The 72089-nt window shown below is 44.4% G+C and overlaps 3 protein-coding genes and 2 non-coding genes across 5 annotated transcripts; 3 read left to right on the top strand and 2 right to left on the bottom strand.

The window, feature by feature from the left end:
• The first annotated feature begins 32045 nt into the window (after nt 1-32045).
• LOC123068459 (L-Ala-D/L-amino acid epimerase-like) lies at nt 32046-35705 on the top strand. Its single transcript, XM_044491041.1, has 7 exons — nt 32046-32763; nt 33436-33546; nt 33636-33852; nt 33955-34288; nt 34462-34523; nt 34891-34967; nt 35386-35705. The coding sequence occupies exons 1-7, from the start codon at nt 32233-32235 to the stop codon at nt 35389-35391; spliced, it is 1338 nt and encodes a 445-aa protein (XP_044346976.1). The 5' UTR covers nt 32046-32232; the 3' UTR covers nt 35392-35705.
• Nucleotides 35706-36023: 318 nt separating this feature from the next.
• TRNAG-GCC (transfer RNA glycine (anticodon GCC)) lies at nt 36024-36094 on the bottom strand. Its single transcript has one exon. It is a non-coding gene; the product is annotated as a tRNA-Gly (tRNA).
• A 4326-nt stretch (nt 36095-40420) lies between these two features.
• Nucleotides 40421-42821, top strand: LOC123068458 (L-Ala-D/L-amino acid epimerase-like). Its single transcript, XM_044491040.1, has 6 exons — nt 40421-40662; nt 40752-40968; nt 41071-41404; nt 41578-41639; nt 42007-42083; nt 42502-42821. Exons 1-6 carry the CDS (start codon nt 40480-40482, stop codon nt 42505-42507), a joined length of 879 nt encoding a protein of 292 aa, XP_044346975.1. The 5' UTR covers nt 40421-40479; the 3' UTR covers nt 42508-42821.
• Nucleotides 42822-43139: 318 nt separating this feature from the next.
• On the bottom strand, nt 43140-43210 carry TRNAG-GCC (transfer RNA glycine (anticodon GCC)). The gene has a single exon. It is a non-coding gene; the product is annotated as a tRNA-Gly (tRNA).
• Nucleotides 43211-47226: 4016 nt separating this feature from the next.
• On the top strand, nt 47227-49255 carry LOC123067245 (L-Ala-D/L-amino acid epimerase). Its single transcript, XM_044490132.1, has 5 exons — nt 47227-47777; nt 47867-48083; nt 48186-48519; nt 48693-48754; nt 49122-49255. Exons 1-5 carry the CDS (start codon nt 47595-47597, stop codon nt 49253-49255), a joined length of 930 nt encoding a protein of 309 aa, XP_044346067.1. The 5' UTR covers nt 47227-47594.
• The last annotated feature ends 22834 nt before the right edge of the window (nt 49256-72089 follow it).

Raw genomic sequence — 72089 nt, 5'->3', positions numbered from 1 at the left:
GACAGGACCCATTTTTACACTTTGAAGGTGACACTGATGTTGAAGAACCTTATGAGCTAGAAGAAGAGGTAGTGAATGAGGAACATGGAGAGGATGAGGAGCATGGAGAGGATGAGGAAATTGAAGAGGAGGTGGTACCACAAGGGGAAAAGAGGAAGAAGTTGAAAGTAAGAAAGGGGCCAACTACTAGATCACATGCAAGTTTGGAGCAAAAATTTGAGGATGTTTGGGTGCCATCATCTGATGAGGATCCAAATCCTAGTGATTTGAATGAGGAGGAGGATGATGGGGCAGTACCCCTAGCTTTTATGCTTGGCAATAAGAGTAGGGCCAAAAAACAGACTCTAAAACCAGGCTTAGCAATGAGAAAGAACAAGCATCAGGTTTGTACAAGCATCACACATACACTTCATTTTGTTTTCTAACACTTGAATGTATTAACTTGCTACAATTCTTATATGCAGTCTAGCAACACAGAGGAGGGTAGCACACAAGGAAGCAGGGCAGCTTCTTCAACAACTCCAGCACCAAGGGAATCAGCAAGTGAAGCACCAAAGGCAGCTTCTTCAACAACTCCAGCACCAAGGGCAGCTTCTTCAACTACTCCAGCACCAAGGGCAGCTTCTTCAACAGCTCCAGCACCAAGGGCAGCTTCTTCAACTGCTCCAGCACCAAGGGCAGCTTCTTCAACTGCAGGTGCTGCCAGGAGAGCTTCTTGGAACCCACCAAGACAGAGAAAGCAACCCAGCAGGCTGAAAGACTATTTCTATGCTTCTGGGAACTGATGTTCAACCTTGATGATGATGTGATCTAGCTAAACTAGTAATTGCTAAGATCTATTTTGGCAACAACTTATGGTAATCTGGCTGAACTTATGGTACTGTAATCTGGCTGAATCTATGAATCTATATGATGCTGTAATCTGGCTGAACATATGGTATTGTAATCTATGAATCTATGAATCTATATGATGCACTGTACTTAAGCCTCTCTATTTGTGTCAAGTTGGCTTGTTATTATGACCATTACAATGTTCAATAGTTTAGGCTTGGGGTCACCCTAGGGTCATTTTGTCGATAAGTTGATGATATGAGGCTTGGGGGCACCCTAGGGCCATTTTGTCGATAAGTCGATGATATGAGGCTAGGGGGCACCCTAGGGTCATTTTGTCGATAAGTCGATGATATGAGGCTAGGGGGCACCCTAGGGTCATTTTGTTGATAAGTCGATGATATTAGGCTTGGAGGCACCCTAGGGTCATTTTGTCGATAAGTCGATGATATGAGGCTAGGGGGCACCCTAGGGTCATTTTGTCGATAAGTCGATGATATGAGGCTAGGGGGCACCCTAGGGTCATTTTGTCGATAAGTCGATGAAATGAGGTTGGATGGAAGTGCACTCACATTCAACAGCCCCAAATATCTTATATCAAATTCTACTAAGCACATACACCAGATAACATCAAAGTGCACTCACATTCATAAAGGTTCCTCAAGGTTGGATCCAACACCTGATCTCACAAAATACATACATAAAGGTTCAGAAATAGATACTAAAGTACTTAATAGATCATTATCATCTAGATTACAACACTGTTGGATCCAACACCATAGATCACAAATTCATCACTGAAGTACTTGGGTCACAAATTCATACTAAAGTACTGGATAGAAGATTATCATCTAGAAACTGATAGATGATTATCATACTAGAAGGCACCCTACTCATCTAAGATGGCCTTCACACGCTGAAGCTTCAACTTTATCTTTTCCTCAGACTTTTGAAGCTCAAAAATGTGATGCTGCAGTTTAAGCCTCTCTTCTGTCAGCCTCTCCTTCTCCTTCAAATGATTGAACTTCAAGTTCCTAATCACATTGGCTTGAGCACCTGCCAGGTTCTTCAGAGTTTCATAGTTTTGCAGCATCTTCTTCTTCTCCTCCTCTGTCTTTGACAGTTGTGCCTTCAAGTTCCCCACTACAGTCTCAAGCTCAACAATCTTCACATCAACATATTCCTTCTGCTCCTTCTGATTGTTTAACTCCACACCCCTCTGCTGCTGGGCATCCAAGAGGGAATTCACATCAGCATACAAACTGTCATAGCTCTCCTGTAGTTTCTTCTTCTCCTCCTCTTTCTTTGACAGCTCTACCTTCAAGTTGCCAACTACAGTTTCTAGCTCAGCAATCTTAATTTCAAGATATTGCTTCTTCTCCTTTTGATTGGCTAACTCCAGATCACTCTGCTGCTGGGCATCCAAAAGAGAATTCACATCAGCATACAAACTGTCATAATTCTCCTGTAGTTTCTTCTTCTCTTCTGTCAGGTTGTGGATTGCAAATGAACTCTCTAGATTGTCATTGGTCCTAGCTGACTTAATCTCCTCATACATATCCCATAGCTTGGCCAATGCCTTCTCCATTGAGTCTGGCCATTCAAAATCAATCCATTGAACTACTCCACAGTTTAGGCCTTCCTGTATTATAAACAATAAAAGAAATAATTAATTGTGGTTCAGGTATCATCAAACCAATAGGTTCACGTATCTAATATGTGCACTGTTAAATAGAGGAGTAAAGCACATAAGTAAACAATGCCCAAACAAGTAAACAAGTCATTAAGCACTGGCCATAATAAACAAATACTACCATCCACTAATGACAACACACTCCAACACAGTGGCTAAAGCAAATTAAACAAAGACAAAGAACTTAACCAAGCTTAACAACTTGAGACACAAAGGAGTTAGCACTGACCAATATAAACAATGTGTACATTCCACTAATGACAAGGCATGTCAGAACAAGCTAAACAAAGACCAAGCTAAAAAAATATTAACAACTTGATAAACAAAGCATTAAGCAAACAACTTTCTTTACACAGGATGTGAATCATACCTTCTTAGCACATCCAAGAAACCTCATGCCCGTGTGCATCCCTTAAAATGCAACAAAGCGCTCGGCCGGCTCATCGTGTTCACACAAAACATTCACATCTGCGTCAGTGCCATTGAAATTCGGATCGTGCATCGTAGCAGGAAGCTGCGGGAGCAAGCAAAAAGATAGCTAGGTTCAAATCGAGCTCAATGAAAAAATCCCAATTTCACTAACCCTAACCCTAGCTCTAGCTATCTAACGAACTGACCTTGATGATGCCATCGTAGGAGGAGGAGATGTTCAGCACTGAATCCTCACTGGTCTCGTCGCTCCACGACACCATGGCACCGGGAGTAGCAGAACGGCGGTCGGCGGTGTGGCGGCGCCGGTGGAGAAGAACAGAGTGAGAACAGAGTGAGGAGAGGGCGAGGCAGAGGAGAGAGTGTGAGGAGAGAGCTGGATCGATCCAGTTTTTACCCACACGCCGCGTCCGTTGCCACTGTAGCACCGTTAGACGGCGTCAGCTGCCGACGTTACACCACGTCCTCAAAATCGGGCCCCACCTATCATAATAGTGCTTAAAATGCCCCAACAGACGATTACGTGTTTTCTGCAAATGATTAGGACCAAAATCAGTGTTTTCTGGCACAAAATCGTAGAAGAGTCTTTTCTGCAACCCTAGGCTTCAATGTGGTGGTTTTCTGCAATTCACTCTCACTAGTGGCACCATTGCCTCGCCAAGACGACGGGTCCCAGGTGTGGCCTAGGCTTCAGGAGAAGGCATCTGTTGCGGCCTCTTCACCGCCGACCCTACCACTATCACCCACCCTGGCATCATCAGCTCGGTGGGGAGTGATTTTCTCACCATCGGTTCGGGCTGACCGTGAGTCAGCGATGGCGGAGCTGCGAGGATTGTCCTCTACGCCTTTGACACCTCCAGGGACGACGCCGCCAACGTTGTCATCACCGTTCGAGGGCTCGAGGGCTGAGGTGCAGCCCTCTTGGTCTTCTCCAGCTTCATCGTGCCCTTCAACAATAGTTGATGCCCTAACCTAAACCTAAATCTCTACTTTCAGTCTTTGCAAGGCACATGCTGCTTCTTAAATCTTTTGTTCCCGGACATACTCATTGACCATACGTGGATGTAGTTTTCACGCACACAGTGCTACAGTGCGTGCCTATCATCGACTAGTTCTGCAAAGCTGCCTCCTTGGAGACCGCAAGGGGAAGATCGTTGCACCAAATGATGACAATGCAACAACCCTTTAAATAAGGGCATCTACAAAATGGACCCTCAAACCTGGACTACGCAGTTCGAACATGTTTTGACATTCAAGGTGGTCCTATCCGTTGGTCGGTCTGGATGTCCGTTTTTTCACAAATCGAAACCAACCGAACGGAGGTTTTGCATGAGTCCAGACATCCATATGACAAACCAAAAGCAGCCACATACCACACTCTCTTTGCCAGGATGGTGGAAGGATGCAAGCCAATAGAAAGTTGGTTGAAACTAGATTAACACCTGCCCCCTGAGATTCCACCAGAAGTTGTGTGATAAACGAACGTGATTAACAACTGGCCAACATGAACACGCAAACGATTGGTACCAATCAACTTGTTTGGTAGTAATGAATGAGTAATTGTGGTCGAGACGGTACAGACTTGGCGCTGAACACCTGGTTTTCTTTCCAACAAAAGACTCTGATTTATTATAAAAGTTTATCAGAAGTATAAAGCATCTCAAAATAACAAAAACTACGTTGTGGTTTCTGAATTACTAGACGATGATTTCTCCCATCAAAACAATTTGTCGACACGCCACTGTTGCCGCTCTCATACCAAAGTGAGCTTGACCTTACCGATGATAGCTAGGAAGTCTTCGTGCACATGCTTCAAAGGATGGCATTGAATCTTGATGCCGCATTTGCACGGCGAGAAACGGGCCCTAACCTCGCTGCTCGATGAGCTAGCAGGAATCTACGCGAGAGGTCTGTATAATCCATCCCGATGAACGGTCTCTAAGAAGATCGGTTCTTGAGAGACCGACTCGAAGATGAAGCTCACCATTCACCCAAGTGCTGTCCTTCTAGGACTAAAATCCTAATATATATATGCGTCAAATCGTAATATATATATATATATATATATATATATATATATATATATATATATATATATATATATATATATATGTTCTAGCAAAATCCGAGGCGCCATGATTCCTCTCCTAGCAACTAGCCACTGGAGATCGAAGCAGCAGGCTGAAGGGAGATGAATCCAAAGGCTCACCGGTGGAGATCTAAGGGAGGAAGACTTTCCCTAGTCACCTTGCAAGAGGGAAAACGTGAACAACTGATCTTTGTGGCTAACAAATGCTACTTCCACCATCCGGGTTTAATGCCCCCCCTTGTATATTGGGGTAAAGTTTGACTGCCCATATAACTGGAGATATATATACTACAATAGGCATACTATCGGATTTGTATTTGAAAGAGATTTCGCATGGTATAATTTTGGTGACATAAAATTTGTATTTTATTAGTTGCAAGTATGGTAAAATTTTGACCCAAAAGAAGAGAGGGCATAATAAATCCGGACAAAAGAAGTGCGAAAGGGAAGCTAAGATGACGCGACAATTTCCAGGATTTTATACACGTCTGTTGCGTGTGCGCACAAAGTTATCCACCGGCTCCTGCTCCTCCTTCAAGAAAGAAAGTTAGGGTTCGTGCCTCTCGCCGGCGCCGGCGCAGGTCCGCCTCGTCTCCGGTGGTCCTAGGGCCATGGAGGCGCGGTGGATCCTGGCAAGGGCCGGCGGGAGGGCTCCGCTTCTAGTAGTTTTTTTCAATCTTGTTAGGGTTTGTGTCCTACTCAGGAAGGCGAGACGGCGGCGGCTCCCTGAAGATGGAATAAAGGTCTCCCCGCCTAGCCCTGGTGGGCGTGTGGAGGTGTGTCTCCGGCAGATCTATCTTTGGTGGATTTGCTCGGATCTCATCGTTGTGCGTCTACGTTCGTGTGTCTTCGGTTCGTATCCTTCCGATCTATATTTTTCATCGGCGGCGGTTGCTGTTCTGGGGTGCTGGTCCTATGGGGCCTTAGCACGACGACTTCCCGACTGTCTACTACAACAAGTTGTGCCCGGCTCCGGCGATGGAGGGGCAATGATGGCGGCGCACCTTCGGTTCGCTTCGGTGCTTGCAGTCGTCGCTAGGTGGTCTACGAATCTGGATGTAATTTTTATTTCTAGTATTCGTTGTACTGACATGATTGAGGATGAATAGATTGGAAGTTCTTTCGAAAAAAAAAAAGCTAAGATATGTGATGAAGATGCTCCATCATGTGCGTGCTCAGTGGCAAGACCGCGGTCATCTCGTTCACTTGACGACTACACAACGGTAGCCGAACGTGCATGTATAGTCACGTCAGCAGCCCTCGGTCTCACTGACAAGTGGGACCACGTTGGATTCCTCGGACGGGAATTATTCGGTCCCACATGATGGCCATCGCCACGGCCACCGAGACCCTGGTTCTCCCCGATACTGCCATCCCCTTGGCTGGCTACAAGTAGGCCCCATCGTCAGATGCAGCCCTGCTCGAGAGTCGCGACACCGAAGAGTTTTGTGCTCATCTGGCATTTGACGCATTGGGATTATGCCAAGTTTGCCGCTCCGGCTCTGTCATGTCCTCCTCATTCTATTCTCCGTCATGGAGGAGCAGTATAGATACCCACGATGGCACCCCCGTCCCACTGAAATACTGAAATAGCCCATTTGAATTGTCAAGGGATGAATATCTTGGGGTGTTTGAGTGACTTTTGTGGTAGAACTTAGGATTTGTGTATTTGGATATATGGACGGAATAAAATCTTAACTCCAAGTGCATCGAGACCCCTTTAATATCACGACTTCATATACTCGATAAAGACAAAAGAACTATAAAAATGAGTATACTTCCTTGCTTCTCTCTTTGATAATTGGAAACAGTGCCTAGCCAGGATTTTCCAAGCCCCAAGCCAGCCATGTTTCCGTATCTATACTTCTACAGTGATTAATGTTGCTACAATGCGTCACTGTTGCTACAGTCAACAGAGGGATTGTTTGTTGCGCCCCGGGCCATGGCCTGCCAACCTGTGGCCTGCCTACGTTCCTAATTGGATGGTCCACAAGCATCTTTGCATTCAATTTTTGGATTAACCCACATTGTATACATTTAACGTGTTATCTCCGACTGCTTCAGGAGATAAATGGTGAATTTTTGAAGGCCGCGCGCGACCTTGCCGAGCACGATGCGGTGAGTATTGCTTTTGAAATTATTCAACCACCATGATGAAGACATAAAGATTTCTTAATTATGCAAATCTGCGTCAAGACACTGTAACATGGAGTGGGAATCACATGCTTTGATGACAAACTACCACAAATTTCCACATATATCTTCCTTGGCTCATCACCCGCTACCTCTGGCCACTCACACAATCCACAACCCTTCGATCAAGGTTGTATTCAAGTTAAAGACACTAGTATAGGCCGCCTACCCACAGTTGATGGAAAATAATGTTGTGCCTATTGCATGTGCACGAGGCTAGCCTAAACCTACATCTGTATTGACTATAGTTGTTGCAAGCACATGCTGCGACGCAAAGGCGGAGGAAATTAGCGAAGTTTTGCTGCCTCGTGCCATCAATGATCGAGGCCGCTTACCTATGTACTCCACATATATGGATGTAGTTTTCTCACACATAGTACTAATATAGTGCGAGCTTATCATCAATAACTAGATGTCTGGATCCATACAAAAGTGGTGCCTCCTTGGAGGCTGCAAGGGGCAGATCGCTGTGCTTTGGTTGATGACCACAATCATTTAGTAGTATTAACGAAGCCTGGCCGGCGGCCAGGACATGAACAAACAAATTAATTACTTTGAGAGATGAACAAGCAAGTCACTAGTGGTAATTACTTTGATTGTGGGTAATCGACTCGGTTGACAATGACGACTGATTAACAGTGGTTCGAACGGTAAGCACGGACTTAACAGTGAACAGCTGGTCTCAGTCACGCACAAATGTTACAAGCTAGGGACCAGCGGCAGCTAAGCTAGGCTAGGGCACGTGCTAAATGTGTTTGTGTGTTCGCCCAGCTGCAAGGACATAGAGGACGATCCTCTCAGCTCGCTTCACTTGCTCCACGACGAAAACCTATATCTATATTTTAGTGTTTGGAAGGCACGTATTGCGTTCTAAATCTTTTGCTGCTTGCCGGACCTACCCATTAAACATAATATGTGGATGTAGTTCCATGCACACAGTTAGGTTCCTTGTGGTGGAACCAACCCATCAGAGTTCAAGTCTTAAACTTAACACTCGTAGTCACATCTTTCTAGATTAATTCAGTTTTTCAGACGGTATTCGTTTAGTGGGAAGAACCAGGAGAGAAAGAGGAAGAGGAAGCAACAAAGAAGTTGGGTATCGGATCAGTAAAAATCATTAGCACCGGTGATCGTGTTTCTTTTGTCAACATCACTTCAACGACAGTGGATGGTTGCGTCATGGACGATTGCACTATCCATGGTTTGTTGAAGGACACCCAATAGGAGAACTCAATAGGAGAACTCCAACTGACGCAATAAGTTCATCATTGGCGTCCGCATCACCGTGCAGCCCCCGAGACGAAAGAAGTTTCTTGCAGACTCCCACTACACTCATCCTCGTGCCATCGATGTTTGAGTCCGCCAACTTGAGATATATGCTAAGGATTCACTAATTCATCGTGAGCTTAGATGTGACCACATCAAGGATATGGAGAAGAAGGTCGCTAAGGACACTTAAACGGCCCTTGCTACTATCTTTAAGCTTATAGCAAGATGCAGCGAATCTTGCTTGAACCAAAAGAGAGGTGACATTGCATGTTTTATTTATTTGTGCTACAAACGAAATGATGAGTGAAATCTTATAGAGCAAGAGGAATGTCACCTCTCTTTTTTTCTTGTGTTTCCTTCGTTGAGCTAAAGTAGTTGTGTGGATGGTCATCCTATGTGAATTTCATATTTGTAATTTGTAACATAAGTAATCGCCCAGAATGAGGGAGAACCATTCAATAAATCGCCATAAACAATTTGCAAATGTAAGTATGTTTCCTCTAATGTGTGAACCCCCTGTCCAGAAGTAGTGACCGTAAGATCATAAAATCTTCGCTTTTATGAAAGAAAATAATATATGGCGCATCGAACATGTTATCTCCAAATGCTTCAGGGTATAAATGGTGAAGTTTTGAAGGGCGCGTGTGACCTTGCCGAGCAAGATGCAGCGAGTCTTGCTTTTATAAAGATGCAACCACCATGAGGAAGACATGCAACTTTCTTAATTATGCAAATCAACTTCAAGGCACTGTAGCATGGAGCGAGAATCACATGCTTCGACTGCAAATCACTTCAAATATCCACATATATCCTCCTTGGTTGATCACCCGCTACCTCTGGCCACTCACACAATCCAGAACCCTCCGATCAAGGGTGTTACACGATCAGATGGCTCTAAATATAAAGTTGTTTTAATATCAATGTAAAGGCACTAGTTTAGGCCGCCTGCCGACGGTTCATTGTTCACGGAATATAATGTTGTACCTGTTCCATGTGCACGAGGCTAACCTAAACCTACGTCTGTAATGGTTTTAGTTATTCAGGCACATGTTGTGACACAAAGACAGAGGAAATTAGTGATATTGTGATGTCTACTCCTATATATCCTTAAGGTTGGTCGTAATGGAAATATCATAACTAGTATCATGCATGTCAACTATACTACTTTGCTGACGTGGCATAGAATTAAATGAAGAAAGGGATGCTTGAATATCATATCATGATACCTTACCATAATATCTAAATATTATTCTACTATGTGTCATGCATGGTAATAAATAAAATCAACTATAATACTAATATATAATACCATACATTATGGAGATAGTATCATATGCATCATACTTAAGTTATGATACTAGCAGTTACGGGCAGCCTAATCGTACACATGTACTCCACCTATGGTCTATGGACATGTTGGATGTTGTTTTCGTACATATAGTACGAGCTTATCATCAGCAACTAGATCTCGGAAAGTGGTGCCTCCTTGGAGGCCGTAAGGGGCAGTTCGCTGTGCTCCGGTTGATGACCACAATCAATCGTTAACTAAGCCTATCCGGCGGCGCCGAGATGGGCAAACAAATTACTTAGTTTGACAGTGAGTGAGACAGTGGGTAACAGTGGTCTGAACGGCACAGACCTGACGCTGAAGAGCCCAGTGGCCTTCATCACGAACGGATGCTAGCACGCGGGCCCATGGCATTTGCTGAATGTGCTCATCATTGTCTGTGTCCATGCCATGCGCCAGGACGCACAAGGACGATCATGTCGCGACGAAACAAACAGTCTGCCGAACGTGCATGTACAGTCACCATCAGCGGGCTCAATCTTGCCGACAGGTGGCCCCACCGTTCACCCGGACACACGGACTAATAATTTTGGAGATAATTTCTTATTTGACCTTTTTTTTTAAATTTGGATTTCTTTTTTTGCCCGAAAAAAAAATTTCTTCCATTTTTGACACTTAAACTACATTCTGTTCCCTACGTGACATCCATTCTTCCATCCAACGGTGTTAACTATGATGTACAAAGACAATTTTATCTCTGGTGGTAATATATGTTATCAAGAAAGAGAAGAGAAGGAGCGTGAATATAAATGTATGGAAGTGTTGCGCGTTGGAGATTCCACGTTCATATTCATATGCACCAGCACCCAACCAGTCAGCGTTGCACAGCTCGATCCGCGAGATTGATTTTGCCTGAAGCATGCAAACTAGCAGCTTGATTGATTTTGCCTGAACAGTGAACGTACGTCTAGCCGGCACCTCACATGCGCACGCGAACCACTAAAAGCTACTCCCTCTGTTCCAAATTACTCGTCGTTAAAATGGGTGTATGTAGAACTAAAATACATCTAGATATATTCATACGTGAGACAAGTAATTCGGAACAGAGGGAGTAGCTCTTAACCGATCAGATCAATTCAGTCTCGGCGGAATACTCTCGTAACTATCCTACTGATTCTTGTATATACATGGTAGTGAGGAGACATTTTTGTTTTTTTTTTGGAATAATTCAATGGAGACATTTTACTCGATGGAGGCGTGAGCACAGCACAGGGACATCACCCGTCGAGGTGTAAACTATCTGTTGTTTTTTTGCGGAGGAGGTCTATCACCCGCAAGAGTAGAGGCTGAATGGGTAGTTATTATTCCACTCATCATATTATTATTAGTCCCCCGCAATTTTTTTGATGATTAGTCATATAGTATTTTTTTTATCCAACCACGACAAAATATATCACATTACCTCTTTGTTTGCATGTGAATAATCTGGTCACATACTACACTAAGGATAAAATTTTCTTTTTATGTCAGACTTAACATCGTTACTAGTCAAATCTGACGAAAGTGTCACATAGGAAACAAAATTAAGTTTAAGTGCCAAAAAAGAAAGCAAATTTTAAAAAAGGGCCAAATAAAAATTTCTCTCATAATTCTACCCACGTGATGGCCGCCGCCGCGGCGACCACCTGATGCCCCCCCCCCCCCCCCCCCCCCCCAGCAATAATGCTAGAGTCACGGACATTCACGGGCCATTTACGGACCTTGCTTCTAACAAATCTCTCTGCCCCCCAAACCACTCTATATAGAAAGCGGCCTCCTGCGAATCTCGACCGCTTGTCTACGTCCACTGAGCCACTGCTTCCCAGTGTTGTCGGCCATATACGCCTCCATCTCCTCCACCACATCTTCCTCATACCCTCTCCGCTTCACCCACAAACCTTCCAGCCCGAGGCCACGCGCCCTCAAGCCCACCCCACGCGTCGCCTGCCTCCCTAGCTTTGCTCACCACGAATGGTGACGGAGCATGCAGTACAACCACATCAGCAGAGTCCTTCCAACTTTATGAAGTTGATGCTTTCTTCACTGCCTTCTATATATATCCGCCGCCCTTCAGCTGAGCTAGCAACAAAACTCCTCATCTTACTTATCCAAATCTATGCTTTGGTAACACATATCTACATTTTTATCTGTGTATGTCAATGTGGATGGCAAATCCACGTTACATGCCAACAACATGTAAGAATAGGAGACATATGGAAAGACGGACGCAGGTCTTCTTAAGGTGCTACCCTCGACGCAAGGCTCAGGATACCCTTGTACGCTCTTCGTTCCACCAAGGCATTGTGCAAACCAAGTGCTACATGAGTCACTCTTATATTTTAAGGTCACCAACAATGTAGGCAAATAGTGTTGCCAAATGTAACATTTTGCTTCGCCATCGATTTGTGGCATAGTATGAGGCTGATGCAAAATCGCACTAAGGCGTGGGAACAATCTACCTCAATGACAAATTGGTTCTACCATAAAAACTTACATGTTCTACAAGTCCATAGTGTAGCAGCTCACTGATACCATATGTTAATAATTTGGTACCAATCGACTCCAATGCGGAGGGCCTGCTCTAACCATACATTGATCACATTACCTTTTTTCATTTGTGCTACAACCAAAATGATGAACATGTAAAATCTTGTGGAGCAAGAGGAATATTACCTCCTTTTTTTTCTGTTTCCTTAGTTGAGCTTAAAGTAATTGTGTGGATGGTCATCCGATGTGAATTTCATCTTTGTAATTTGTTACATATGTAATCGCCGAGAATGAGGGAGGATCATTCAATAAATCGCAATAAACAATTTACAAATGTACTATGTATGTTTCCTCTAATGTGTATACCGCCAATCCAGAAGTAGTGACCAAAAGATAACAAAATCTTTGCTTTTATGAAAGAAAATAATATATGGTGAACTTTTGAAGTGCGTGCATGACCTCTCCGAGCAAGATGCAAAGAGTCTTGCTTTTGAAAATATTCAACCACCATGATGAGGACATAAAGCCTTCTTAATTATGCAAATCAACTTCAAGACACTGCAACATGGAGCGGGAATGACATGCTTTGATGACGAACCGCCACAAATTTCCGCATATATCTTCCTTTTGGGGGGGAAAACTTTTAATCTATTTAACTTCAATTATGGTAGTACAATGAACACCAGAAATAAGAAAAAATACATCCAGATTTGTAGACCATCCAGGGATGATTACAAGCATTGAATCGAGCCGAAGGCGCGCCGCTGCCATCGCCCATCCCTAACCGGAGGTGGGAAAACCTTGTTGTAGTAGACAGTCGGGAAGTCGTCATGCTAAGGCCCCACAGAACAACGCACGAGAACAGCAACCGCCGCCAATGAAGAGTGTAGATTAGAAGGATTCAACCTGAAAATACACGAACAAAGACGAACTGCGAACAGATCCGAGCAAATCCACCAAAGACAGATCCACCGGAGACACACCTCCACACGTCCACCAAAGATGCTAAACACATCATCGAAACGAGGGCTAGGCGGGGAGACCTTTTTTCCAACTTCGGGGAGCCGTCACCGTCTCGCCTTCCTGAGTAGGACTCAAACACTAATAAAATTTGAAAAAAAAAACTAAAAATGGAGCCCTCCCACCGGCAAGGGCCGGGATCCACTCCGCTCCCATGGCCCTAAGGTCACCGGACACGGGGCGAACCGGTGCTGGTGGGAGGCAGAGTAACCCTAACTTTCTGGGGAGGCGGCGGCTGGCTAGTTGACGGGAGTTTTTCGGTCAAGTTTTTTTTTTTGAGACAAAGTTTTTCGGTCAAGTAAAGGGATCCGCATATATCTTCCTTGGTTGATCAACCGCTAGATCTGGCTACTCGCAAAATCCACAACCCTCCAATCAAGGTTGTATCAAGTTGATGTAACTTTTGGAGGCCGCAAGGGGAAGATCGGTTGATGACCACAATCAATCAATTAGCACTATATTAACTAAGCCTATCCGGCGTCCACGAGATTGAAAAAAAAATAATTACTTCGACAGCGAGTGAGAAATGGGTATGAATGGCACGGACTTGGCACCAATGAGCCCAGTGTTCTTCATCACGAGCGAATGCTAGCGCGGGGGGCCATGGCATGTGCTGAATGTGCTCATCATGTTCATGTTTGTGTGACCATGTGATGCGGCAGGACGCACGAGGACGGTCGTGAGAAGGAAAAAGTCCAAAACAAACCTTGAACTTGTAGGCGAAAACTAAATCGAACCCTGAACTTACAATCCCGGAAATCAGCACACCAAACTTCCTAATCCCGGTCTATTTTAAACCTTAACGGTATTTAGCTGGTATTTGTTGACGTGGCAAGGGCTGGCTGGACATTAGGACAAATTGGGCCGGCGCATTAGCACAGTCGCTCGCTTGCTCTATACTCTGTTGATTTTTTTTCAACAAAAAATACAAGCAGCCGCAAAAATAACAGCACAGTCGCTCGTTTACTCTACTATGTAGTGTGTTTTTTTCAACAAAAAATATAAGCAGCCGCAAAATTTAGTTTCGCTAGGAAACTCGAACTCAGGAAAACGCACTAGCACAGATCGCACCTAGCCAATAACCCTGATGGCTCCTGGTGATTTTCAATAGCGCGTCGTATTAAACAACTGTTATAAGCGTTCATATATTAAAAAACTGATAGAAGCGTTCCTGAAAAATTTCGAAACATTCCTGAAAAAAATTATGAACAATTTTTAAATACCGATAATAGTTTAACAAAAATATTTCATGAAAATACAATTTTTAAATGTGACACGGTAACATTTTTCCAAATACGTGTATTACATTTTATTAATGACATAAAGATTTCAGAAAATTATACGACAATTTCTTACAATTATTTATTTATTTATTTATTTAAATCAGCTTGGAAAATTTGTTCCCATGTTTAAAAAAAATATATGTTTCAAACGGTGTTCAGTTTTTCAAAATTGGTTGTTTTTAAATAAATGATCGTATTTTTAAAAAATTATTCAGAATTTTCTAAAATTGTTCCCACTTAAGAAACGGATATTTCAAAGATTGTTCGGGCCTGCACATTTTCAATATTTGTTTGCCCTTCGAAAAATGATTTAAATCTCGGCGCAGCTCTATGTGGTTTAAATCTTCGGGCCTCACATTATAACATCAACGTCAAATGATTGTAGTGGCTAGTGGGAGCAAATCAGCAGCGTTAGGTTGCGAGTACGAATCCTAGTTTTCTCATTTTTTATGTGTTTTCCACTATGCGTGTTTTACAAAAAAGAAAAAAAATCGCCTCGTGTCTATTCGCCCAGACCAGTTGCGACCATACCCTTTCGGTATTTTTACTTTGCGTTTTACGAAAAAAAAATCCCTCAAAAAAAGGAAAAATAAACGAAATCTTATTTCGTGTTTGTTGGGCCGGCCCAGTAACGAACGCACACAACAATGCCAGGATTCGATCTGCCACGTTGCCAATCCCTATTTGGAAATGCTCTGAAGGTTCAAAATAGATCGGGATTGAATAGTTTGGTGTGCCAATTTCCGGGATTACAAGTTCAGGGTTCAATTTAGCTTTCATCTACAAGTTTAAGGTTTACTTTGGACTTTTTCCCACGAGGAAATAAAAAACAGGCTGCCCAACGTGCATGCACAGTCGCGGTCAGCGGGCCCCGGTGCTCACCGACAGATGGGCTATCTGGCGGACGGACGAACGGGCTACTTCTGCCCACGTGCCGACCTCCGCTGCGGCGACTCCCCGGCGATCCCGCTCCGCTACTCCTCGACGGCATCGCCAGCCCCTCTGGCCCGCTGCCTTTGGGCCCCACCACCGTATGCAGCCACGTCCGAGCGTCACGACGCCGACAGTTCCATGCTCGGCTGACGTGTGGGCCCGTGGCAAGCCTCCCACTCCCGTGCACTGCTTCGCCACGGCTGAGATGCCCACGACGGAGCCGCCTGCTGACAGTTCATGAAAAATAATGTTTTTTTAACACAGTACAGACGCAAGCGCTCATATACACGTACATACACTCATCCCTATGAATGCACACACGCACACTCTATCCCTATGAGCACCTCCGAAAGACTGAGCCGGCATATCATCTTGAAATTTACAAAGTCGCCGTAGGCACCTCGTCGTCGACGGGAACGTCTCCTCCCACTGAATGCGCTTCGCCGGAAATCCTGAAATAAATCCAGGAATAATTGCGAGCACTAGGATTTGAACCCTGGTGGGCTGGGGATACCACAGTCCCTCTAACCATCCAACCACAGGTTGGTTCGCCGTGAAAAATAATGTTGTGCCAATTGCATGTGAACCAGGCTAACCTGAACTTACATTTGTACTGATTATAGTTGTTGCAAGTACATGCTGCGACGCAGAGGCGGAGGGAACTAGCGAAGTTTTGCTGTCTATATCCCTATAATCCTACCTATGTACTCCACATATATGGACGTAGTTTTCGCACACACAGTACTAATATAGTGCGAGCTTACCGTCAATAACTAGATGTCTGGATCCATACAAAAGTGGTGCCTCCTTGGAGGCCGCAAGGGGCAGATCGCTGTGCTCCGGTTGATGACCACAATCAATTAGTAGTAGTATTAACTAAGCCTGTCCGGCGGCCACGAGATGAACAAACAAATTACTAGTACTTACTTTTTTTTTCGAAACGGAGGCATAAGATTTGCCTCATCTATTAAATAAGGAGAGGATAGAGTTTTACAGGACACCCCATACAAACGACATGGCAATTACTCACATACAATGATAGTCCCTAGCTTCTTGGCGCCGGCAGTAACCCATAACTTTGCCTCAGCAATGATGGTTTGGAGGAGAATAGGCGGCGGCGCAAATTTTTGCCGAAATACCCTAGCATTTCGCTCGTCCAAATGGTCCAAGAGGTGAGCATGACGAGAGAGGACATGGCATGCCAATTCGGGTTTCGGTCATCGGTACGCTTGACCCACCACTCCTTGACAGATTCATCAAGATGCCAATCGGGAATGTTGACGTGAGGTAGCCCAAGCTTCTCGATGATAGATCTCCAAAGCCTAAGAGTGTAACGACACTTGAAGAAGAGGTGTGGCCCCGTTTCTTGCTCTCTCTTGCATAGTGGACAAAGACCACAATTGACCCAACCACGCTTCTCCAATCGATCGGCGGTCCAAATTCGGTCTTGCAGGGCAAGCCACGCAAAGAATTTTACCTTAGGGGGTGCCCAAGCCTTCCAAACCATACGGTCCATGGGAGAGAGAGTCAATCCAAGGAACAGAGCCATGTACGCAGTGGCCGCCGAGTAGATCCCATCGTTCGCGTGCTTCCAAGTAATGTCGTCTTCGGCTTGGTCGTCAAGAGGAAAGTCATGAACAAGCATCCAAAGAGTGAAGAATTCGCTAATGTGGCGAATGGAGATAACAGTGTTTGGATTGATTTTGAGAATCCATGCATTCTCATAGAGGGCTTCACGCACCTTCCAATTCTTTCTCCTTGAAGCCTCATAGATTAATGGAGCAATATCCATGGGCTTCCGCCCAAATAGCCAAGGTGAGTCCCAGAACGGTGTTTTTGCACCGTCACCCACAGTGATAGTTGTAGAGGCATAGAAAAACTCGAGGTCCTCGGCGGTGCAAGGGTTACCAAACCCCACCCAAGGCTTGTGGGGCTCCTTCCATTCATACCATAGCCAACGAAGACGTAAAGCCCGCGAAAAAATTTCGGTGTTGAGTACCCCCAGGCCACCATATTCCTTTGGCCTACAAACTATTTTCCAATTGACTTTGCACTTGGCTCCCGTTGTCTTATCCGCACCGGACCATAGGAACGACCTCTCCAATTTATTTAGATTGTTGAGCGTACTTGGCGGCACAATGAGAGGCGTGATTGAGTAGGTCGCTTGGGATGAAATGACCGATTTGACAAGCGCCGTGCGGCCGATGGTAGTGATATTTTGTCCGTCCCAAGTGGCCAATTTGCTCGCCGCCTTATCCTCAAGGTATTGGAAATCCACCTTTCTGAGCTGCCAAACAGAGAGAGGCAAGCCAAGATACTTCACCGGAAAAGTAGCACGAGATGCCGGCAAGCTCTGAAGAGTGTGCCCAAGATTAAGATGACTACATCGAATTGGCACCACGGAGCTTTTCTGAAAGTTGGTGCATAGACCTGTCACTTCGCCAAAGCCTCTCAATATGGAAGCAAGATTGTCAACGTCCCTTTTGATAGGAGCCAGAAAAACAGCAGCAGCATCCGCATAAAGGGAGGTTCTCACCGTAGGCCCCCGCCCACGAATCTTGTGAAGAAGGCCTTTTCGGGTTGCCAAATCCAGAATCTTATGCAGCGGATCAATTGCGATGACGAAAAGCAGGGGGGAAATGGGGTCCCCCTGCCGGAACCCCTTCCCATGCTTAATGGGAGGGCCGGGGATGCCATTTAAGAGAATACGAGACGATGACGAGGATAGGAGTGCGGCAATCCAAGCCCGGAACCTATCCGGGAAACCCAAACGCTGAAGGGGATCTAACATGTAGCCCCACTTGATGGAGTCAAAAGCCTTTCTTATGTCCAGCTTGAAAAGGAGAGACGGGGTCTTGCACTTGTGTAAGCGCCTAGCAAAATTACGAACGCACATGAAGTTGTCATGTATGCTACGCCTCTTTATGAATGCACTTTGCGCGTTGGAGACAAGGCAGTCCATGTGTGGAGCCAGCCGGAGCGAAAGGACCTTGGCAATTATTCTTGCGATGGCGTGGATGAGACTGATAGGTCTGTAATCAGATATGCCTTCCGCTCCCTCCTTTTTGGGCAATAGCACAACATTGGCAGAATTCAACCAATGCAGGTTGGAGGTGTGGAGAGAGTCAAAACACTGGATGACTCTCATGACCGTAAGCTTGATGATGCCCCAACACTTCTTGAAGAAGATCCCTGTGAAGCCATCCGAACCGGGCGCCTTATCACTAGGCATCTCCTTTATGGCCGCCCAAACCTCCTCTTCCGTGATGGTGTTGCCCAGGTCGTGCAAGTCATGGGTCTCTATTCGAAGCTCCTCCCAGTTGAAGTCTTTGTTGCTACTGCATCCTGTACCCATGATCTCAGTGAAGTGGGAATGTATGATCTTCTCTTTTTCCTTGTGTTCGGTCACCCACCCATGCACGTGTTTGATCCGGTGAATGTGGTTTTTCCTCCTTCTGGCATTGATGCGTCGGTGGAAGAATTTTGTGTTTGCATCCCCATGCTTCAAGTTTGCCAACCGAGCACACTGACTCTTCCTAGCCCTCTCAAGAACCGCCAAGCTAATCACCCTTCGCTTGAGTCTCGTGCGCAAGTCTCGCTCCTCATGAGAGAGAGCCCTTTCCTCTTGCGCGATGTCGAGGTGGAGGATCACAAGCAGGGCCGCATGGAGCTGAACCTTAGCCTTGGAGAACAAGTTCTTGCTCCACTCGGATAGACGGATCGCAGTTTTTTTTAGCTTATGGTACAGAACTTGGTACGGCTCCGAGTGCCCGACTCGCTCGTCCCAGGCCTTTTGCACTACCTCGGAGAAGCCAGGCAAAGAAGCCCAGAAGTTTTCAAACTTGAAGGATCTAGGCCTCCTGGGCCCTTTATCATCAGCAAGCAGCAGGGGGCAATGGTCGGAGAGTGAAGATGACAGAGCATGGAGAACATGGATGCTGAAGGTCGTATCCCACTCCGCACTGCAGAAGAAGGAGTCAAGCTTGCAGAGAGTTGGGTTGCTCCGCTCGTTGCTCCAGGTGAAGCGCCGATTCTGGAGGTGAATTTCCTTGAGCTCACAAGATTGTAGCGCAGCCCGAAAGCGATTGATCCTACGCCGGTTGAAGATTCTCTTGTTTTTGTCGCGTGCACGGTAAATTTGGTTGAAATCCCCAAGGGCCAGCCATGCAGTCCCATTAGGAGGCTTGTGGGAGATAAGCTCGGCAAAAAACGCATCTTTGCAGGCGTGGACAGTTGGCCCATAAACGGACATGACCCTAAAACAGACGTCAGTCGCACGGACACGAACCGTACCAGAGATGCAATAGGTCGATGCAGTGATATTGGAGACGTCGAGGACCGTGTCATCCCAAAGTAGCAGAATCCCTCCCCTGGTCCCCAGAGCCGGGCGTTGAGCAAAGCCTTGAAGCCTGTTACCACCAAGGAAGGCAGCAACGAATTTATCAACGCAATCAAGCTTAGTCTCTTGCAAACACACAAGCTGGCATGAGGAGGCTGCAATCGTCGCGCTAACAGTTGACCTTCGCGCCGGGTTGTTTAGACCGCGAACATTCCAGCTTAAAGTGTTGATGGACTGTGTCGTCATGGGGCAGACCTAAAAACACAAGACCTCTGGCAGCGACAGCAGCTGCGCACGGCCAACAGGCAGAGGAGAGCTACTCCAGCGTCAGCATAACAACACAGCAGACCGACAACCAAAGAGCATGGTTTTTCTCTCATGAAACAACGAACACCCACAGCACTATCACACCTGATACAACGCACACCCACAACACTAACAGCACACCGATCACCCCTTGAAGCACTAAGAGGGTGGACTAACATAATCATCCGTAGTACCCTTACAGACAAACTAGGAACTTCAGGCATCCTGGATAGCTACACCTCCCTCTTGAGCAAGCTCCAGTGCTCCCTCTCCACCATGCTCAATCAGCGCGTCCTCGACGCCGTTGACCGCTGGGTCATCCAGCTGAAAGAACTCCCTCATGGCCATAATCACCTCTGGAGCCAGCTGGTCCTTGAACTTGGAAGTGAACTCTTCCAGGGTTGCCTCCGTCACATCTTTGCCATCTCTGGTGATCCCGAGCGTGCGGTAGACCATCTTCTCGGCGACTTTGTTCGCTGGCATCGAAGCAACACTTGCAGCAGTACGTTTGTTCCTCTGGAGCGAGAGCCCACCCTTCCTGGATATGCGCACACCAGCCAACCTCTTCCGGCGAGCTGTGGGAGGCCGTGGGGGCGGCGATGGAGGCGTGGCAAAAATGCTCTGCTGCCTCACCTCAAAGAGAGGCTCCAGGAGATCTTCAGTGGCCTTGGCTTGCGCACCATGCACCGGCGAAGGGGTGCGCTGCAGGGGGCCGTCGCAAGACAGCGGCGGCGTAGGAGAGGTCTGAAACCCCAGCGGCCTGGAAGGCGAGAGCAGGGGCCTCTGAAGCGAAGCTGGCGAGCACAGCTGGAGCAACGGCTGGTTGGGTGCCTCTTGCAGCAGAGGAGAGCGTGAAGCTTCAGCACGCTTTGAAATGGGGCTGGGCGGCAGCACCGAGGTTGGGGAGAGCGGGGGCGACACCGGCGGGGTTCGCTCATCCTGAGAGCGACGCCTGGCAGAGCGCGGCGAGAGCTGCCGCACCGGGCTACGGCCACGACCATCAGCCATCACCGGCCTCTGAATGGCCAGTAGCTCCAGGGCGCGCGCAGCCACGTCGCTGCCCGACCCAGAGCCGCGCAAAACAGCAGGAGCAGCGCCAGCCGAAGAAGGGGCCAGCGCGCTGCTAGGGGCGCCTCCATCACGTCGACGACCACCAACGCGCTCTCTGTTGCGGTCCTGGCCCTCGTCGCGCTGGCGATCGCGCGTGTTGCGGGAGAGCGAACGACGCACCCTGGCGCCCCATCCCTCCCGAGCTCGGCCACCATCGCGACCCCGACGGCCGTCGCGGTCATCATCATCATCCCGCCTGTCAGGGCGCCAAGCAGCACCACCCTGTGGCTGTTGACGCTCCCTTGGGATGTAGGTACCATCAACCCTCTTGCGATACCACGTGAACTCGTGGACTTCCGGCGGAGGTGGGTTGTCGTCGTCGTCGCGCGCTTTGGTGTGGTCTTCATGGAGGTCAAGATGAATGAGGACGCGATGCCGAAGCCCACGACGCCCCCGACGGCGGTGACCACGCGCGGGGAGAGTGAGCCACTTGACCTTGGGGATGGTGTTGGGGTCGACCGTCCACGCCCAGAGCACCATGTCCCTCGTGTCTTCCTTCCTCAGAGAGCGTTGCTCGATATAGTCGAGGGAGCAGCCACGGCCAATGAGAAAGGTGGCGACGTAGTTGTTCCATCCGTGAAGAGGGACGCCCTCCAAGCATAGGCGAACATGGTGTAGCTGGTCCTCGTTGTCGGCGTGCGCCTCGAGCCGCCACTCCCTCACGTAGATGAGGTAGCCAGCGCCAGGAAGATGGCCAAGGGAGACCGCCAGGGCGCAGTGGTGCTGGTACGTGAAGCGGACGAAGAACTGCTCGGGGTAGTGCTTGACGACTTCGACATCAGCCTGGCGTGCCCCCAAGGCCTTCGCCAGCTCGGCGGCCACCTGCTGGCAGGAGACGTCCTGCCTGGCGCCTTCGAGCCAGGCAACTGCCCCGTTGGTGGCGAGGAGAGCAGACTCAGCCTGCATCTCAGGCGTTGCAGGAACGACGACGTAGTCCTCCTCCGGACGGAGCGACGCATCACCGAGGCGGAGCATCGTGGCCGGAGAGGTTGCAGCAGGCAGTAGAGGATTCTCCCAGCCACGACCAGAACGAGGGGCTTCTACTTGGACAGCAACAGCGGCAGGCCGAGGGAGAGGGGGTGGAGGCACACCGGGGGAGTCCAGCAAGCTCAAAGGCTTCCACTGGTTCTTGCAACCATGAGATTTATGGCCATTCTGGAGGCAGCGGGAACAGCGCAGCGGGTCACGGCACGCCACAGCCCTATGCCCGCGGTGGAGACACCTACAGCACCGGCCTAGGAGCCATCGGGGGATGGGCGCCGGATTGAATGCCGGGGCGGCCAAAGCCGGACTGCGCGGGCCTTTACGCGACGCAACGAGCTGCCAGCCTCCGATCACCTCAGCCTCGCGCCCCGCGTCGGACCGCATCGCCGGCATTGAAGGCGCACCAGAGGTAGGAGGGATGGAGGCGGCCAGCTGCTCCGCACCCGAGCAGTTAATGCCTCCACCGACCGGAACTTCAAGGCGTGCGGCATGCGCAGGGGGAGGGGCTTGAGCCGACCCAACCGCAGCCCGGACGGACGCCGCGAGCGGCTGCGAGTCAGGGACAAACTCCACGGAGGCGAAGACACCGTCCTGGCCGCAGTTCGTTGGAACTGGATCTGGCCGTGGCAGGGAGGAAGAACGCAGGAGAGGAGAAGATCTCCGCAGCAGCGCAACCGCACCCGGACGACCAACCGGAGGCGGAGGCAGGGGCATGAACCAGGAGGCGAATCCGTGGTCGGCGCAGAGGGGAGCCACCGCCGCCGCCGGCGGCGCGGGGACAGGCGTGGGAGGGGAGCTCATGGGGGGATACATACTAGTACTTACTTTGACAAATGAGCAAGCAAGTTACTAGTACTAGTAGCAATTACTTTGATTGTTAGCAGTTGACTCGGTTGACTGTGACGACTGATTAACAGTGTTGTGAATGGCACGCACGGACTTAACACTGAACAACTGGTCTCAGTCGCGCACAAATGTTACTCGGAGTACAAGCTAGGGACCAGCGGCAGCTAAGCTAGGCAAGGACACAGGACGATGGTCTCGCTGGCTTCACTTGCTCCACGACGAAAACCTATAGTATCTATATTTTAGTCTTTGCAAGGCACGTGTTGCGTTCTAAATCTTTCGTTGCTTGCTGGACCTATCCATTGAATATACGTGGATGTAGTTTTCATGCACACACTTAGATTCCTTACGGTGGAACCAGCCCATCAAAATTTAAGTCTTAAATTTGACACTGATGCTCACATTTTTCTGTATTTAATTCGGATTTTCAGACGATATTCGTTTAGTGGAAAAAGCTAGAGGAGAAAGAGGAAGATGAAGCAAACAAGAAACCGGGTATCAGATCAGTAAAAATAATTAGGACCGGTGATCGTGTTTCTTTTGTCAAGAGCACTTCAACGACAGTGGATAGTTGCATCATGGACGATTGTACCATCCATGGTTTGTTGAAGGACACCCAATAGGAGAACTCCAAGTGACGCAATAAGTTCATCATCGGCATCCGCATCACCGTGCAGCCCCGGAGACGACAGGAGTTTCTTGCAGACTCCAACTACACTCCTCATCCTCGTGCCATCGATGATCGAGTCCGCCAACTTGAGATATATGCTAACGATTCACTAATTCATCGTGAGCTATGATGTGATTGCATCAAGAAGATAGAGAAGAAGATTGCTAAGGGCACTTAAACGGCCCTTGATGCTAGCTTTAAGCTCATAGCAAGATGCACCGAGTCTTGCTTGAACCAAAAGAGAGGTGACATTGCCTTTTATTTATTTATTTATTTATTTGTGCTACAAACGAAATGATGAACACGTGAAATCTTATGGAGCAAGAGAAATGCCACTTCTCTTTTTTCTCTTCTGGTTTCCTTAGTTGAGCTAAAGTAATTGTGTGGATGGCCATCCGAAGTTAATTCATCTTTGTAATTTGTAACATAAGTAATCGCCAACAGTGAGGGAGAACCATTCGATAAATCGCCATAAACAATTTACAAATGTAAGTATGTTTCCTCTAATGCGTGTACCGCCTGTCTATATGTTGGATGTAGTTTTCATACACATAGTACTGAGATATAATGCGAGCTTATCATCAACAACTAGATCCATACAAAAGGGGTGCCTCCTTGGAGGCCGCAAGGGACAGATCGCGGTGCTGCAAGTGATGGCGAGAATCAATCATTAACTATGAACAAACAAATTAATTACTTTGACAGTGACTAGACAATGGGTAACAGTGGTATGAACGGCACGGGGTTGGCATCGAAGATCCCAGTGGCCTTCATCGAACGAATACTAGTACGAGGGCCCGTGGCATGTGTTGAATGTGCTCACATTGCTGATCGCAGAACGCACGAGGACGATCTTCTCGCGACGAAACAAACAGTCCGCCCACGGTCAGCGGGCCCCGGTGCTCACCGACAGGTGGGCCCAGATCCACCGAGGACCCCACCAGAGGACGGATTACTTCCGCCCACGTGATGGCCACCGCCGCGGCGACCACCCGACGCCACCGGACACACTGCTCCTTGAAGCCATTGCCAACCTCTCTCCCCCGCTGCATCTGGGCCCCACCGCCGCATGCACCCACGCTCGAGCGTCGCGACGCCAGACGGTTCCATGCTCAGCTGGCACTCGACGGATTGCCAAATCGGCTGACGCATGGCCCCGCGCTGCGGGTCCGGCTCCCTTGGACCGCTCCGCCACCTCCCCACCTCCTTTTCTCCGTGACGGAGGAGCAGTGGAGATGCCCGTCACGGCACTGGCATGCCACTGACGTTGCGGCCCCGCCGTGTCAGTCGCCACTATGCCAACCACTCTCCTAGCCGTACTATATAGAAAGCGGCCTGCTCTGGCCTGTAGCTCCTCGGTCGACCTCTCGCGAATCATGGTCGCTCGTCAAAGTCGACCGAGCCACCGCTTCCTAGTGTTGCCGGCCATGGATGGCTCCATCTCCTCCATCAGCACCTCCTCGCCTCTCCGCTTCGCCCAGAAACCTTCCAAGCTGAGGCCACGCCTCAACCCCATCCGTCGCCGTCGCCGTCCCCTCCGACGCTGCAGCAGCAGCCGCCGATGGAGGCATTCGGCTTCGACGCCCTCAAGGAGATCATAAAATATTTGCTTTTATTAAAGAAAATAATATATGGCGCATTTAATGTGTTATATCCAACAGCTTAAGGGGATAAATGGTGAACTTTTGAAGGGCGCCCGCGACCTTGCCGAGCAAGATGCGAGTCTTGCTTTTGAAAAGATGCAATCACCATGAGGAAGATAAAGCTTTCTTAATTATGCAAATCAACTTCAAGGCATTGTAACATGGAGTGAGAATCGAATGCCTTGATGACGAACTGCCACAACTTTCCGCATATATCTTTTTTGGTTGATCACCCGCTACCCCTGGCCACTAACGCAATCCACATATTTGTATATGTCGATGCGGACGACAAATTCAAGTTATATGCCAACAACACGTAGGAATACGAGACATAGGTAAAGAAACACGCACCTTGCCTTCTTGACAGACTACCCTGGACACGAGGCTCGGGATCACCTAATACGCTCTTTGTGACATCCAGGTGTTGTGCAAACCAGATGCTACATGTCACTTATATTCTAAGGTCACCTACAAGCTAGCGAAATAGCATTAACAAATGTAACATTTCACTTCGCCATCCGTGGTGCAACAGCATGAGACCGTTGCCAACTCCCACTAGGCATATGAGTGCCTACTCAATGTGAAATTGGTCCAATAATAAAAACTCACATGGTCTCAACTCCCAATGTGTAGCGGCTCACAAAATTTATATGTTGATAATTTGGTACCGATCGATTCCAGCGTGGGGCGCCAACCTTAAACATATATTGATCATGTTACCCTTTTTTTTGTGTGTGCTACAACCAAAATGATGAACATGTAAAAATCTTGTGGAGCAAGATGAATATTATCTCTTTTTTCTGTTTCCTTAGTTGAGCTTAAAGTAATTGTGTGGACGGTTATCCAATGTGTACTTTATCTTTGTAATTTGAAACATAAGTAATCGCCAAGAATGAGGGAGAACCATTCGATAAATCACCATAAACAATTTACAAATATATGTATGTTTCCTCTAATGCGTATACCGCCTGTTCAGAAGTAGTGAGCAAAAGATCACACAATCTTTGCTATTATGAAAGAAAATAATATAGGGCGCATTTAACGCATTATCTCCAACAACTTTAGGAGATAAAGGGTGAACTTTTGAAGGGCGCACACGACCTTGCGAGCAAAATGCATCGAGTCTTGCTTTTGAAAAGATGAAATCACACTGAGGAAGACATAAAGCTTTCTTAACTATGCAAATTAACTTCAAGGCACTATAACATGGAGCGAGAATCACATGCTTTGACAGCGAACCGCTTCAAATTTCCGCATATACTATCTACCTCTGGCCACTCGCGCAATCCACAACCCTCCCATCAAGGTTGTATCACGCTAAATATAAACGTTGTTTTTATCAAGGTAAAGACACTAGTTAGGCCGCCTGCGGACAGTTCACGAAAAATAATGATGTGCCTAGCTATTCCATGTTCACGAGGCTAACCTAAACCTGCATCTATATTGAATTTAGTTGTTGCAAGTACGTGCTGCACCGGGGAGCCCCCCTTTTCGAAAAAAGAAAGTACGTGCTGCGACGCAGAGGCCGAGGAAATGAGCGATGCTTTTCTGTCAAAACCCCTAAGCCTACATATGTACTCCACCGACTATATGTTGGACTTATATACTGCGAGCTTATCATCAACAGCTGGATGTCTAGATTCATACAAAAGTGGTGCCTCCTTGGAGGCCGCAAGGGGCAGATCGCTGTGCTCCGGTTGATGACCACAATCAATTAGTAAGTACTAACTAAGCCTGTCCGGCGGCCACGAGATGAACAAACAAATTAATTACTTTTTTTTGAGACAACCTCATGAAAAATTTTATTAACCCGTCACAATATTTACAGGGACGAAAAAAAGATCTCCAGGATGACCTAACCAGACATGGCGGCCACCCCCAAGAGATAAAGCATGCTTCATTAAGTTGTGAGCCTCAAAGTTTGAGCTCCTAAATTCATGACTTATTTTACAAAAATGAAAACTAGCAGAATGTTCTATGATTTCATGAACCACCGCACCATATGGAGCTGAAGTACCATTGTGTATGTCTTCTACCACCGTCTTGCAGTCGGAGGCCACATGAATGCTTTGAACGTACAAGTCATCCGCCAATGCTAGTGCTTCCCTTATGGCCAGGGATTCGAGTGTTGGAGGATCATTGATTTGCCGGAACGCAATGACCGAAGCTCCAAGAAACAGGCCATTTTGGTCCCTACACACAGCAGCAACCGCACCATACGTGCCTCCTCTCGACAGCACTGCATCCACATTCACTTTGGCACACCCTTGGACCGGAGGCAGCCAGCGTTTTGGTCTCGGCACAGAAGTAGCAATTGGCCTTGGTGACGGCGTATTAATCTGTTGCAGTTCTGATAAGTAACTCGTGATGAAGCCGTTCGTGGAGTAGGGAGATTGGAAAATGTCCTCATACATCGCCTTCCTCCTTGCACTCCATATCGCCCATGTTGTAACCACAAGGCGAGTGAACTCTTCAGACGGTAGCATTTCATATAGAGCAAAAAGCCGTTGCTTCGGATTATCATGCTGGCAGCTTATCACCTTTTCCACAAAGTCCTCTGGAGCTAAAGCCCAGATACTCCTCGACATCGAGCAATTCAACAGCGCATGTCTCCATGTATCCGTGGCTCCGCATAAGTGGCATGTATTTTCGGCAGACATGTTTCGGTGGTGGAGGACCTCACATGTAGGCATCGACTGCCTGGCTAGACGCCAAACAAACATCTGTAGCTTCGAAGGTACTTGTATGTGCCAAATTGCACTCCACTGCTTACTTTCTTGTGTGTTTGAAGTACCGTCTTCCTCATGAAGCCATCCTTCCCTGCCGATCTTCGTTCTGAGTATCATATGGTAAGCAGAACGCACCATGAAAACTCCCCGTCTCTCTTCATGCCATGCCCAAAAATCTGTTATGTTCCTCGTACACAGCGGTATCTTGAGGATCACTGCAGCATCAAAAGGACTAAAGACAGACCGTACCAACATGGGGCGCCAGCCTTAAACATATATTGATCATGTTACCCTTTTTTTTGTGCTACAACCGAAATGATGAACATGTAAAAATCCTGTGGAGCAAGATCAGTATTACCTCTTTTTTCTGTTTCCTTAGTTGAGCTTAAAGTAATTGTGTGGATGGTTTTCCAATGCGTACTTCATCTTTGTAATTTGAAACATAAGTAATCGCCAAGAATGAGCGGGAACGATTCAATAAATCGCTATAAACAATTTACAAATATATGTATGTTTCCTCTAATGCGTATACCACCTGTCCAGAAGTAGTGACCATAAGATCCCAAAATCTTTGCTTTTATGAAAGAAAATAATATATTGTGCATTTACTCTGTTATCTCCAACAGATTCAGGAGATAAATGGTGAACTTTTGAAGGGCGCACGCGACCTTGCCGAGGAAAATGGAGCGAGTCTTGCTTTTGAAAAGATGCAACCACGATGAGAAAGACATAAAGCTTTCTTAATTATGCAAATCAACTTCAAGGCACTGTAACATGGAGCGAGAATCACATGCTTCGACTGCGAACCACCTTAAATTTCCGCATATACTATCTACCTCAGAGCAAAGGTTGTACATGATCAGATGGCTCTAAATATAAGCGTTGTTTTTATCAAAGTAAAGACACTAGTTTAGGCCGCCTGCAGACAGTTTGTGGAAAATAATGATGCGCCTATTCCATGTTGACGAGGCTAACCACAACATGTATCTCTGTTGATTTTAGTTGTTGCAAGTACGTGCTGCAACGCAGAGGCGGAGGAAATTAGCGATGTTTTTCTGTCTAAACCCCTAATCCTACAATAGGTACACTTCCTATGGATTATGTGTTGAATGTAGTTTTCGTGCACATAGTACTAATACACAGTGCGAGCTTATCATCAACAATTAGATGTCTCGATGCATACAAAAGTGGCGCCTCCTTGGAGGCCGCAAGGGGCAGATCGCTGTGCTCCGGTTGATGGCCAGAATCAATTATAGTACTTATTAACTAAGCCTGTCCGGCGGCCACGACATGAACAAACAAATTAATTACTACTTTGGTTGTGGGTCATCGACTCAGGTGACAATGCCGACTGATTAACAGTGGTCTGAACGGTACGCACAGACTTAACACTGAACAGCCGGTCTCAGTCACGCACTAATGTTACAAGCTAGGGCCCAGCGGCAGCTAAGCTAGGCTAGGACATGTGCTAAATGTGTTGTGTGTTCGCCCAGTGGCAAGGACAAAGGACGATGGTCTTCCTCGCTTCACTTGCTCCACGACGAAAACCTACATCTATATGTTAGTCTTTGCAAGGCACGTGGTGCGTTCTAAATCTTTTGTTGCTTGCCGGACCTACTCATTGAACATACGTGGACCTACTTTCCATGCACATACTTAGGTTCTTTATGGTGGAACCAGCCCATTAGAGTTTAAGTCTTAAATTTGACACTGGTACTCTCATTTTTATGGATTTAATTCAGATTTTCAGACGATATTCGTTTAGTGGGAAGAGCCGAAGGATAAAGAGGAAGAGGAAGAAACCAAAAAGGCGGGTATCGGATTAGTAAAAACCATTAGTACCAATGATCGTGTTTCTTCTGCCGAGAGCAATTCAACGACTATTGCACTATCCATGGTTTGTTGAAGGACACCCAATAGAAAAACTCCAAGTGACACAATAAGTTCATCGTTGGCACCTGCATTGCCACGCAGCCCCCGAGACGAAAGAAGTTTCTTGCAGGCTCCAACAACACTCCTCATCCTTATCCTCATGCCATCGACGATCGAGTCCGCCAACTTAAGATATATCTAACGATTCACTAATTCATCATGAGCTCTTATGTGATCGCATTGAGGAGATGGAGAAGAAGATCACCAAGGACACTTAAACTACCCTTGCTACTAATTTTAAGCTCATAGCAAGATCCAGCGAGTCTTGCTTGAACCAAAAGAGAGGTGACATTGCCTTTTTTATTTATTTGGCTACAAACAAAATGATGAACATGTGAAATCTTATAGAGCAAGAGGAATGTCACCTCTTCTTTTTTTTCTGTTTTCTTAGTTGAGCTAAAGTAATTGTGTGGATGGTCATCCGATGTGAATTTCATCTTTGTAATTTGTAACGTAAGCAAACACCAAGATTGAGGGAGAACCATTCGATAAATCGCCATAAATAACTTAAAAATGTAAGTATGTTTCCTCTAATGCGTGTACCGCGTGTCCAGAAGTAGTGACCATAAGATCACAAAATCTTCGCTTTTATGAAAGAAAATAATATATGGCGCATTGAACGTGTTATCTCCAATAGTTTCAAGAGACTGATGGTGAACTTTTTCAAGGGCGCGGAGCGCGACCTTGCCAAGCAAGACGCAGCGAGTCCTGCTTTTGAAAAGATGCAACCACCATGAGGAAGACATAAAGCTTTCTTAATTATGCAAAATCCACTTCAAGGCACTATAACATGGAGCAAAATCGCATGCCTCGACTGCGAACCACTTCAAATTTCCCCATATATCTTCCTTGGTAAAGGCACTAGTTTAGGCCGCCATGGTTTTTTTATTGCGAGGAAACTTCTGATCATCTATTCTTCTTCAATCATGGCGGTACAACGAACACCGTAAATAATAAAAATTACATCCAGATCCATAGACCATCTAGTGACGATTACAAATACTGAAGCAAGCCGAAGGCGCGCTGCCGACATTGCCCCTTCTTCGCCGGAGCCAGGCAAAACTTGTTGTAGTAGGCAGTCAGGAAGTCGTCGTGGTAAGACCCCATGGGCTAACATAAACCTGCCTCTGTATTGATTTTAGTAGCTGCAATGCAAGCACGTGCTGCGACGGAGAGGCGGAGGAAATTAGCGATGCTTTTCTGTCTATATCCGTAATCCTACATATGTACTCCACCTATGGACTATATGTTGGATGTAGTTTTCGTACACATAGCACATAGTACTACTATAGTGCAAGCCTATCATCCACAACTAGATCCATATATACAAAAGTGGTGCCTCCTTGGAGGCCGCAAGGGGCAGATCGGTTGATGGACACAACCAATCATTAAACAAATTAATTACTTTGACAGAGAGCGAGACAACGGGTAACAGTGGTCTGAACGGCACGGACTTGGCACCGAAGAGCACAGTGGCCTTCATCACGAACGAATGCTAGTAGTAGTACGAGGGCGGAGGGCCATGCGACAGGACGCACGCACGAGGACGATCGTCTGGCGACGAAACGAACAGTCCGCCGAACGTGCCTGCACAGTCACGGTCAGCGGGCCCCGGTGCTCACCGACAGGTGGGCCCAGATCCACAGTGGGCCCCCAGCCGGACGGACTGCTTTTCCCCACGTGATGGCCACCGCCGCGGCGACCATCCGGCGATCCCGCCCCCTCGACGGCGTCGCCAGCCCCTCTGCCCCGCTGCATCTGGGCCCCACCGCCGCATGCAGCCACGCTCGAGCGTCACGACACCGGACAGTTCCGTGCTCTGCTGGCACTCGACGGTCGACGCATTACCAGATCGGCTGACGCGTGGGCCCGTGGCGCGTCTCCCACTCCCGTGCACTGCTCCGCCACCTCCACCTTCTCTTCTCCGTCACGGAGGTGCAGTGGAGATGCCCGCGACGGCACCGGCGCGCCACTGACGACGCGGCCCCACCCTGTCAGTCGCCACTGCGCCAACCACTCTATATAGAACGCGGCCGGCAGCTCCTCCTCGGCCGGCCTCCCGCGAATCTCGATCGCTCGTCAACGTCAGCCGAGCCACCGCTTCCCGCCGCTGCCGGCCATGGACGGCTCCATCTCCACCACCACATCCTCCTCCTCCCCTCTCCGCTTCGCCAAGAAGCCTCCCAGCCCGAGGCCCCTCCTCAACCCCGCCCCACGCCTCGCCCGCCGCCAGCCCACCCGCCTCCGCGCCATCTCGCCGTCGCCGTCCCCTCCGACCCCGACGCCGCCGCCGCCGCAGCAGCAGCAGCCGATGGAGGCGTTCGGCTTCGACGCGCTCAAGGAGACCTTCTCGGTGGACGTGGCGGCGGCCGAGGCGCGCCCACTCAACGTGCCGCTCGCCGCGCCCTTCACCATCGCCTCCTCGCGCCTCGACGCCGTCTCCAACGTCGCCGTGCGGGTCGAGCTCTCCAGCGGCGCCGTCGGCTGGGGCGAGGCCCCGGTCCTCCCCTCCGTCACCGCCGAGGACCAGCCGGCCGCGCTCGCCGCCGTCGGACGCGCCTGCGCCGCGCTCGTGGCCGCCCGGGGCGCGCCCCTCGGCGCCGTGCTCCAGGACGTCGCCGACGCGCTGCCAGGACACGCCTTCGCGTCGGTGAGACATCCATTCACGCCTGCTTGCCCGTCCATACTCTTGGCAGACAATTTTGGCTCGATTTTGGGTACAATTTCTGAGTTTGACAGCTTGAGGAGTTCTGCTCCACAAGACAGACTTCAGAGTTTACAAGTCAGTTCTTTTAGAGGATGTTGATGGAAGGATGGGGAATTGGTTTTTGGATCCTAGGCCTTGATTTAGATAGATATCTCACCTTTATGAAACTGAACCGATTGAGGTGGTTGACCACTGGCTCATGCCCTGATCCCAAAATAAATGATAACTGCGAAGACAAATTTTACTCTAAAATGCAATTAAGGGACTCTCAGCACAAGCCAGCAGTAACAAACAGAATACATCCAAAATCAGAGAAGTTCTACCTTCCAGCGGAAAGCTGGTTCTCAGTTCTTAAAGAGCTTGATTCTTTTAGTACACATAGAACTGCTTAATTGTTTCTCTTGGAACTTGGTCAAATATATTACTCCCTCCGGTCCATATTACTCGTCGCTTAAACTGATGTATCTAGACATGTTTCAGTGCTAGATACATCCATTTGAGCGACAACTAATATGAATCGGAGGGAGTACCTGACTCTTTTTCATGATTTCAAAAGTATCTGTATACAAGAATCTTCCTCTGATGAGCATTTACTTGTGCTCTTCTCCAACAAAGGCCAGGGCAGGAGTGGAGATGGCAGTGATTGACGCAGTTGCTAACAGCATCCGCATACCCTTGTGGAGATTATTTGGCGGAGCATCGAACAGTGTGACGACAGACATCACGGTATGGTTATCGAAGTATCCTTGCAGCAAGTCCGGCATCTTACGGTTGCTTAAATGAAACTGCTAAATTCATCTATTTCTGAATTTTAGATTCCAATTGTTACCCCAAATGAAGCCGCTCAATTGGCTGCAAAATATCGGGGACAAGGGTTTCAAACTCTGAAGCTCAAAGTAGGAAAAAATTTGAACTCAGACATTGAAGTTCTGAAGGCTATAAGGCTTGTCCATCCTGACTGCTCATTTATCTTGGATGCAAATGAAGGGTACACAGCAAACCAAGCAATTGAAGTCCTTGACAGACTAAACGGTGTGTACTTTCACTTTGTTCAGTCTTTTCACTCTTAATATCTCAGTCAGTGTGATGTTATATGGTGTTTCTAGTATAACTTATTTATTTCATTGGTTTCAGAAATGGGAGTAACTCCTGTACTCTTTGAGCAACCAGTTCATAGAGATGACTGGGAAGGTCTCCGTGATGTTAGCATTGCTGCTATGGAGAAATACAGAGTTGCTGTTGCTGCTGATGAAAGCTGCCGCGGTTTACTTGATGCTCAAAAAATAATACATGGAAATCTTGCTCATGTTATTAACATCAAACTGGCAAAGTTAGGGGTTCTTGGAGCCCTCGAAGTAATTGATGCCGCAAGAAAAGCTGGTATTGCACTTATGATTGGTGGTATGGTCGAGACTAGGATTGCCATGGGCTTTGCCGGCCATCTCACTGCTGGGCTTGGTTGTTTCAGGTTGGTTAAATGTGCAAATTCCTGCAAAAAAGATTACTTGTGAAAAGTATGGTATTTTAGAACTAAAGATAATATCACTTGGAAGTTCAAACTAGAAATGATGACATGAAGTTTTAGACCTTATGTCTGTCAGATCAGGTGCTTAAATGGTTCTTGTTCTTTTGTGATTGCAGTTTTATTGACCTGGACACACCTCTTTTATTGTCCGAAGATCCAGTGTACGGTGGCTATGAAGGTATTCTTACAAAAAATCCTGTACAGCTGCAATTTCCTTTTTTTAGATGTGTTACTTTATTCATATACACAGTTATACTTTCAGTTTGTTTTTATGCAATGCCGTAGATGTTTCTTTCCAAGATATCGTTTTCGAAAACCACTCCATATTGTGAAAAATATGCTGTTACCTGTCAGTAATATATCGGTACTAAGAGTTATTAAGCTGTCATTCCAATGCTTATGCGCTGATATCTCAAAGCAAAATACTGCTCTATTCATGTTTATTCAAAATCTGTTGTATCTTCAGAGTAATAAATCAATCAAATCAGATTATTATCTCTGCTCTCTGGCCTGTACTTACTGTCTTACCCGACTTCTATTATCAGCTTCTGGACCTGTCTACAAGTTTAAGAATGCTCGAGGCCATGGCGGTTTCCTTCATTTGGACAACAATAATGGATGGGTATGTCACAGCTCACTCATGAACCGCCATTTCCTGTAGATATTGTTTGTACTCCCTCCGTCCGGAATTACTTGTCATCAAAATGGATGAAAATGGATGTATCTAGAACTAAAATACATCTAGATACATCCATTTCAATGACAAGTATTTCCGGACGGAGGGAGTACTTTTCAAGATTCAAAATATTGTGGTCACCAAAAAATATAGCCAGTTGCAAACATTGTCTAGAGCTGCAGTAAACTTAAATTTGCCTGCCAGATACTTTACCTGGCCTCTGACCTACACATGATCTGACAACAGGGACTTTGTCCTTAACAATGAAAATACGCGTAAGATTTGCCTATTAAAAGTACCATGTTCTTTAATCTTATTATTGGTACTATGTCTAAACAGGCAAACATGTGATTTTTTTTTCCAGAAATGAAGATGGTTAACGCACGCCTTATCCTCCGGGAGGAACTTTATAAAGCATATCAGCGCATTCAGTATAGAATGTAGAAGTTATCACACGCGACGACTACCGTGTGGAACTGAAATGTAACACAATCAATTGTAAGCCATATATATAGTGGTAAAGCTCCCGTTTATGTACTGCTGTAAGTCCTGTAGATAGGTAAGTTCAGAAGGCCAGCTCGGCTGGCATTGTTGCTGTAGTGTAGTACAAGCAGTAACTGTTCCCTCAGTGTTCTCCTTTTGTATTTTTCTGGAATAAATGAGACTGCCCCTTGAGCTAGCAAAGTTTATTGTGCATTTCCATGTTTCTGAGGCGTCTATCGTCGAATTATGCGGCATTTGTGAATCAGTGAAAGAGAAGATTTTGTGTACGAGGCTACGAGCATCTCGTTTTGAAGGGTGGGAGGGGATTAGACCTCTCTTTTGCTAAATTGAAGATTGTGTGATTTCTCATTTCTGTAAATGAAATCGAAGAGGAATGCCTCTCTTTTGCTTTAAGAAAAGCTCTTGCTGAAGAAAAGACCTTCAAACAAATTTGCTTGAACAGTTATCAGTAACAATGGGAAAACCGTACAGTAAAAAAGAATGGAAAAAAAAAACAATTGCACCAGCCGGGAATCGAACCCGGGTCTGTACCGTGGCAGGGTACTATTCTACCACTAGACCACTGGTGCAGTTACGTGTGAACTAAAAATAAAGCTCCCTAATATCTAAAGAAACTGGTTGACGCGATAGACACCGCACTCTTTTTTGTGTGTGTGTGTGGAAGCTAGCCACCGCTACTGGTGCGAATGTGATGCAAAATGTAAAGTTCTTTTAACAACAATAGCATGAAAATGTTAATCAAGCATTTTAAAAATATTAGAAATGTTGACCAGGTAACGATAAATTTTAATCTTGTTTTGAAAATATGTTACTAGAGCATTTTAAAATATGAAAAATGTGTATACAGAAAATATTGATCATGTATTACAAACTATTCAATTTGTGTTGGAAAAATGTTAGACAAGTATTAGAAAAATATTGTTGACATATACCAAAAATGTAGTATAATAACCAAAAGAACAAAGAAAACCGAAAAGAAAAGAAAAACAGAGAAACAAAACGCAAAAAAATGAATGAAAAATAATGAAGAAAATGGATAAGAAAAAAATAGAAGAAACAAAAATGTCGACTATGTATCAAGTAGTCAGCGCTCCCCTCAAACCACAAGAGAAGAAACGAAAAAATGAAAAACAAAATGGAGGAAAAATACTCGGGTCTTTTACCTCAAGTAGTCCATGCCTCCTATGCATCAACGAATGCAACAGTGGCGCAGCGGCTTGCAGCTCGTTTTGCTATTGAAGCAACCAGGGATCAAATCCCATGAGCCCCTTATGTTGCTAGTGGGCTGGCCCGAGTATGCCCGACGCTTCAGCGAGAGGACCATCCGTCTCGCTTAATGCAAGATATAGCGCTCGCGCCGCTACTCCTCCGCCGAAACAAATATTGTCTTTGGCCCGCAGTGGCAACAAGCTGCTTCGATCTTGGAAAGTTCAACCACGTTGTGGATTTTTCGAGCACCTCATTTTATATAGTTTATTAAAAATGGAAGTGGAGTATCTGAGCTCGAGCTCATTTGAGCCCGGATGAACAGTAAATTCCAAAAAAAATGAAAACAAATTCAAACAATTCTGAATTTTTTCCCGGTATACTTTGACAAATGTTTATCATGAGATGACACTCGTGGAAGGTGTGAAAACAAAAACAAAATTGATGCTCCGAAAATGCTACTCCCTCTGTCCCAAAATAAGTGTCTCAAGCTTAGTATAACTTTGAACTAGCTCTAGTACAAAGTTGAGACACTTATTTTGGAACGGAGGGAGTGCTTTTTAAAGCATTCTGGAGTAGTAATTTTGTTATTTTCCCCACACTTTCCACGAGTGTGATCTCATCATGAAAATTTGCAAAAACTTAGAACATTTGTCAAAGTATATCACAAAAAAATCATTTTTTCTTAATTTGGTTTGATTTTTTTTCAAACTTATTGTTCATCCGGGCTCAACTGAGCTCGAGCTCAAAAGGGTACTTTTGATTAAAAATCACATTTAAATTTCAGAAAATACAAAAAATAATTCTACATGAACATATGGATGTATATTATACATGTGTATGTTTCGTCATGAAATATACAAAAACGACAAAATGGTGATTTTAAATAGTGATAATACATGCAATGTTCATCTTTCTAGAATCATGATTTATGATTTCTTTGTATCTCACATGATTACTTATTTCATCATGGAATTTGCACATGTGTAATATACAGCCATATGAACATATTGCATAAAAAAAAATTGAAACTTCAAAAATATCATTTTGGCAGTATTCAAAATATAGGGCTCACTAGAGCACGTGCACCAAAGTGAATTTCTAAACCATATTCTCCTATCTCCACAAGGAATAAAACTCATGATGGGAATGGTCCGATGTTGCCCATTGGGGCACTCATCCGACGCAAAAATTCAAGGCTGATGGTTCTTCTGGGTTGACTTCATAAAAAATTGGGCCAATGGAGCCAGAGTCATCATCGGCCCACCGGGACAAGAGTATGGACCAAAATTTGGTTGCAATGTACATGCCTTTCCAAGGTTGTTAACCTTGTGCTTATATGTGAATTCCAAACTATTGACAAAAGCTGTTTTTGTTCAAAGTTACAAATACTAGATGGAAAGTGCGGCTTGCCGCACCCCGCACCCCTGCCGGGTGCGGTCATATCCAACCTGGTGACCATCGAACACGGTAGGTCATGCTTCAAATTCGATAGGTTGACCTGATGAAGGAAAAGTGCACAGTTTTAGAACATTATATACGAAAAGCAAAGAATCACAACACACCATAACTTATTTACAATGCAGTGACATTATATCCAACTTGGTAGAACACGATTCATATTCGATTCAGGCTGTTACACGAAACAGCAAAGCACGATGGCAACACCTTAAGATGAATATATATTAAAGCTTTTACAACATCCGGATCTCATATCAAGGAAGCATGCTTAACTTACATGTCACAAGTTAAAATAAATGATTATGATATGGGCATATAAGCTTGCCCTTTCATGAAAAGGAAGAAAAACAATAACGTGACATTTTGAGAAGGACATGTATAATAAGGTGGGCCCAACACTACTTGCTTGGCTGAAAGATGAATGACCGATTTCATACAGTTGTAGCGCGTTTGCTAAAAGATCAAGTGGAAGACTTCATGATTCGCTTGGTGGTGAGAATGTGCTAATACTCGTCATGATCATGTATCTTATGTGGATTTTTATTTCATGCAACAGACCAATTCGTTTACTTTTACCTGCACCTCAGGAACACGATGACCTTGTCCCTACAAGCTACTGCATTTGCTCGGGGACAAGCAAAACTTTAAGCATAGGCGGAGTTTATGAGTCAAATTTTTGCGTCATTTTATACCTTTTATTTTGCATCTTAGTGTTAGGATTTTCAGCAGTTTACCGTGTCCGTGCACCCTTTTGTATATCTTCACCATGATTCCATCTATGAAGGTATTTTGAGGCACAAGGAAAGAATATCAAGGATATAGTGTAAAAATCATGTCTCCAAGTCCACAGTGTAGCGGTTCACTAAAATCATGCGTTGATAATCTGGTACCAGTCGATTCCAATGCGGAGGGCCTGCTTTGACCATAAATTGATCACATTGCCTCTTTTTTATTTGTGCTACAACCGAAATGATGAACATGTGCAATCTTATAGAGCAAGAGGAATACCACCTCTCTTTTTTCTATTTCCTTAGTTAATCTTAAAGTAACATCCTATGTGAATTTCATATTTGTAATTTCTAACATAAGTAATCACAAAGAATGATGGAGAATAATTTGATAATTAAGTCGCCACATTTTTTTTACAAATGCAGACCAGGAAATGTAATAAACTTTGGAGCCTCATCATTGGAAAGATTGACAACTTAATGGTCTGAAAAACTATTCAAAGAGTGACTTTTAAGGCCCACTGGTTCCGCTAATGTGTATATTGCCTGTCCAGAAGCAGTGACCAAAAGATCACAAAATCTTTGCTTTTATGAAAGAAAATAATTTATGGCGCATTTAACGTGTTATCTCCAACTGCTACAGGAGATAAATGGTGAAATTTTAAAGGGCACACGCGACCTTGCCGAGCAAAATGCAGCGAGTCTTGCTTTTGAAAAGATGCAACCACCATGAGGAAGACATAAAGCTTTCTTAGTTATGCAAATCAACTTTAAGGCACTATAACATGAAGCGGGAATCACATGCTTCGACTAAGAACCACTTCAAATTTCGGGAAATACACTTTGGTTCCTGGGTGTATATACACCCTATATGGAATTTTTTTTTATTATTTTAATAAAAAGTCAAAATAGGTAAGAACTATTTTGACAAAACACTTGACTTACTTTTGCACTAGTAAAAAAATCTGGATGAAAAAAAAAACAAAAGTTGACCTCACAGCAAAAAAGACAAAATTTATTTGCTATTATAGGTCACTATTCACACTATTCACACTATTCACACTATTTTAGACAGACTTCAGAGTTTACAAGTCAGTTCTTTTAGAGGATGTTGATGGAAGGATGGGGAATTGGTTTTTGGATCCTAGGCCTTGATTTAGATAGATATCTCACCTTTATGAAACTGAACCGATTGAGGTGGTTGACCACTGGCTCATGCCCTGATCCCAAAATAAATGATAACTGCGAAGACAAATTTTACTCTAAAATGCAATTAAGGGACTCTCAGCACAAGCCAGCAGTAACAAACAGAATACATCCAAAATCAGAGAAGTTCTACCTTCCAGCGGAAAGCTGGTTCTCAGTTCTTAAAGAGCTTGATTCTTTTAGTACACATAGAACTGCTTAATTGTTTCTCTTGGAACTTGGTCAAATATATTACTCCCTCCGGTCCATATTACTCGTCGCTTAAACTGATGTATCTAGACATGTTTCAGTGCTAGATACATCCATTTGAGCGACAACTAATATGAATCGGAGGGAGTACCTGACTCTTTTTCATGATTTCAAAAGTATCTGTATACAAGAATCTTCCTCTGATGAGCATTTACTTGTGCTCTTCTCCAACAAAGGCCAGGGCAGGAGTGGAGATGGCAGTGATTGACGCAGTTGCTAACAGCATCCGCATACCCTTGTGGAGATTATTTGGCGGAGCATCGAACAGTGTGACGACAGACATCACGGTATGGTTATCGAAGTATCCTTGCAGCAAGTCCGGCATCTTACGGTTGCTTAAATGAAACTGCTAAATTCATCTATTTCTGAATTTTAGATTCCAATTGTTACCCCAAATGAAGCCGCTCAATTGGCTGCAAAATATCGGGGACAAGGGTTTCAAACTCTGAAGCTCAAAGTAGGAAAAAATTTGAACTCAGACATTGAAGTTCTGAAGGCTATAAGGCTTGTCCATCCTGACTGCTCATTTATCTTGGATGCAAATGAAGGGTACACAGCAAACCAAGCAATTGAAGTCCTTGACAGACTAAACGGTGTGTACTTTCACTTTGTTCAGTCTTTTCACTCTTAATATCTCAGTCAGTGTGATGTTATATGGTGTTTCTAGTATAACTTATTTATTTCATTGGTTTCAGAAATGGGAGTAACTCCTGTACTCTTTGAGCAACCAGTTCATAGAGATGACTGGGAAGGTCTCCGTGATGTTAGCATTGCTGCTATGGAGAAATACAGAGTTGCTGTTGCTGCTGATGAAAGCTGCCGCGGTTTACTTGATGCTCAAAAAATAATACATGGAAATCTTGCTCATGTTATTAACATCAAACTGGCAAAGTTAGGGGTTCTTGGAGCCCTCGAAGTAATTGATGCCGCAAGAAAAGCTGGTATTGCACTTATGATTGGTGGTATGGTCGAGACTAGGATTGCCATGGGCTTTGCCGGCCATCTCACTGCTGGGCTTGGTTGTTTCAGGTTGGTTAAATGTGCAAATTCCTGCAAAAAAGATTACTTGTGAAAAGTATGGTATTTTAGAACTAAAGATAATATCACTTGGAAGTTCAAACTAGAAATGATGACATGAAGTTTTAGACCTTATGTCTGTCAGATCAGGTGCTTAAATGGTTCTTGTTCTTTTGTGATTGCAGTTTTATTGACCTGGACACACCTCTTTTATTGTCCGAAGATCCAGTGTACGGTGGCTATGAAGGTATTCTTACAAAAAATCCTGTACAGCTGCAATTTCCTTTTTTTAGATGTGTTACTTTATTCATATACACAGTTATACTTTCAGTTTGTTTTTATGCAATGCCGTAGATGTTTCTTTCCAAGATATCGTTTTCGAAAACCACTCCATATTGTGAAAAATATGCTGTTACCTGTCAGTAATATATCGGTACTAAGAGTTATTAAGCTGTCATTCCAATGCTTATGCGCTGATATCTCAAAGCAAAATACTGCTCTATTCATGTTTATTCAAAATCTGTTGTATCTTCAGAGTAATAAATCAATCAAATCAGATTATTATCTCTGCTCTCTGGCCTGTACTTACTGTCTTACCCGACTTCTATTATCAGCTTCTGGACCTGTCTACAAGTTTAAGAATGCTCGAGGCCATGGCGGTTTCCTTCATTTGGACAACAATAATGGATGGGTATGTCACAGCTCACTCATGAACCGCCATTTCCTGTAGATATTGTTTGTACTCCCTCCGTCCGGAATTACTTGTCATCAAAATGGATGAAAATGGATGTATCTAGAACTAAAATACATCTAGATACATCCATTTCAATGACAAGTATTTCCGGACGGAGGGAGTACTTTTCAAGATTCAAAATATTGTGGTCACCAAAAAATATAGCCAGTTGCAAACATTGTCTAGAGCTGCAGTAAACTTAAATTTGCCTGCCAGATACTTTACCTGGCCTCTGACCTACACATGATCTGACAACAGGGACTTTGTCCTTAACAATGAAAATACGCGTAAGATTTGCCTATTAAAAGTACCATGTTCTTTAATCTTATTATTGGTACTATGTCTAAACAGGCAAACATGTGATTTTTTTTTCCAGAAATGAAGATGGTTAACGCACGCCTTATCCTCCGGGAGGAACTTTATAAAGCATATCAGCGCATTCAGTATAGAATGTAGAAGTTATCACACGCGACGACTACCGTGTGGAACTGAAATGTAACACAATCAATTGTAAGCCATATATATAGTGGTAAAGCTCCCGTTTATGTACTGCTGTAAGTCCTGTAGATAGGTAAGTTCAGAAGGCCAGCTCGGCTGGCATTGTTGCTGTAGTGTAGTACAAGCAGTAACTGTTCCCTCAGTGTTCTCCTTTTGTATTTTTCTGGAATAAATGAGACTGCCCCTTGAGCTAGCAAAGTTTATTGTGCATTTCCATGTTTCTGAGGCGTCTATCGTCGAATTATGCGGCATTTGTGAATCAGTGAAAGAGAAGATTTTGTGTACGAGGCTACGAGCATCTCGTTTTGAAGGGTGGGAGGGGATTAGACCTCTCTTTTGCTAAATTGAAGATTGTGTGATTTCTCATTTCTGTAAATGAAATCGAAGAGGAATGCCTCTCTTTTGCTTTAAGAAAAGCTCTTGCTGAAGAAAAGACCTTCAAACAAATTTGCTTGAACAGTTATCAGTAACAATGGGAAAACCGTACAGTAAAAAAGAATGGAAAAAAAAAACAATTGCACCAGCCGGGAATCGAACCCGGGTCTGTACCGTGGCAGGGTACTATTCTACCACTAGACCACTGGTGCAGTTACGTGTGAACTAAAAATAAAGCTCCCTAATATCTAAAGAAACTGGTTGACGCGATAGACACCGCACTCTTTTTTGTGTGTGTGTGTGGAAGCTAGCCACCGCTACTGGTGCGAATGTGATGCAAAATGTAAAGTTCTTTTAACAACAATAGCATGAAAATGTTAATCAAGCATTTTAAAAATATTAGAAATGTTGACCAGGTAACGATAAATTTTAATCTTGTTTTGAAAATATGTTACTAGAGCATTTTAAAATATGAAAAATGTGTATACAGAAAATATTGATCATGTATTACAAACTATTCAATTTGTGTTGGAAAAATGTTAGACAAGTATTAGAAAAATATTGTTGACATATACCAAAAATGTAGTATAATAACCAAAAGAACAAAGAAAACCGAAAAGAAAAGAAAAACAGAGAAACAAAACGCAAAAAAATGAATGAAAAAATAATGAAGAAAATGGATAAGAAAAAAATAGAAGAAACAAAAATGTCGACTATGTATCAAGTAGTCAGCGCTCCCCTCAAACCACAAGAGAAGAAACGAAAAAATGAAAAACAAAATGGAGGAAAAATACTCGGGTCTTTTACCTCAAGTAGTCCATGCCTCCTATGCATCAACGAATGCAACAGTGGCGCAGCGGCTTGCAGCTCGTTTTGCTATTGAAGCAACCAGGGATCAAATCCCATGAGCCCCTTATGTTGCTAGTGGGCTGGCCCGAGTATGCCCGACGCTTCAGCGAGAGGACCATCCGTCTCGCTTAATGCAAGATATAGCGCTCGCGCCGCTACTCCTCCGCCGAAACAAATATTGTCTTTGGCCCGCAGTGGCAACAAGCTGCTTCGATCTTGGAAAGTTCAACCACGTTGTGGATTTTTCGAGCACCTCATTTTATATAGTTTATTAAAAATGGAAGTGGAGTATCTGAGCTCGAGCTCATTTGAGCCCGGATGAACAGTAAATTCCAAAAAAAATGAAAACAAATTCAAACAATTCTGAATTTTTTCCCGGTATACTTTGACAAATGTTTATCATGAGATGACACTCGTGGAAGGTGTGAAAACAAAAACAAAATTGATGCTCCGAAAATGCTACTCCCTCTGTCCCAAAATAAGTGTCTCAAGCTTAGTATAACTTTGAACTAGCTCTAGTACAAAGTTGAGACACTTATTTTGGAACGGAGGGAGTGCTTTTTAAAGCATTCTGGAGTAGTAATTTTGTTATTTTCCCCACACTTTCCACGAGTGTGATCTCATCATGAAAATTTGCAAAAACTTAGAACATTTGTCAAAGTATATCACAAAAAAATCATTTTTTCTTAATTTGGTTTGATTTTTTTTCAAACTTATTGTTCATCCGGGCTCAACTGAGCTCGAGCTCAAAAGGGTACTTTTGATTAAAAATCACATTTAAATTTCAGAAAATACAAAAAATAATTCTACATGAACATATGGATGTATATTATACATGTGTATGTTTCGTCATGAAATATACAAAAACGACAAAATGGTGATTTTAAATAGTGATAATACATGCAATGTTCATCTTTCTAGAATCATGATTTATGATTTCTTTGTATCTCACATGATTACTTATTTCATCATGGAATTTGCACATGTGTAATATACAGCCATATGAACATATTGCATAAAAAAAAATTGAAACTTCAAAAATATCATTTTGGCAGTATTCAAAATATAGGGCTCACTAGAGCACGTGCACCAAAGTGAATTTCTAAACCATATTCTCCTATCTCCACAAGGAATAAAACTCATGATGGGAATGGTCCGATGTTGCCCATTGGGGCACTCATCCGACGCAAAAATTCAAGGCTGATGGTTCTTCTGGGTTGACTTCATAAAAAATTGGGCCAATGGAGCCAGAGTCATCATCGGCCCACCGGGACAAGAGTATGGACCAAAATTTGGTTGCAATGTACATGCCTTTCCAAGGTTGTTAACCTTGTGCTTATATGTGAATTCCAAACTATTGACAAAAGCTGTTTTTGTTCAAAGTTACAAATACTAGATGGAAAGTGCGGCTTGCCGCACCCCGCACCCCTGCCGGGTGCGGTCATATCCAACCTGGTGACCATCGAACACGGTAGGTCATGCTTCAAATTCGATAGGTTGACCTGATGAAGGAAAAGTGCACAGTTTTAGAACATTATATACGAAAAGCAAAGAATCACAACACACCATAACTTATTTACAATGCAGTGACATTATATCCAACTTGGTAGAACACGATTCATATTCGATTCAGGCTGTTACACGAAACAGCAAAGCACGATGGCAACACCTTAAGATGAATATATATTAAAGCTTTTACAACATCCGGATCTCATATCAAGGAAGCATGCTTAACTTACATGTCACAAGTTAAAATAAATGATTATGATATGGGCATATAAGCTTGCCCTTTCATGAAAAGGAAGAAAAACAATAACGTGACATTTTGAGAAGGACATGTATAATAAGGTGGGCCCAACACTACTTGCTTGGCTGAAAGATGAATGACCGATTTCATACAGTTGTAGCGCGTTTGCTAAAAGATCAAGTGGAAGACTTCATGATTCCCTTGGTGGTGAGAATGTGCTAATACTCGTCATGATCATGTATCTTATGTGGATTTTTATTTCATGCAACAGACCAATTCGTTTACTTTTACCTGCACCTCAGGAACACGATGACCTTGTCCCTACAAGCTACTGCATTTGCTCGGGACAAGCAAAACTTTAAGCATAGGCGGAGTTTATGAGTCAAATTTTTGCGTCATTTTATACCTTTTATTTTGCATCTTAGTGTTAGGATTTTCAGCAGTTTACCGTGTCCGTGCACCCTTTTGTATATCTTCACCATGATTCCATCTATGAAGGTATTTTGAGGCACAAGGAAAGAATATCAAGGATATAGTGTAAAAATCATGTCTCCAAGTCCACAGTGTAGCGGTTCACTAAAATCATGCGTTGATAATCTGGTACCAGTCGATTCCAATGCGGAGGGCCTGCTTTGACCATAAATTGATCACATTGCCTCTTTTTTATTTGTGCTACAACCGAAATGATGAACATGTGCAATCTTATAGAGCAAGAGGAATACCACCTCTCTTTTTTCTATTTCCTTAGTTAATCTTAAAGTAACATCCTATGTGAATTTCATATTTGTAATTTCTAACATAAGTAATCACAAAGAATGATGGAGAATAATTTGATAATTAAGTCGCCACATTTTTTTTACAAATGCAGACCAGGAAATGTAATAAACTTTGGAGCCTCATCATTGGAAAGATTGACAACTTAATGGTCTGAAAAACTATTCAAAGAGTGACTTTTAAGGCCCACTGGTTCCGCTAATGTGTATATTGCCTGTCCAGAAGCAGTGACCAAAAGATCACAAAATCTTTGCTTTTATGAAAGAAAATAATTTATGGCGCATTTAACGTGTTATCTCCAACTGCTACAGGAGATAAATGGTGAAATTTTAAAGGGCACACGCGACCTTGCCGAGCAAAATGCAGCGAGTCTTGCTTTTGAAAAGATGCAACCACCATGAGGAAGACATAAAGCTTTCTTAGTTATGCAAATCAACTTTAAGGCACTATAACATGAAGCGGGAATCACATGCTTCGACTAAGAACCACTTCAAATTTCGGGAAATACACTTTGGTTCCTGGGTGTATATACACCCTATATGGAATTTTTTTTATTATTTTAATAAAAAGTCAAAATAGGTAAGAACTATTTTGACAAAACACTTGACTTACTTTTGCACTAGTAAAAAAATCTGGATGAAAAAAAAAACAAAAGTTGACCTCACAGCAAAAAAGACAAAATTTATTTGCTATTATAGGTCACTATTCACACTATTCACACTATTCACACTATTTTAGACAGACTTCAGAGTTTACAAGTCAGTTCTTTTAGAGGATGTTGATGGAAGGATGGGGAATTGGTTTTTGGATCCTAGGCCTTGATTTAGATAGATATCTCACCTTTATGAAACTGAACCGATTGAGGTGGTTGACCACTGGCTCATGCCCTGATCCCAAAATAAATGATAACTGCGAAGACAAATTTTACTCTAAAATGCAATTAAGGGACTCTCAGCACAAGCCAGCAGTAACAAACAGAATACATCCAAAATCAGAGAAGTTCTACCTTCCAGCGGAAAGCTGGTTCTCAGTTCTTAAAGAGCTTGATTCTTTTAGTACACATAGAACTGCTTAATTGTTTCTCTTGGAACTTGGTCAAATATATTACTCCCTCCGGTCCATATTACTCGTCGCTTAAACTGATGTATCTAGACATGTTTCAGTGCTAGATACATCCATTTGAGCGACAACTAATATGAATCGGAGGGAGTACCTGACTCTTTTTCATGATTTCAAAAGTATCTGTATACAAGAATCTTCCTCTGATGAGCATTTACTTGTGCTCTTCTCCAACAAAGGCCAGGGCAGGAGTGGAGATGGCAGTGATTGACGCAGTTGCTAACAGCATCCGCATACCCTTGTGGAGATTATTTGGCGGAGCATCGAACAGTGTGACGACAGACATCACGGTATGGTTATCGAAGTATCCTTGCAGCAAGTCCGGCATCTTACGGTTGCTTAAATGAAACTGCTAAATTCATCTATTTCTGAATTTTAGATTCCAATTGTTACCCCAAATGAAGCCGCTCAATTGGCTGCAAAATATCGGGGACAAGGGTTTCAAACTCTGAAGCTCAAAGTAGGAAAAAATTTGAACTCAGACATTGAAGTTCTGAAGGCTATAAGGCTTGTCCATCCTGACTGCTCATTTATCTTGGATGCAAATGAAGGGTACACAGCAAACCAAGCAATTGAAGTCCTTGACAGACTAAACGGTGTGTACTTTCACTTTGTTCAGTCTTTTCACTCTTAATATCTCAGTCAGTGTGATGTTATATGGTGTTTCTAGTATAACTTATTTATTTCATTGGTTTCAGAAATGGGAGTAACTCCTGTACTCTTTGAGCAACCAGTTCATAGAGATGACTGGGAAGGTCTCCGTGATGTTAGCATTGCTGCTATGGAGAAATACAGAGTTGCTGTTGCTGCTGATGAAAGCTGCCGCGGTTTACTTGATGCTCAAAAAATAATACATGGAAATCTTGCTCATGTTATTAACATCAAACTGGCAAAGTTAGGGGTTCTTGGAGCCCTCGAAGTAATTGATGCCGCAAGAAAAGCTGGTATTGCACTTATGATTGGTGGTATGGTCGAGACTAGGATTGCCATGGGCTTTGCCGGCCATCTCACTGCTGGGCTTGGTTGTTTCAGGTTGGTTAAATGTGCAAATTCCTGCAAAAAAGATTACTTGTGAAAAGTATGGTATTTTAGAACTAAAGATAATATCACTTGGAAGTTCAAACTAGAAATGATGACATGAAGTTTTAGACCTTATGTCTGTCAGATCAGGTGCTTAAATGGTTCTTGTTCTTTTGTGATTGCAGTTTTATTGACCTGGACACACCTCTTTTATTGTCCGAAGATCCAGTGTACGGTGGCTATGAAGGTATTCTTACAAAAAATCCTGTACAGCTGCAATTTCCTTTTTTTAGATGTGTTACTTTATTCATATACACAGTTATACTTTCAGTTTGTTTTTATGCAATGCCGTAGATGTTTCTTTCCAAGATATCGTTTTCGAAAACCACTCCATATTGTGAAAAATATGCTGTTACCTGTCAGTAATATATCGGTACTAAGAGTTATTAAGCTGTCATTCCAATGCTTATGCGCTGATATCTCAAAGCAAAATACTGCTCTATTCATGTTTATTCAAAATCTGTTGTATCTTCAGAGTAATAAATCAATCAAATCAGATTATTATCTCTGCTCTCTGGCCTGTACTTACTGTCTTACCCGACTTCTATTATCAGCTTCTGGACCTGTCTACAAGTTTAAGAATGCTCGAGGCCATGGCGGTTTCCTTCATTTGGACAACAATAATGGATGGGTATGTCACAGCTCACTCATGAACCGCCATTTCCTCTTGACGTGGGCACGAGCCTGAAATCCCAATTTCAGCCCTCGAAACATCTCATATGTGCCGCGACATTTCGAAAAACGTCTTTGGTGCCTCAACTCTAAACCGTTTAACTGAACTATCACGTAGTTATCAAAACGTGTATGTCCGATGTTCGCAACATCCACAGACAACGACTGGGGTTCAGCACACTAAGCGGTGCATTAAAGACATAAGCTTTCTACTGTCCGCATAATCGCTACTGTCAACTTTCAACTATATTTTCTCTAGGAACATATCTAAACAGTGGAACTAAAGCGCGAGCTTACGACATAATTTGCAAAGATCTTTTGACTATGTTCAGGATAATTAAGTTCATCTCATGAACTCCCACTTAGATAGACATCCCTCTAGTCATCTAAGTGATTACATGATCCGAGTCAACTAGGCCGTGTCCGATCATCACGTGAGACGGACTAGTCATCATCGGTGAACATCTTCATGTTGATCGTATCTACTATACGACTCATGCTCGACCTTTCGGTCTCTTGTGTTCCGAGGCCATGTCTGTACATGCTAAGCTCGTCAAGTTAACCTAAGTGTTTCGCATGTGTAAATCTGGCTTACACCCGTTGTATGTGAACGTAAGAATCTATCACACCTGATCATCACGTGGTGCTTCGAAACGACGAACTTTCGCAACGGTGCACAGTTAGGGGGGAACACTTTCTTGAAATTTTAATGAGGGATCATCTTATTTACTACCGTCGTTCTAAGCAAATAAGATGTATAAACATGATAAACATCACATGCAATCAAATAGTGACATGATATGGCCAATATCATTTTTCTCCTTCTTGATCTCCATCTTCGGGGCTCCATGATCATCATCGTCACCGGCATGACACCATGATTTCCATCATCATGATCTCCATCATCGTGTCATCATGAAGTTGTCTCGCCAACTATTACTTCTACTACTATGGCTACCGGTTAGCAATAAAGTAAAGTAATTACATGGCGTTGTTTGTTGACACGCAGGTCATACAATAAATTAAGACAACTCCTATGGCTCCTGTCGGTTGTCATACTCATTGACATGCAAGTCGTGATTCCTATTACAAGAACATGATCAATCTCATACATCACATATCATTCATCACATTCTTCTTGGCCATATCACATCACATAGCATACCCTGCAAAAACAAGTTAGACGTCCTCTAATTGTTGTTTGCATGTTTTACGTGGCTGCTATGGGTTTCTAGCAAGAACGTTTCTTACCTACGCAAAACTACAACGTTATATGCTAATTGCTATTTACCCTTCATAAGGACCCTTTTCATCGAATCCGTTTCAACTAAAGTGGGAGAGACTGGAACCCGCTAGCCACCTTATGCACCAAGTGCATGTTAGTCGGTGGAACCTGTCTCACGTAAGTGTACGTGTAAGGTCGGTCCGGGCCGCTTCATCTCACAATACCGTTGAAACAAGATTGGACTAGTAACAGTAAGCATATTGAACAAAATCAACGCCCACAACTACTTTGTGTTCTACTCGTGCAAAGAATCTACGCAATAGACCTAGCTCATGATGCCACTGTTGGGGAACGTAGCAGAAATTCAAAATTTTCCTACGAGTCACCAAGATCTATCTATGGAGAGACTAGCAACGAGGGGAAGGAGAGTGCATCTACATACCCTTGTAGATCGCTAAGCGGAAGCATTCAAGAGAACGGGGTTGAAGGAGTCGTACTCATCGTGATCCAAATCACCGGAGATCCTAGTGCCGAACGGACGGCACCTCCGCGTTCAACACACGTACAGCCCGGTGACGTCTCCCACGCCTTGATCCAGCAAGGAGAGAGGGATAGGTTGAGGAAGACTCCGTCCAGCAGCAGCACAACAGCGTGGTGGTGGTGGAGGAGCGTGGCAATCCTGCAGGGCTTCGCCAAGCACCACGGGAGAGGAGAAGGGAGAGAGGTAGGGCTGCGCCAAGAGGGAGAGAAACTCATGTGTTGGCAACCCTCAAGACCTCAAATATATATAGGGGAGAGGGAGGGGGTGCGCCCCCTCTAGGGTTTCCACCCCAAGGGGTGTGGCTGCCCCCAATCCCATCTAGGGTAGCGGCCAAGGGGGGGGGGAGAGGGGAAACTTGCCCCCCAAGTTAGGTGGGTGCGCCCCCTCCCCCAACCCTAGGCGCCTTGGGCCCTTGTGGGGGGGGGGGGGCATACCAGCCCACCTGGGGCTGGTCCCCTCCCACACTTGGCCCATGCAGCCCTCCGGGGCCGGTGGCCCCACTTGGTGGACCCCCGGGACCCTCCCGGTGGTCCCGGTACGTTACCGATAAAACCCGAAACTTTTCCGGTGACCAAAACATGACTTCCTATATATAAATCTTTACCTCCGGACCATTCCGGAACTCCTCATGACGTCCGGGATCTCATCCGGGACTCCGAACAACATTCGGTAACCACATACAAACTTCCTTTATAACCCTAGCGTCATCGAACCTTAAGTGTGTAGACCCTACGGGTTCGGGAATCATGCAGACATGACCGAGACGTTCTCCGGTCAATAACCAACTGCGGGATCTGGATACTCATGTTGGTTCCCACATGTTCCACGATGATCTCATCAGACGAACCATGATGTCAAGGACTCAATCGATCCCGTATACAATTCCCTTTGTCTAGCGGTATTGTACTTGCCCGAGATTCGATCGTCGGTATGCCGATACCTTGTTCAATCTCGTTACCGGCAATTCTCTTTACTCGTTCCGTAACACATCATCCCGTGATCAACCCCTTGGTCACATTGTGCACATTATGATGATGTCCTACCGAGTGGGCCCAGAGATACCTCTCCGTTTACACGGAGTGACAAATCCCAGTCGATTCGTGCCAACCCAACAGACACTTTCGGAGATACCTGTAGTGCACCTTTATAGCCACCCAGTTACGTTGTGACATTTGGTACACCCAAAGCATTCCTACGGTATCCGGGAGTTGCACAATCTCATGGTCTAAGGAAATGATACTTGACATTAGAAAAGCTTTAGCATATGAACTACAATCTTTGTGCTAGGATTAGGATTGGGTCTTGTCCATCACATCATTCTCCTAATCATGTGATCCCGTTATCAATGACATCCAATGTCCATGGTCAGGAAACTGTAACCATCTATTGATCAACGAGCTAGTCAACTAGAAGCTTACTAGGGACATGGTGTTGTCTATGTATCCACACATGTATCTGAGTTTCCTTTCAATACCATTATAGCATGGATAATAAACGATTATCATGAACAAGGAAATATAATAATAATAACTAATTTATTATTGCCTCTAGGGCATATTTCCAACATATGTATCCAGCAGTGTGTCGCCCGGGGCAGAACCAACGCTGCTTCTCGGCATGGATGGGAGGGTTCTATCCAATGCTGGACGATCATCCGCTTGCTACTGCCGCTGCTGAGACCCCCTTTCCTGGCTAAGTGAGTCGATCTGCTGCTGCTGCTGCTGGAATTTGAGTGCCAGGTCCGCGTGCCTTGCTTCTAGGCCTTGAAGGCGTTCTGTGTCCTGCTTCCTCTGCTCCTCTTCCAACTTCCTCTTCTTCTCCTCCTCCATCTTCTTTCTTGCACGGGACCTGTGGTCGTCATTCCAGTCCGAAAAGCCCTCATACCAGGGAATAACGCCCTTGCCTCGTGTTCTTCCCGACTGTTCAGGATTTCCCAGGGTGTGCGTAAGCTCGTCGTTCTCTCTGTTGGGCGTGAACTCCCCCCTTCGAGCTTCTTCTATTGCGTCAATTATCTTTTGTTCGGCTCCTTTTAGACTTGCCTTCCGCGAAACTTCGCCTGTCTTCTGGTCCAACGCTCCCCCATGCACATAGAACCAAGTTCTGCACCTAGGGGGCCAGTTCCTAGTAACCGGAGTGACCCCTGCATCCTCCATCTATCGCTCAGACTTATCCCAGTTAGGCAATCCCACCGCGTAGCCACCTGGACCCAGCCTATGGAACTGCGTCTTTCTTGCGGCATTTGCCTTGTTTTTCATCGACCGTTCCTTAGATAATTCTGAATCCTTGAAGGTCACGAAATCATCCCAGTGCTCTCTTTGCTTCTCCAGTGTTCCCTTGAAATCTGGAGTCTTCCTTTCATTAGCGAGGTAGTTGGCCCATACAGTTTTCTTGTGGGTGTTGAATGCAATTGCCATCTTCTTAAGAGCAGCGGCCTTGACTTTCTTCACATCTGCTTCAGTGAAATGATCTGGTAGGGTGAAATGTTCCATCAGAGATTTCACCAGGTCTTCTTTGGCTCTGCCATCGACCCAAGTAACACTTGGACGTTTAGTCTTTGGCTCTTTCCATTCTTGAATGGAGATCGGGAGTTTGTCCTTCACAAGAACTCCGCACTGACGAGTCCACTTGTCCGCAACGTTCTTAGGCGTGAGGGGTTCATCACTAAGTTTGGTGGATTCGATGTGGTACTTTACACCATCCTTCAACAACCTGTCCGGGCCTCGCTTTGTCTTGCTGTCTGTAGAAGCAGGTTTGCTCGATCCGGAGGGCTGAAAGAAGAAAGATTGATTCGTTAATATATCTTCAATAAAAAACATGTGATGATCACCAAGATGCATGCTTATATAAATATATACCTCGCCGGAAGTCTTTATTATTTGAAGATCAGCATTGTCTGTGTCATCACTAACATTGTCTGTGTCATCATAATCATAGTTCATGACTTCATCAGCTCGGTCGTCGAGATCGAATATCTTTTAGTCACCCTCTCCGGTATTGTTCAGATATTGGGAGCCGTCATCTTCATTCAAATCATCTAGCTTGTGAGGGCTGCGTATGATGTCGAACAATTCATCTTCTCTCTCTCTGCCGGTATTGTCCGCCATAGCTTTTACTTTACTAATTAATATAGAAGCAATATAAAATAATTTAGTATTCAAATTACAATGCATGGATGCAATTAATCAATAAGGAAAAACTGAATCTCGAATACATCGTCTCGAATATATAATCTCGAATACATCATCGTCTTAATATATATAATCTCGAATACATCGTCTCGAATATTATATATCGAATACATCACTGGCTAGGTACCTAATAAAGATCGAGTACTACAGAAGAATCTAGGGCACCACTCGTGGTTCCTGGGGCGCGGGCGGTGCACACCCAAAGAGAAGGAACCATCACAGGATCATATCTCCTGTCATCTACCCAAAGAACCCGCCAAGTAGTGGAGAACCTGACGTCGTCCATAGCAGCCATGTACCGATGGACGTGCTCATCTTCCTCCCTGACACGGCGACGCACCACCTCCGGCAGGGCCGCCTGCCTCTGCACCGAATGTGGCCCACGCGAACGCCACCAAAGAAGATCAGGGTCGACGACGGGACCCGAGGTCGGGTTCCTCACCAAGTGGCGCGCCCCTCCAGGTAGCACCTCCCAGTGCCAGCCCGGCGGAGCCCAGTCCCGGACATGGGTCCCCTGAAGCATGACGTCATCACGAACGGGTCGACGGTGAGGATGCGGGCCGGGCATATCGTCGAGAACAAATACTATATGCCCGCAAAAAGTAACATTTTTTAAATGATTGGATTGTGATAACTAAAATTCTATATATATATGCAAATTCTAACAATTTGACATTAATCTAATTCATCCAACTAAAACTAATTCTAAAATTTCCTGATTATATAACTAACATTTCTATAACATTTCTAATATTTATATAACTAAAAAACAGAAAAATTGCTATCATTTCTATAAATATTTCTATAACTAAAAAACAGAAAACATTTATAACATTTCTATATAACTAACATTTCTAATATTTATATAACTAAAAAACAGAATAATTTCCTAACATTTCTATAACTAAAAAATAGAAAAAAATCAACAAAACAAACTAATAATGTGTGTGTGTAGTATGTGTGTGTGTAGTGTGTGTGTGTATAGTGTGTGTGTGTGTGGACATGGCGCGGCCGGGGCGAGCTCACCGGTGAGGCGACGACGGGGCGACGGGACGGGGCGGCGACGACGGGGCGACGGGACGGGGCGGCGACGACGACGGGGCGGGGCGCGGCGCGGCGACGGGGACGGGGACGGCCGGGGCGGCGACGTCGACGGGGGCGGCGACGAGGGGCGGGGACGGCCGGGGTCGGCGACGAGGGGCGGGGGCGGCGACGTCGACGGGGACGGCGTCGATCGGGGCAGGGCGGTGCGACGGAGGGAGGAAACAGAGGGAAGAAACAGAGGGAAACTGAATTTTTTCAACTGTTGTATATATAGGATGGACATTTAGTACCGGTTGGAGCCACCAACCGGTACTAAAGGTCTGTTTTGGCCAGGCCAAGCGGCGGGAAGTGCACCCCCTTTAGTACCGGGTGGTGGCTCCAACTGGTACTAAAGCCCCCTCCCCCTTAGTACCGGTTGGTGCCACGGCCCGGTACTAAAGGGGGTGCGCTGGCGCAGTGCGGTGAGGCAAGTTTAGTCCCACCTCACTAGTCGAAGGGCTACCACACTGGTTTATAAGCCCCAGTGCGGTAGCTCTCTCGAGCTCCACTCCTAAGCAGGCCTACTGGTCCTACCTATTCATTGCTGCCATGTCGGCCTCCTGGGCCTTTGCGGGCCTGCATCCTGGCCCAACAAAAGGTTGAGTTTCTAGTCGTATGCAGGCCGATTTGGCCCAGTAGGCTGGCTTTTTTATTTTCTTATTTTTTTTGCTTTTTTTTGTTTTATTTATTTTTGAGTTTTTTTTGCTGTATTTAGATTTTCTTTGTGAATATTTTTGCTGTACAAAAATTTACAAACTTTTTGTTAGTGCCGGTAGTTTTCAAATTTGAATAGTTTAAATTTTGAATTATTTGAAATTTGTGTGAATCACTAGTTTGTGAATAACTTAACTTTGAAAAAAGATTTTTCAGTGATTCTTTTTTCTTATGTTTAATATTAGTGTGTTTTATCATTATATTCAATTTGGTAATGCTTAGGTTATTTAAAAAATGAAATGCCTTTGTAACATTTCAGTTTTCGTCGGAAACCCTGATACTTCGAAAAAGATTGTCCATTTTGTACACGAAGTGTATCCAGTTTTTGCCGTAACCCTCTCTACTTTTTTGCACATGCTATTTGTATGAAATTATGATACCATGCCAACTTTCAACCTTTTCTGAGTTCATTTCAAATGCTTTTCAATTTCAGGGTCATTTAGCTGGAAAAAAATCAGTAAATGCATGAAAAAGAATTTGTTTGCACATAAAATTTCTTCGGGTTTCAAATGCCAAAACACATAATTAACTACCCTAACTATTACAGACATTCCCTCCTGGGTGTGAAACACAGAAGAAAGTGATGATAGTGAAGCCGATCACATCCCAGATCTTTGGGTGTGAAACTTTTTCTTCTCGTGTGTCCCTTTGCACCGTAGCCATGGAAAATCTTCATCATTTAACTGGATGCTCGTGTCAATATTCACTATGAATGGAGCAATTTCATCAAACTTTTCATAATCTTCTGGCATGTCTGTCTTATCATCCACTCCCATGATGTTTCTTTTTCCTGAAAGAACTATGTGGCGCTTTGGCTCGTCATATGATCCATTCGCTTCCTTATCTTTTCTTTTTCTCGGCCTGGTAGACATGTCTTTCACATAAAAAACCTGCGCCACATCATTGGCTAGGACGAATGGTTCGTCTGCATACGCAAGATTGTTGAGATCCATTGTTGTCATTCCGTACTGCGGGTCTTCCGTCACCCCGCCTCGTCTCATATTGACCCATTTGCACCGAAACAAAGGGACCTTCAAATCACCTGATCCATAGTTAAGTTCACATATGTCCTCTATGTAACCATAATATGTTTCCTTTCCCGTGTTGGTTGTTGCATCAAAGCGGACACCACTGTTTTGGTTGGTGCTCTTCTTATCTTGGGCGATCGTGTAAAATGTATTCCCATTTATCTGGTACCCTTTGAAAGTCATTATATTCGAAGATGGTAACTGGGACAGCGAGTACAGGTCATTTTGAATGTCGCCATCATTCAGGGCACGTTTCTGCAACCAACCGGCGAAAGTCCTCATTTGTTCGCGTGTAATCCAGTCGTCAAACTTCTCCGGGTGTTTGGACTATAGAAAATTCTTGTGTTCCTCCATATACGGAGCCACCAAGGCGGAATCCTGTAGAACTGTGTAGTGTGCTTCAGTGAGAGAATGCCCGTCCATACGTATTATTTAATGCCCTCCTAGAGTGCCTTTTCCTTCCAGTCTGCCCTTATGCCGCGATTCAGGAACACCAATCGGCTTAAGGTCAGGAATAAAGTCAATACAAAACTCAATGACCTCCTCATTTTCATGGCCCTTCGAGATGCTTCCTTCTAGCCTTGCACGGTTATGAACATATTTCTTCAAGACTCCCATGAACCTTTCAAAGAGGAACATATTATGTAGAAATACAGGACCCAAAACATTAATCTCTTCGCAAAGGTGAACTAGGACATGCGTCATGATGTTGAACAAGGATGGTGGGAACACCAACTCGAAACTGACAAGACATTGCACCAAATCATTCTGTAACCTTGGTATGATTTCTGGATCGATTACCTTCTAAGAGATTGCATTGAGGAATGCACATAGCTTCACAATGGCCAATCGAACGTTTTCCGGTAGAAGCCCCCTCAATGCAACCGGAAGGAGTTGCGTCATAATCACGTGGCAGTCATGAGACTTTAGGTTCTGGAACTTTTTCTCTGCCATATTTATTATTCCCTTTATATTCGACGAGAAGCCAGACGGTACCTTCATGCTGAGCAGGCATTCGAAGAAGATTTCCTTCCCTTCTTTGGTAAGAGCGTAGCTGGTCTGACCCTGATGTATGTCGTCTTTTCCGTGCATACGTTGCTGGTCCTCCCGTGCCTTTGGTGTATCTTTTGTCTTCCTATACACGCCCAAAAAGCCAAGCAGGGTCACGCAAAGATTCTTCGTCACGTGCATCACGTCGATTGCGAAGCGGACCTCTAGGTCTTTCCAATATGGCAGGTCCCAAAATATAGATTTCTTCTTCCACATGGGTGCGCGTCCGTCAGCGTCCTTCGGAACAGGTTGTCCGCCAGGACCCTTTCCAAAAATTACCTTCAAATCCTTGACCATATCATGTACATCAGCACCAGTACGGTGGCGAGGCTTCGTCCGGTGATCCGCCTCACCTTTGAAATGCTTGCCTTTCTTTCTTACGGGATGCCTGCTCGGAAGAAATCGACGATGTCCCAGGTACACATTCTTCTTACAACTATTCAAATATATACTATCGGTATCATTCAAACGGTGCGTGCATCCGCGGTATCCCTTGTTTGTCTGTCCTGAAAGGTTACTGAGAGCAGGCCAATCATTGACGGTCACGAACAACAACGCCTTTAGGTCAAATTCTTCCCCCATGTGTTCATCCCACGCATGTACACCTGTTCCATTCCACAGTTATAAGAGTTCTTCAACTAATGGCCTTAGGTACACATCAATGTCGTTGCCGGGTTGTTTAGGGCCTTGGATGAGCACTGGCATCATAATGAACTTCCGCTTCATGCACAACCAAGGAGGAAGGTTATACAAACATAGAGTCACAGGCCACATGCTATGGTTGTTGCTCTGCTCCCCAAAAGGATTAATGCCATCTGCACTTAGACCAAACCATACGTTCCTTGGGTCACCTGCAAACTCCTCCCAATACTTTCTCTTGATTTTTCTCCACTGCGAACCGTCAGCAGGTACTCTCAACTTTCCGTCTTTCTTAAGGTCTTCTGCGTGCCACCGCATCGCCTTCGCATGCTCTTTGTTTTGGAACAAACGTTTCAACCGTGGTATTATAGGAGCATACCACATCACCTTGGCAGGAATCTTCTTCCTGGGGCGCTCACCCTCAACATCACCAGGGTCATCGCGACTGATCTTATAACGCAATGCACCGCATACCGAGCAAGCATTCAAATCCTCGTACTCACCGCGGTAGAGGATGCAGTCATTAGGGCATGCATGTATCTTTTGCACCTCTAACCCTAGAGGGAAGACAGCCTTCTTTGCTTCATACGTACTCTCGGGCAATTCGTTGTCCTTTGGAAGCATATTCTTTATCATTACCAGCAACTTTCCAAATCTCTTGTCAGATACACCATTCTCTGCCTTCCATTGCAACAATTCAAGTGTGGTGCCCAACTTTTTTTTGTCAGCTTCGCAATTCGGGTACAAAAATTTCTTGTGATCCTCTAACATGCGCTGCAACTTCGTCCTCTCCAGATCACTTGTGCAGTTTCTCTTTGCATCGGCAATGGCCCGACCTAGATCATCAGCGGGCTCATCTGATGCCTCTTCTTCAGCTTCTTTCTGCATTGCCGGCTCAACTTCTTCCCCCATTGTTGTATCATCGTATTCAGGGAACCCATGGCCAGGATAGTCGTCGTCGTCCTCTTCTTCTTCATTGTCTTCCATCATAACCCCTATTTCTCCGTGCTTGGTCCAAACATTATAGTGGGGCATGAAACCGGACTCAAATAGGTGGACGTGAATGGTTCTTGACGTAGAGTAATTGTGACCATTCTTACAGCCAGCACATGGACAAGGCATAAAACCATCCGCCCGCTTGTTTGCCTCAGCGGCAAGCAGAAAAATATGCACGCCATTAATGAACTCGGGAGAGCATCTATCATCATACATCCATTGTCGGCTCATCTTCATTACACAACACCAAATAGACCAAATTAATACAAGTTCATACATAAGTTCATATACAACACTTAATTAAATGCAACATACAAATAACTCTCCAGCTAAAGAATTTAAATGCAACAACAAATGCGATGAAGATCGCAATTAAGGTAACAATTGATCCAACAGCATAATGATACCAAGCCACACTATCAATGGCATATTTTCTAATATTTCTAATCTTCAACCTCATTTTCTCCATCTTGATCTTGTGATCATCGACGACATCGGCAACATGCAACTCCAATTCCATCTTCTCCCCCTCAATTCTTTTCAATTTTTCTTTCAAATACTCGTTTTCTCTTTCAACTAAATTTAACCTCTCGACAATAGGGTCGGTTGGAATTTCCGGTTCACATACCTCCTAGATAAAAATATCTATGTCAACTTGATGGGCATAATTTGTCATAAACACGAAATGCAACAAGTAGTTTTAAATGAGAATATACCACATCCGAATCATAACAAGGACGAGGACCGACGGGGACGGGTATCAAAACCATTGCACTATGTATAACAAACAACGTATGGGTAAGATAATTATACGAGTAACTATATATCCAAATCACACAAACATCAATTTGGTAATGTAAAACATTCATGAACAAGAGCCTCACCACAAGGTGGTGCCGGCGACGGGACGGTGCGGGCGATCGACGGTGGTTATGACGGAGATTTAGAAGGCACTAAGTAAACCACACCTACATATGCAAACTAAGTGTTATTTTTTACCTCAAATTGCATATAAATCAAATACTAGCAAATATAATTCCTCCCAAATTAATCACTATACAAAGCATTGCAAGAGCTAATCTAGCAATGAGAGTTGAAAGGACAAGGTTGCTAACCTTTGTGATCATTTGAATGGATGGGGGCCTTCAAATCTTGACAAATTTTGGGAAAAATTTGTGAGGAGCTCGAGGAAGAGAGGGGAAGAACAAAGGAAGTGAGGGGAAAGGGGAAGAAAGAGTGGCTCGGGTGGACGAAGAGTTTATGTAGGTCGACCTTTGTACCGGTTCGTGCCACGAACCGGTACTAAAGGTGCTGGAGGGGCCCCTGACTGACAACACCCTGCCACCACTCTCTTTAGTACCGGTTCGTGGCACGAACCAGTACTAAAGGTTCGCCACGAACCGGTACTAATGAGAACGGCCGGCTAGCCGTTGGAACCGGCACTATTGGACACATTAGTGCCGGCTCAAAATCAAACCGGTACTAATGTGTCTCATATTAGGTCCCTTTTCTACTAGTGGTAAAGGAGGACGTGTGCAATGCGGTAAGAGAGTTTTTAGATGGAAAAGCGGCTCCAAACAGTTTTAATGACACGATCGTCGTTATGATTCCGAAGGTAAACTCACCGGAGTTACTTTCCCAGTTTAGACCCATTAGCTTGTGCAATATTCTGTACAAGATTGCGGCGAAGGCACTAGCCAACCGTCTGAAAGTGGTACTACCAGTCATGATCTCCAAGGAGCAGAGTGCATTTGTGCCTGGCAGACTCATAACAGATAACGTATTGGTAGCGTATGAATGTGTGCATGCGATCAGGAAACGAAAGCGAAAGAGGCCTGTGTGTGCGGTCAAGTTAGATATGATGAAGGCCTATGACAGAGTTGAATGGGATTTTTTAGAGCAAATGCTTCTGAAGATGGGTTTCTCCTGTCACTGGACGGAGATGATTATGCGCTGTGTTAAAACTCCTATGTTTTCTGTGAAGCTCAATGGAGGCTTATCTCATAGTTTCAACCCATCCAGAGGATTGAGACAGGGAGATCCCCTCTCCCCGTACCTCTTTCTCTTCTGTGTGGAGGGGTTTTCGGCTCTTCTAAAGAAGGCGCAAGAGGAGGCTGTTATCAAGGGGGTGTCGTTCGGGTCAAACGGGCCAAGTGTGACCCATTTATTGTTTTCCGACGACAGCGTGGTTTTTGTGGAAGGTTCTAAGGAAAACTTCGAGGCACTCCGGACCATATTGCAGCAGTACGAAGGTGCTTCAGGCCAGAAAGTAAATTTCCACAAGTCTGCTGTTTTCTACGGGAAAGGAACAGAAGATACTACCAAATAAGAGCTAAAACAATGTTTGGGCATAAAAGAGGAGGCCTTGAGTGAGAGGTACCTGGGACTACCTACGGTGGTAGGGAGCTCCAAAGATGGAACTTTTAAATATGTAAAGGAGAGAGCAAGAGGGAAAGTCTCGAGATGGAAAGGCCAAGGACTCTCAAAGATGGCTAGAGAGGTGCTTGTGAAGTCTGGCCTCCAATCGACACCTACCTTTACCATGAGCTGCTTCCAACTCAATAAGAAAATGTGCGGGAATCTGTCATCTATTGCGTCAAACTTCTGGTGGGGCGAAGCAAATGGGCAAAAGAAGGTTCATTGGATTGCTTGGGATAAAATGTGCACGAGAAAGCACGAAGGAGGGTTAGGGTTTCGCGATCCGGAGGCTTTTAATCAAGCTTTACTTGCAAAGCAAGCTTGGCGCCTCTTCCAGGTGCCGACCTCCTTGTGTGCTAGGGTGTTGAAGGCAAGATACTATCCAGATGGTTCGATTCTAAATGCCACCTGCCCGACTGGGGGCTCTTACACTTTTATGAGTATCCTACATGGGAGGAACTTGTTGCTGGATGGACTCATTTGGAGAATTGGAGACGGTTTAAACATTAAAATTCACCACGACAATTGGATCCCTAGAACGGGTAGCCTAAAGCCACTGGGCCAAAGCTATATTCCAGGAATAGTTCGAGTCAGCGATCTGTTGGAGGCGGACAGTGCAGCGTGGAATGTACACCTGGTACAGACCATGTTTGCTGCGGATGAAGCTCAAGAAATCTTGCAGATACCGGTGGGAGGTGCTGAGATGGAAGACTACCAGCCGTGGAACTTTACTAAGAACGGGGAGTTCTCGGTTCGCTCGGCCTATCACCTACGAATCAGTCAAAAAAGAGCGCGAGCGGGCAGACCAGAAACCTCCTCATCGGTTGCAGCCCACAAATCGTGGTTGTGCTTGTGGGATTCGGTGGCGCCTGGGAAAGCCAAAACTCATATGTGGCGTGTCATAAGAAATGGTATTGCGGTTGGAGCGGAGCTGCACAGGAGGAAAATCAAACGGGGTGTTTTTTGCGTTGCCTGTGGAAGAGATGAGACTATATACCACAGATTCTGGTGCTGCTACCACTCGGTAAAGTTCTGGAAGATAATGCATTCGGAATTGGGGGTGCCGGTGGCGATCCCGCCGGAGACGTGTAGCCCTCAGGGTGCGTTGTCGCGATGGCTCATGACATGGTTCGCTGAAGCTACGGATGATGAACGAGCTGTCATGGTTCAAGGAGTTTATGCTCTCTGGCTAGCAAGGAATAATACCCGGGACGGGCAGCGGCTGGAGGACTCAGCTGTGATAGCGAGGCGTGTTTTTAACCTGATGGTGGAATGGCAGTCCATCCATGGACGCAGGAGCAAACCAGCGGCTGCACAAATAAGGACGAAGGACAAGTGGAAACCGCCGGAGGAGGGATGGATCAAGGCCAATGTTGACGGGGCGACCGCGAAAACGGGAGAAGGAGGAACTGGTGTAGTTCTCAGGAACCATGACGGGGCGTATATTACAAGTGCTAGCCACTTCCTACCGAGGTGCAATGATCCTCTTCAAGTGGAACTCCAAGCTTGCCGGCGAGCTGCTATTTTAGCGGAAGCTCACAACATTCCACGACTATATATTGAGTCCGACTGCAAAGAGGCAGTATGCAAGCTTGCAAGCAAAGCGAAGGATCTGTCCCCCCTAGGGCCGATCGTGGAGGAGATCAAGAGGATAATGGAGGCAAGAGAGGAGTGGAAGATTGCATGGGTGCGAAGAGAAGCTAATCGGGCTGCTCACAACTTAGCCAGGGAAGCTGTTTCGAATAATGTGTGCATGGAGTGGCCTCATTTGCCACCAGACCTTATTTTGCATGTAATTTTAGACGAGATCCCCTCTGGGGAGTTTTGAATAATTAAAGGTTTGAACTTCAAAAAAAAAGTATGGTATAGATGCTTTGCAACGTGCACAAACTGTAGTTAGAAGGTACCTCTAAACACGCACAGAAATCACGCCTACCAGATATACTAGTGCACCAGTACCCACCCGAAGACCATTCTGTCAAAACTCAAGCTATAATTTTCTTGGACTAACATACATTCACGGTACTTGAACTTGATCTGTATGCGTACGTATGGTACTGTACTTTGGTCATGCATCCCAAACACGCCCCTCTCGTGTTATTTCTTAATCTCTTCTCCCAGAAGCAGGCTAGCATGATATATCTCAACCTGTCTTATTCTTGTGCCTATGTCCTTGGAGAAGAAACAAAAAAGCTATGGGTAGCGACTAATTTAGGGAGTCAATGTACTCGCCAGTGGCTATAGCGGATCAGGCGTGATCAAAAATAGTACAACTAAATAGCACTTAACGTGCACAAATTGCAGTTAGCTAGCACCTACTAGAATTGCACTATGATTAGATGGGAGTAGAGAAATCAGAACGAATCCTTTCTGTTCAAAAATGTTTAGACGATCCGTCGCACTGTTGTCATCATATTGACCGGCATAGTATTGGCTGTTAGAGTATCTCCAACAGCTTTACAAAAAAACATTTCCTTATAAGTATTTATTGGGGCTCTCACAATAAATCTATTGGATTTCACAAATGTTCTTCTGTAGCAGATCCCAATACAACCAGTCGCTCTCTTTCACACTCCCACGTGTGCATAGAAAACACCGACGGAGTTCCGACGACCTGTGGCACAGTGGGGCGAGGGCAGTGGTGGCGCCAGGAATTTCTTCCTTGGTATTCATTGGTATTTTTTTTTTGAAATGGAGGCAAAGATTGCCTCATCTATTAAATAAACAGAAGAGAATTGCCCAGTTAATTACGGAAAATCGGGCAAAAAACGGAACAACAAGGGCCAAGTCCACTCCCATAGACTGAAACACTCGGGGCAAAGCCCACACTTATCAACGCCATGCCGACCTACGGCCAGACAACGTAGCTCCGACTCTGACGAAGAATTGAGAAGAGCAAAACCAGGCAGGACTGGCGCCACAGAAGATTGCCGAACAGGCCACCTGCAGCCATTTGTGCAATTGTATAGCAATATAACAACAAATATACATCAAGCTAGCAGCAATATACCAATGGATTAGCCATTCTTTGGTATTCCATGGAAGTCCAGGGAAGACCCCTGGCGCCGCGGCGAGGGCCCAGCATGAGATGGCACCCTCAAGGTATGGGTATGGGTGGAGCCACTCCATAGCCTTACGCGTCCAACCTGAACTTACATATCATGCATAACTATACCCGTCAAGGGTACAACTTTTCCCATGCCCGTCACCGGGCATGGTATATGGGTACCTATGGGTAAAAATACTTGTGTTTACAACCAATCAAATTGAGCAGAAAATAGTTATAAAAAGCAACATATAATCATAAATTATTAATAGCAACACATTTTAAACAACAACGTACAACAACATATTGTAACACAATACATCCTCATAAGTAAAAAAAACTTGTCTATAAAGCAACACATAAAAATGTTAAACAACAACACATAATCATAAACAAAAACACATAGTCACACACTTTAAGTTCACAAAATCACAAAAAATTATAGAGATAATTTGACTGCACATTTGAGTTTTTACTTAGCGTGATTAGGAGGAAAAGTTAATACATCAGGATATTAAAGAAAACCTACTTGTCTACATTTTAGATGGGTACATTGGCACAGGGGCATGGATTATACGGTCCTATACCCGTACACTCTCTACTCGATGGTATGATGTTTTCCCATTTAAGTAGCCATGAATAAATTATTGTCCCATACCCTTACCCTAATAGGGTTTTTACCCGTAGGGTACGCGGGTAATGGATACCCATTGCCATCCCGATGCTGTAGGCAAGCGAGGCAACGGTGATGGTGCAGCGTGGCGACGGGCAGCTGCATGGTGGTGGATGGTGGGGAGGAGGGGGGAGGTGCAACAAGGGGCGGCTATGCCAGCTCGGCCAACTGTCTTGTGCGGCGCATCCGCGGGAAGGGGAGGCGGTGGTGGCTGCGGGCAAGGCGGGACGGCGACAGGTCAGGTGGTGGCCAGTTTCGGAAATGGTGCATTGTGGCGTGAATGCTGAGGCAGTTGGCTCCGGCCACGATCAATTGGATTATAGGGGAAGATGGGGTGTTTTTCATCATTAAAAAATGTACTGGAAATATGGAATATACTGGAGCCCCTTTTTTCTAAATTCTCCCACAGCAGCTACTTTTTGGAGAAAGGGAAGCTGTTAGAGATGCATTTAGCAAGGTATATAGTTTAATCTTAAGTCAAAATTCTATATGCATGATTGTATATGGAGTGATAATATGGTGTGTTTTTGAGATATCCTGGGATCTGCATCATGAAGGTGCGCGCAACCATGATACTAATATATGTATTTCTGAACGCACCTCCTCGCTCGTTTTCTTTCTTAATCTTTCTACAAAAGCAAACAAGCACAACCATCAACCTGTCTTATTCTTCTGTGCTATTACGTCCTTGCAGAAGAAAGATATGGTTAGCAAATAAGCGAGTCAAATAACTCTTCAGTAGAACAGATCACGCCAGATCGAAATAGTACAAATAAACAACCCTTTAAGTAGGGTATAGATGCCTAAAAACGTGCACAAACTGCACCTAGCAGATATAAGTACTCTTGCACTATGATTGGAACGCTGCCTCTTCCCTGCAGGGTAGAGCCAAACTATAGATATAATAATTTCTTGTCTCTTCTTTTTGCGGGGGTGATATGATTTCTTCGGGAGTTGAAAAATCACAGAGACCTTTCTGCTAAAAAAGGACCTGAGTGGCAATTAGAATGACCAAATCAAACTCGCTCAACACTTGACGTGTTCCACATTTAAGACGAGGACGAGCTCGCTCGCTTGGATGTACACATCAGCAGCGTGTTATTAGCCTACTGGCCCAGCTGGATAACGACCAACACGTACGCATAGACACCACCCGGAATCCATTGCTCGCACTATACTCAAAGAACTTGTCGAAATCCACTTACTTACACGGCTGCCTGTCAAAATCAAGTGCGGCGAAGAAATAAGAACAACTTTGCTTCAGTGCACCTCCCCTAGAAAAGAGTTTACAGATTTCGATGCAGATCGATTAAAGGTTGAGATTAGAAGGTACACCTTTAATAAAACATGATAATATAATCTTTTCTATCCAAATCAATCTATTCAATACGTTTGATGTGCAGGCTAATATTGTAAAAGCCATTTTTAGTAACTTTAAGATTCTTGCAAACTTTAAAGGGGGTGTATTGAAGCAACAACAAGTAATCACATGTTAGGGCCCCTTTCTAAGTAAGCATATGTGCATAGTTATGATTCAGCGTAATCTTGCTAGAACTCTGTGAGGATAAAGATCATCAATTGTGAGCATTTTGATTAAACTAAATAATTATGTGCGTGTTGCAACGATGTATATAAATATTCTAGTACGTTAGTGCAAGATTTATCTTTTCATATTAATGTGATTGTGTAAACAATTACTCCCTTAGGCGCAAAAGTTTTGGCGTGAAAATAAATGCATGGTGGTTGTTTTTTGTGATTTTATATGAAACCTAAGATGCCTTAGGTAATGGGAAAGAGGGAGTAGGATTTTATTTGGTAAGGATTTATTAGCTTACCAAACAAAACATAGTTTTACTTGGTACTCAATAAGTGATAGGGTGGTTGAGCCCGTTTTCAACGGAAACTGGTGGGAAAATATAGAGATGGGAGGGAAAAAACCAAAACTGAGAGCGAGAAGGAAAAAAAATACATACATAGGGTTAGGCGAAGGACAAGCGAACACTTGAGAGCGAATTAGAAAACATTGCATTATTTCTAAGTATTAGAAATATTATTTACCCTTTCATTTTTTTTTCTCTTACAAAACTGATTGAGTTAGCTAACGTAGTCTACTCACAGAGACGTCTCCATGCCGCTTGAAGTTCTCATGGGTATAGGTTTAGCATGTACTCACTAACGTAGTCTACTAGTGTAGTGTCAAAAAATGTCTTACATTATGAGACGGGGGGAGTACTCACTAACTAGCCTAAAATTATGTGCACCCTCTGTGTAAGTGTTGGCAATAGTAGTTGAAATAATAAAAAAATTCCCTTTTTGCCACCTTTTAGTTTAGACTTCATTTAGCATGTACTCACCCAATAGCCTAACAATATGTGCACGGTGCACCCTCTCTGTAAGCGTTGGCAATTGCAATTAAGCTACCCCTTTTGGCACGCTTGTTGTTTACTCTTCGGTTCTTATTTATTTTCGTATGCCATCATGTAATTACCTGTTCTACCCAGGATTTAGTAGACCTTTGCACTTTTGCCCTCAAAATTTTAATTCCTGCAATGGCTGTTGCGCCGCAGCGTCTAGTCGAATCCACGTTGTTAGTCTTCATATGCCATTTCAACAAAAAGTGAGCAAAAGGGAATAGGCCACCATATAATAGATAGTTAGCCAAACCTAATAAACGCAATTCAAGCATCTCGAAATACAGTTACCAAACTGGACCCAAAATCCAAACTGAGGTACCATATTATATATAGATTCATTTTACTCTATGGTGAATCAGCATTACCTTTTGATCCTCATATGGTGGTTGTATCTTTTTTAAAGCAAGACAAGTTGCATCTTACTTGCTGAGGTCTCACATATGCCCTTCCAAGGTATATCATTTCTCGATCTTAGATGAACCGGTTCATGTATTTTCTTCCCGTGTGATATTTCATCAAGGAACAGAGCGAAGACTATGAGATGATGGAATAATTACTCTTCGTATATAACCAAACTACTTTAAAAATAGCATGTTAAATGGTTCGTTAGCTTTCATATGTTAAGAATAAGTTTTTGTCTCTATATCAACTAGAGATGATACCCGTGCATTGCAGCGGGAATTGGGGGCAATTATTTAGTGAGATTTTATGTATGAAACATTAGTATTTGGATTAACAATATGAGAATTAGAACTAAAGTACATATAACTTATTGCATCTCATTATTGTATAGTTGTTGAATATTTATTAAATATGACTAACATGCATGATGCCTGTTAACATGAGTCTATTCCTGCCATAGATGATGGCATGATGAGTCAACATTGTTTCATGTTGAGAGAATTAGAGTTAGTGGGGATAAGCTATATAGGTATATAGGATATGGTCAGTATGTAGACAATTTTACATTAGATATCACTTATGTTACGAGTCAGAAATGATATTCACATTAAATAGACCATACACACAATTAATTTTTATTAGAAAGATAAAAGTTAAAAGTAATTTTCTTCTTGATCCATAAGGTTCCAGATGTACATACCATTCGCCGTGGTTGAAGCACAAGATCATACTCACTATGATCATGATAAAGGTAGACACTCCACTTGAAGTCGGTAAGAAATTTTCTACATAATGCCTCACATGACCGTCGGAGTTGTACACCATGGAGTAGAAGAAAATGGTATGTTAGTCTGACAAGTCTGGAATGCAAGTCACGTTGAAAAAACATAATATGATCTTCATGATTAAAACATTTTTTTAGAAACAAGGCAGATGTCTAACATTACCGAGCTGAAGCCCTTATGGTTTACAACACAAAGTTTAGTGATAAAATGGCACCAGTCACGCTCACAAGCCAAGCACGACAAAACTGACCGCGATACAACCCTCACAAGGGCCCTCGAATCAACGGCCGAGACACACACGCATAAACGGCCCGACATCCATGAACATCAACTACATGTCATTCCAAACTGCACTAGTTTGGAAAAAAGAGCGGACAAGATGCTCATGTAACTCACAATTGAATAGCACATGATGTTGCCCAATGTGTGGTACTTCCATTCCTTATATGTCTTATGCCTACGCGTTCTCGACATGTATCGTCTTGGTTTTCCAATCATTTTTCTCCTATGTTTACTTTAATTACCATGTACACTATTTGCTATACAAAAATACTAAAAATGAACTGCTGCGTCATCGATTGTGTAAATATGGATAAATTAGATGATGGAGTTTGTTGCCTGCTCACGTGATGAGGGGTAGTATATATAGCTGGAATCGAAGACACTACCTACATTCAAATGAACAGTGGTGGGCCATTAATCCACGAAATTTTATTGTTCATGTTTAGTAGCCTACATAAAGCTCATTAATGGTATTGTCAATATGTACACATTTGGGATACACAAGAATACTAAGTTCATATATACGAGTATCCACATGACTAAGACAATAGTCTGGTGACTGTATGATAACCTGGCTGTGAGCCTGGATGCACATGAATCGTCCTAAAATATATAATTGCTGTGATTCCTACATATTCTGAAAAGTTTGATACCTACTCCCTCCGTTTGCAAAATAATTGAAGTTCTACAATTTTCCTAACTCAAGCTTGCTTAAGTTTGACCAACTATATAGAAAATGTGCTAAGATCTATAACACCAAATACACATACGAAAATACATTTCATAAAGAATCCCAGAAAACTAATTTGGTGTTCTAGATCTATTTTTCTATAGATTTGGTCAAACTTGAACAACTTTAACTTAGCTAAACCCAAAACTTTTGGAACGAATATAGTACCTTAAATGGTAATGGATGGCATCAACACCAAATTTCGGCGTGATGTGTGTTTTCAATGGTGGATTGTCTTATCAAAAGATGGATTTATGTATACGTAACACTCGACTCGATTAAGATGGATATCAGTTCTACTCCCGAGCTTATATGTCCTTGGTTAATCACTTTTTCTTGCGCTTTATGAGGCGACTGTAGCTCTTCAAATAGGCTTTTGCTCTGCTTTATAAATAAAGCCAACATCCATACAACCACAATCATATGTAGTACCAACCATCAAACTAGGTTGGGGCAACAACACAAGTATGCCCAAATAAAGCAAAAAAGAACTAGGAAAAAAAGGCCACCTAATGGCAACCAGTTCATCAGCTCTATGGAGAAGAAAGCCGGCGGGCGGTATCCAGAAGCACATCCAGCATGAGCCCCAAAAGGTCGTGGTCCCGCTGCCTAGAAAACGAGTGTCGGTGTTGCAAGAAAACAAGGAATTTGAAGAACGAGTCGGAAGCCCGCCGAGGGAATACCCCCTCAATCACCATCTTATTCCGCGACGACCATGATGACTGTAGCAAATTAACCATTTCCTCCTACCCTAACCTCTCCTGGATGCCGGATCGTCCCTTGTGTGCTCACCGTATCCCGCCGCACCGTCTGCATGAAACATGCTTGCATGTAACCAGGGCGCGTAGAGGCGAGCAAGCAAGCATGCATGCAAAAACATATTTCAAGCTGAGATTTACAGCATGGATTCGTTATGGCTTGATGGGTGTACGTAGCATGCCAAGCTGCATTTTGTTGAGACTTGAGTTCTACAGAATTGTGCTCACCGGTGACGACGCCCACCGAACAACAACGCTTATGTCAAACTCGTTGTCACTTGTCAGCTAGCCGGCCGCGCGTACGTCCAGATCGGTCCAGGTAACCACAGGGTTCTGGGTGCTTTTCGGGTTGCGGTCGCGCCTGTCCCGACTCCATATTTGGTCACGAGGAGAACAAGGTGTGGAATAGTACACTAAAAGAACACCGAGTCACTGACTGCTCTTTACCTCATTAAACTATCCACAGTGAGAGTAACATAGGTAGTAAACATCTAGATAAAATAAATAATGTAGCGAGTAATAAATAAAGAAAGAGAAGCATGTGATAATATAGCTAGTCACTACTCCCTTCGTCCGAAAAAACTTGTCTCAATCTTGTTTCTCAAATGAATGTATCGCACTAACTTGATGCTAGATACATCCATTCAAGGGACAAGTTTTTCCGGACAGAGGGAGTACTAGTATGAATAACATCACACATATCAAGGCAAGATGAGTCTATAGCCTAATAAATAAAGTGTTACATGTTATCACACATATTTAACTCCCCATTATAGATGTAGTAACATAGAGTAGTAACATGGATATGTTACTATTCTATGTTACTACCGACTGTGGCTAGTCTTGTTCTTCCCAGTTATAAAACCCTAGAACAAATG

This window comes from Triticum aestivum, chromosome 3B (genome assembly GCF_018294505.1).
Source record: "Triticum aestivum cultivar Chinese Spring chromosome 3B, IWGSC CS RefSeq v2.1, whole genome shotgun sequence".
NCBI classification, from domain to species: Eukaryota; Viridiplantae; Streptophyta; class Magnoliopsida; order Poales; family Poaceae; genus Triticum; species Triticum aestivum.
Note: the sequence above shows the minus strand (reverse complement) of the source record. Positions and strands in the feature narration are given on the sequence as shown.

Bases quoted from the DNA above. Each gene is read 5' to 3' on its own strand.
- LOC123068459 (XM_044491041.1), top strand. From the start codon at position 32,233: ATGGACGGCTCCATCTCCACCACCACATCCTCCTCCTCCCCTCTCCGC. The intron at 33,853-33,954 runs GTGTGTACTTTC...CATTGGTTTCAG, and splicing joins AGTCCTTGACAGACTAAACG to AAATGGGAGTAACTCCTGTA. The intron at 34,289-34,461 runs GTTGGTTAAATG...TTGTGATTGCAG, and splicing joins GCTGGGCTTGGTTGTTTCAG to TTTTATTGACCTGGACACAC.
- LOC123068458 (XM_044491040.1), top strand. From the start codon at position 40,480: ATGATTTCAAAAGTATCTGTATACAAGAATCTTCCTCTGATGAGCATT. The intron at 40,969-41,070 runs GTGTGTACTTTC...CATTGGTTTCAG, and splicing joins AGTCCTTGACAGACTAAACG to AAATGGGAGTAACTCCTGTA. The intron at 41,405-41,577 runs GTTGGTTAAATG...TTGTGATTGCAG, and splicing joins GCTGGGCTTGGTTGTTTCAG to TTTTATTGACCTGGACACAC.
- LOC123067245 (XM_044490132.1), top strand. From the start codon at position 47,595: ATGATTTCAAAAGTATCTGTATACAAGAATCTTCCTCTGATGAGCATT. The intron at 48,520-48,692 runs GTTGGTTAAATG...TTGTGATTGCAG, and splicing joins GCTGGGCTTGGTTGTTTCAG to TTTTATTGACCTGGACACAC. The intron at 48,755-49,121 runs GTATTCTTACAA...TTCTATTATCAG, and splicing joins AGTGTACGGTGGCTATGAAG to CTTCTGGACCTGTCTACAAG.